The sequence below is a fragment of the Haliaeetus leucocephalus genome, unplaced genomic scaffold (genome assembly GCF_000737465.1).
Source record: "Haliaeetus leucocephalus isolate CR32 unplaced genomic scaffold, Haliaeetus_leucocephalus-4.0 Scaffold702, whole genome shotgun sequence".
Lineage (NCBI taxonomy): Eukaryota > Metazoa > Chordata > Aves > Accipitriformes > Accipitridae > Haliaeetus > Haliaeetus leucocephalus.
In genome coordinates, this window is record NW_010973138.1 from 922,904 (window position 1) to 985,719 (window position 62,816).

Genomic DNA, 62,816 nt, shown 5'->3' on the forward strand with positions numbered 1-62,816 from the left:
CTCAGACCGCTCAGACGACGAGCAATGCGATGGCTCCGTCTCTACGCCGGGACGGCAGCATTCAAACCTGCAAAGGAAGCAGCAAGAACAGCGTTTGTCACCCAACTCGCAGCTCTCCGGGCTGCCAGCTGGCTCAGGGAAAGACTTGACTGCCCTGGTGACCTCCTGTGCATGCACGAGATGCTCCTTTTTTCGGGAGACACTCCTTTTTTTGGGACACGTGAGAGCCCTGTGTCTCACATCAGGACCTGCTGGAGGCTCTGCTAGACTTTCCGAGGAGGTACTGCTCTTCCAAAGTCTCTCCTTACTTTGCACGTGCTCCAATTCTTCTTCTAAGCAAATTGCAAAGGAGGACAAGAAGAACATGAAAGGTGCTTGTGACAGGAGAGAGCCCCAGCTGGTGTGGTGCCCCGTCTTTGAGGACAACAGGGCTATGAAGAGGACAGCAACTTCAGTGCTTCCCCCTAAAACATTCAAATCACCTTTTCAGGCCTTTCTCCCGGTTCCCTGCCTCCACTCCCCAGAGCCAACAGCTGCCAGGGAAAATTGAGCCGTGCTCCCTTCCCCTCCGCACTCACTCCGTCAGCTGGAGAAGCCAGCCAGGCTGGCTCAACACGGATCTCTTCCAAAGGCTGCGATGACAGGCTGCTGCCGTAAATCAGGCACAGGCGGGAGCGTGGGCTGGTAGAGAAGGGCACCGTCACCGTGCTGCAGGGGCAGCACCCGCTTTGGAGATCGTTTCAGGAGGACCCTGGGATTAGGAAGGTTGAAATTCCCTGGCTGGGTTAGACTGATGATAGTATCCCCGACCAACACATAGAAAGTGACTTTCTAATAGGTATGTATGAGAAGTATGGGAAGTATGGGAAAGAAGTATGAGCAGTATGAGAAACAAACAGGATGAACTGGAAGCATTGGTCAGCTCCCAGAGCTACGGTATCATTGGTGTTAGTGAGACTTGCGGGAATGAGTCCCACGAGAGGAGCGCTGGGGGGGAGGGCTACGGGCTGCTCAGGGCAGGCGAGGTGGAGGAGTTGCACTATCCGTAACGAAGAAGTTTGACTGTACAGCCCTTACAGTTAGTGAAGATGAAGTCCAGAGCCTCTGGGTGAGGATTAGGGTGATGGAAAACAAAGGAGATGTTGTAGTGGGTGTCTACTACCGATCACCCAGTCAGGAGGTAAGCACTGATGAGTTATTCTATAGGCAATTAGGAGGAATTTCTGGATTGGTAGCCCTTGTCCTTATGGGAGATTTCAACTTCCCAGACTCAAGTAGGAATAGCATACTGGTGAGATGAGCAGGTCTTGGAAATTCTTGAAGTTTGTAGGAGATAACTTCTTGTCACAGGTATTCAGTGAGCCAACTAGGAAAGCTGCCCTCCTATGCTTGCTGTTTGTGGGTAGAGAAGAACTCGTGGGGGATGTGATGGTAGGTGGCTGTCTTGGCCACAGTGATCATGAAATGGTTGAGTTTAAAATTTTCAGTGTAATGAGAAAAAAAGACAACAGAGTTGCTACCCTGGACTTCAGGAGAGCAAACTTTAAGCTACTCGGAGCTATTTAGCAGAGTACCCTTGGAATCTGCTTTTGAGGGCTCAGGAGTCCGTGAGTGCTGGTCACTCTTTAAGCAGCACCTTTTAGAAGCACAGGAGCAGGCAATTCCACTGTGTTGTAAGTCAAGCAAGCGGGGCAGAAGACCAGCTTGGCTGAACAGGGAACTCCTCGTGGAGCTCAAGAGGAAAAAGAAATTCTAAGATCTTGGAAAGTGAGGTCAGGCTTCACAGGAAGATTATAGAGCCATGGTTTGTATATGCAGGCAGAAGACACAAAATGCCAAAGCTCAAGCAGAGTTGAAACCAGCCAGTGGTGCTTCAGATAACAAGAAGGGCATTTTAAAGCATGTTAATAGCAAGAGGAGGTCTCAAGAAAACATTGGACCAATACTTGTAGAAGATGGTCATCTGACTAATAGGGATGAAGAAAAAGCGGAGGCATTCAATGCATTTTTTTGCCTCAGTCTTTAATAATATTGATAGACCTAGGGCTGCCTGGTCCCTGAGTCAGAGGAACCCGAGTGTGGGTACAGTGACTTTCCATTTGTGGACACTGAAATTGTAAGGGACCAGCTGCATGTTCACAAGTCCATGGGGCCTGATGGGATTGATCCCAGAGTTCTGAAGGAGCCAGTGGATGTTACAGCAGGACCCCTCTCGATCATCTACGAAAGGTCTTGGGAGGTCCCTGCTGGCTGGAAGCTAGCCAGTGTTATTCCAACCTACAAAAAGGGCATGAGGGAAGACCCAAGGAAGTACAGACCTGTCAGTCTAACCTCAGTTCCTGGAAAAATTATGGAGAAGATTATACTGGGTATTATTGAAAGGCATTTAAAGAATAATGCCATCATCAGGCACTGTCAACATTGGGTTCACAAAAGGAAAGTCCTGTTTAACTAATTTGATATCCTTCTATGATAAGGTCACCTGCCTAGTCGATGAAGGGAAAGCAGTGGATGTAGTTTTTCCGGATTTTAGTAAGGCTTTTGATACTGTCCCTCACAGCATCCTTCTGGAAGTGTTGTCCAACTGTGGGATGAGCGGGTTCATGGTGCGCTGGGTGAAGAACTGGCTGAAGGGGAGGGCTCAAAGGGTCATAGTGAATGGGGCTGCATCTGGCTGGTGACCGGTCACCACCAGTTGCTCCTCGGGGTTCAATTCTAGGGCCGGTTCTGTTCAATGTATGTATCAATGATCTGGATGCAGGAGTTGAATGCACCATTAGCAAGTTTGCTGATACCAAACTGGGAGGTGCTGTTGACTCTCTTGAGGGACAAGAGGCCTTGCAGAGGGATTTAGACAGACTGGAGCATTGGGCAGTGATTAATGGGATGAAATATGACAAGTCCAAATGCCAGATCCTGCACCTAGGACAGAGTAATGCTGGGCACAAGTATAAATTGGGAGAGGAGTGGCTGGGGAGCAGCCCTGCAGAAAGGGAGCTGGGGGTGCTGGTCGACAGCAGGCTCAGTATGTCAGCAGTGTGTGCCCTGGCAGCCAAGGGGGCAACCCCCATCCTGGGGGGCATCCAACACAGGATAACCAGCCGGTCAGAAGAGGGGATTATCCCGCTGTATTCAGAGTTGGTGTGGCCTCACCTTGAGAACTGTGTGCAGTTCTGGCCCCCACAATTAAACAAGGTTGTGAAGGTCCTTGAATGCATCCAGAGGAGGGCAGCAAAGCTGGTGAAAGGGCTGGAAGGCAGGTCCTATGAGAAGCAGCTAAGGACTTTAAGCTTGTCTAATTTGGAGAAAAGGATGCTGAGGGGCAACCTCGCTGCTCTCTACAGCTTTCTGAGGAAGGGAAGTGGAGAGGGAGGTGCTGATCTCGTCTCACTGGGATCCAGTGATAGGATGTGTGGGAATGGTGCAAAGCTGTGCCAGGGGAGGTTTAGACTGGACATTAGGAAGCATTTCTTTACTGAGAGGGTTGTTGAACACTGGAACAGGCTTCCTAGAGAGGTGGTCAGTGCCCCAAGCCTGTCAGTGTTGGAGGCATTTGGACAATGCCCTTAATAACATGTTTTAACTTTTAGTCAGCCCTGAATTGGTCAGGCAGTTGGACTAGGTGATCGTTGTAGGTCCCTTCCAACTGAAGTAGTCTGTTCTATTCTACTTCTATTCTATTCTAATTATTTTTTTCTCTCCCATGATGATGGATGTAGTCAGATCATTAGCAGGGAGACACCTTGATCATTCAAGAGCGCACCTACACCTGGGATTAGCATTCACAAAGTGTCTGGATTAGCCATGTAAATAAAATTGAATAAACCAAGGCTCACAAGACAGGATCAGGAAGGTGTGTAGCTGTCGTCATACCTCTCCTCTTGGCCTGCCGTTCAAGGAGACCATTCAGGAGACCTAACGCAGCAGCAGCTGGCAGGCTAGTCTCCCTTCTGATGCTGGCCTGAGATTTACTGCCCATTCTTTCCACATAATTAACAACCAGTGAAACCTCAATAACTCCAAACAGAGGCTATTTAAATGCCTCAAATCCCCAGAGGAATCCAGTGTGTTTTACCTCACCTTACTCCTCACAGTGAGGTTTTGAAATGTCCTGGCACAAGCAGGATTAAAGACTTTCCTTCCGGGTTTCAGGCATTCTTCACAATAATTACTTGAAATTACCCAGAGCCGCAGGAACTGGGGGACAACTGGCAGTTAATAGCAAGGCACTGCGTCAGGCAGTGAGATTTCCTTGTGTGGGATTCCCGGGAGGAAAGCTCTGGCCAGCCGGCTGCCCCACGCTGCAGCTCCGGGCAAGCGGAGGAGAGGTAACACGCAGCAGGACGTGCACAAGGCTCACCGCCGGCTCACTCACAGGAGGCATTTGCGAGAGGAGGGCAAATGCCAGCACGTGAATCTCACAGTTACGATCTCCAGTAAAGCTGGGTACTCCCACTTAACTGGAGAAAGAGAAACATCACCAAGGAAGAAAAAAAAACAACCCCAAAAACATTTAGGAAAGGAGATGTATTTTATTGAAAAAAAAAAAATTACATTTCACTTATACACCATGAAAATACTGAGTTGTGTGTTATTTTCATAAGAAGAGGTTAAGACTTTCACAAGAAAATCACATTCTTTATTACAGCGTTACTCCACAAGATGAGGCTCTGGTGGCATCTGCACTGGCGTTTTCACTAAACAGTAGAGCAGGACTAAATGTGCTTTGGGCAAAAACCCTAAATATTGGCCTCTTCCAGATGCTACTCCCCGCTGAAGGCATGGCACACATTTGGTCAATATTGAATTATTTCTGAATTAGAGACAAATCTTAAATTTTCTCTACTCACTTAGATCTTAGGCAAATTCATGGCTATCCCTCCCCTCCATTTTTAACAATCTTGATTTGTATTTCCCATTCAGCCAGCTAAAAGCATGTTAAAATGGCATATAGGCTGTCACCCTCACATCTTCCAGAAAGAAAACAATACTGAAAGGGATACATTGCACTAACAATCACCAACAGCAAATGACATCATTGGATGGTGCTAAATTCTCCAGTGTTTCCTTCCACCATAGCATCTCCAGCAACAAGCCCTACAGTTTTCTTCCCTAGCAAGGCATGTATCCACATATAGCGCATATTAGGCGCATGAATACACGTGCCGTACTAAATGCAGGCCACAGGACGGGAGTACCTGTCCGCAGGTGGTATCCCAACGCCATTTGTCACAAGGCGTATCACAAGAAGCTTGCTGTGCTCCAAACCAGCTGTGACAGGCTGCACCACATCACTTGGCAAGGCATCTTCTGAAAATCCCTTATGAACTAGAGACCTTTGGTGTGGTAAGATTTAAAATCTGCAGGCAAAAATAAATACTAATGCCACTTAAATTCCCAGGTAACTTCCCCTACTTATTTACTTACTTATTTATGCAATTGTGTTTCGCCCAAGGCTGGGGGCAGGCGAAACAGTCACTTTGCCACCACCACGGGTATATTGCACCCACCGATTCCCGGGGGAGGAAAAGCCAGGCACAGCGAAACATGCAAAACATAGCTGTTCCCTTCCGTCGCCTCTCTCCTCAACAATGCATTATTAATCTCAGTGATATTTTTCTTGCTAACTCAGCAAAGCAGAAGGACTTCTCTTTTAACATATCCAGAACTCAGGAACTCTTGAGAAGAAAACTTCTGATAAATTCTCCTCTACTTTTTGCAGTAGTGATTTATTCAGAAGTGTGGTGAGGATGTTGCCATGTTTCTTAAAAGAGACATAATAAACGATGCTCAGTTTTTCCAGATCACCGACTGTTGCAGTAGGAGCACAACATTCAGCAGAGGGCCATACTCCGCCAACTCATTCATGTTGCAGACCCCTGCACTTTCTAGAGAGCCCCCAAATGACAACCCAAAAATAAATATATACATATATATATGGACGGCTGTGGTTTAGCCCTGGTCTCCCAGCCATAAGAAACAAAGACTCAAGTAAGTATAGCAAGATGAAAAAAATCACACTCCAATTTTCAAACATGCTAACAGCTTGCCTTTTGACTGAATGGGATTTTGTTGGTAACTCAGCTCTTCTGAAAGCTAATATATTTATGAATTTAAATTCAGATCACCCTACTAAAATTCTTCACATTATTACAATTGACAAACTCCAGGGAAAAAATCTTTACTTCCTCCCATTTAGCCTACTCATCTCTCTGTTGCACACATTGAGCACAAGCTATGAAGTTAGCTCAGCCACGTTCATAAAATGTTAAAAAATGTGAACGAGCTAGTTTTGTTCCAGTCTCTTGGCTTGTCCATTTATATGTTGCTATTAAGCACTTGTAAGATTCCCCCAGTCTTATTTAATTAAATAAACAAATCCCTCACCTGTTTTTAACCTGCCCTATATGTATTTGATACTTTATTCCAATGCAAAATCTAAATTTCAGGCTTATGCCACAACTTACCTGATTTTATAATGGATAAGGTAGCAATATTTAGGGTTTTCTTTTTAAACGATGGTATCTACCATCCTATTGCCTCTCTCTACAATCAAGCGTACAAGCCTTACTGCAGAAAGAATACAACTCATAACCGCCAACCAGAAAAATACACAAACACTAAAAAAGCCTACAGTTTCAGTAGAAATTAAATCATTTGCTACTACACAGAACTTCACTGGTTTTCTGACATAAAAGTCATTGAATTACTACATACACCTCAAGGACAATCATTAAGATGTGTAAACATATAACAGGTCCACCTAGTCAGTACAAAGCACCACACGAACTTTAAGTACATAGAAAGTTTGCTCATAAATATTTATTTGTTTAACAATTCAGCACTAAAAAAATATTACTTAAAAAGGCATCTTTTATTAAGTTATTCTGTTTGTCCAGGGCTGGTGGGGTTGTACTATCCCTACTATATTACAGCCACCTGACTGTCTTTCCAAACCATTTTACTTTTCTGGAAGAAAAGGCTATGTGTGGCTGGGACCCAAAGCTTCAGCACAATCTATAAAAATATAATTCTTTAAGACCTTCTGCTCACATCCTGAAGGCCTACACAGCCAGCCCCCAAATTCTGTTTCCCACCCCACCACATTGCAAATAAAGCTTCAACACACACACACACACACAGAGTACATATATTACACTCTTCTACGCACAGATTTTCTAAATAGCAATGCAACCACAAGGGCAATAGGTAAGGAGTACATATGATTTCAGCGGTAACATATGGCACAGCCTTCTCATATTGCTGGTTTTCTCTATCTGAATAATGTGCTGCCTTATTCACTTCTTTGCAAATTGTGGATTTATTACTGTTATTTGCACTGTGGAGGCACTAAGTCAGGAACGCATGCTTATTTAGGAGCATACTTGGGAACATCCCATTTGCCTTGAGGTCCATTGCTGCTGGTGCAGTAAAAGCACCAAACTGGTGGCTGGTGGCGCTGGGGCTGTAACCTGGCACCGAGTTTCCTGGTGAAGCAGACAGGATCTTCCTAGGCTGTTGAAAACCAAACCACATTCTTCCCTTCTGGAAAATGTGAGAACTAGCTTGGGCTCTCCTGAAAAATCGTGCTGACAATAGCAGCTCCCTTGCATGCTGCATTCAACACCCTTGGCCAGGTGCTTAGGGCACACTCCTCCAGCTTCTGACTGAACCTCGTGGATTTACCTTAAATCTGCTCCTGCATGCATGTATAAACTCGCTGTTTTCCTCATTTATTTAAAAGAGGAGAGCTATTTTCAGGGTTGTGACTGAACATCTCAAAGCTTAGTTTCCATGGCTGATATGCATCTTGAATGGATATGTTTTAGAAAGCTACAAAACTGTTCAGCAGTAGGCTCTCACTTACCAGAAGCAAATGTCTTCCATGAAGAACAGCTCTCTGAATAATCTTATCCTGTGATTCTAACACGAGTTGAATGACTAGTCAATGAGCCAATAAGGCTGCAATGGGATGTAGAAGAAGGGGTTGTGCTTCCATTTATGAAGAAATATTTTGGTTTCAGAGTGACCAAAATTTATAACACTTATATCAGCTTCTAAAAGTACTCTTTAAATGGGCAAGGACCTTTACTCAGGAGAGGTGGTTTTGTTTAGTATAAACATAAGCCAAACTTCTCCAGTGGGCATCAGCATAATGACATAGCACCTTCTCCAATAACCAGTGCTCTCATTAAACTGGATACCTGCTCTCTTCCTCGTGCAAAATACTCCCATAGCAGAGACGCTGTAGAGTGCTGACAGAAGCACTTGTTCGTACACGCAGGAACAATTGCTTCCTTCTATATAGTCTTGTATGCTCTAACCTACGCAGTAAGATAAAAATTCTGTGAAGGGGAGTGCAGCTAAATGCTGCGCAAGAAACAGACCTTCAAAATGAGCTGTGGTTCTTATTCCAAGCCCCTCTTCTCACCTTGTATGCAGGAACAAAGAGCACAACACAGAGAGGTCCTACACATGCAAGTAAGATGCATACAAGAGCAGTGGTGCAGAATGCCAAGTTGTCTTCCCATGAAACTTCTTTAAAGAAAAAAAAAAATATTAAGACAACAAGGATGTTACTCACTTCCATATACTTATCTTACAATGAGATGATTACAGTGCACAAATGTGCACTCTTTCTTTTAACTACCCTTTCTCTATACTAGGATATAACTAAGGAAACCTTTAATTACATCCACTTTATTCAGCAAGACTATCAAACTGTTCTTGTTCTGTTTAATTCTGAAATGATTAACATATTCAAAAATAGGATCTAATAATTTGTGTGTGCATGGTATATTAAATGTAGATGCTTTTATTACAATCTTCCTTGCCACATATTTTAAAATGAATCAATACAATCACTGTAACAGTCTCAGACAACAAATTAACACCAATCAAGACACAGTTAAGATACTCAAAAAGGTAGTACGAGTAGCTAGAAACCTTGGTCCTCCGATTCTTTTGTATAACACATTGATTATAGATTTCTCCTGCTTATGATAAAAATCAGCAAACAAACATTAATGTTAAGAATTCATACTGCAGATTTCTTAAATGTTTATATAGAGTATGAATAGCATTGATTTTAGCACGTCTTTATGCATGTCTCCCAAAGAGGTACATGTCAATTTTAAGCATTTAGAGACTAATCCGGGCCCAGAATAGAGTAGATAATTTCTAAAAAACTTTTGGTCTCTCCTGCACCACAGGTCCACAAATGAGTGCACTTGCAGTAATCAAAATGGCTGACCACATACACTGGAAAGTTCATTCCAGAAAAAAGGGATCCAGCAGAAATTACTTCCAGTAAGCGAAAAGAACGAACAGTGCAGAAGTCGACTGGACACAAACACAAAGGATTCACCGTTCCCATGTGTATGTACACTTCACCATTAGAAGCGTCCTTTGCTGCTAACTTCACACATACACATGGGCATACGTGTGGCAAAGAAGTCAGCAGTCCCTAACTGGTGAATGCTGGACTGGTGGGTTACAGACACCTTGCATGCTGTTAGGACGGTCATGGAAGATTATCCATTAGTTATTGACTCCACTCTCTGGGCTAAAGTGCTTGTTCTTCTGTAATCAATTGGGACCTAAACTAGTTTAGACTAACCATTTTTCTTTACCTAAGGATCTGCAAATGGATCACACAACCCTGATAAGTCTCCTCCAAGCCCTTAAATAAGTAGTGGGCAGCTGTCTAATACAGAGACACTTTCCAGCTGCACCAGAAAGACAGTAGGAACTCAGAAACAGATACAGATTATTATATGCAGGAGGAAAGGAGGGAATAAAAGATTGGACAGAATTGTGCTGAGTCTTTGAATTTTGTTCTGCAAACATGAAAAAGTGCTGTGTAACTGAACAAATAAAAAAGCATCCAAGTATTAAGTGTGTATACCTTGACATTTAAAAATACCTGTTAGCCTGTTGTGACTACAAAACATTAGCTACAGAATATATTTACAGATAATTTCTGATGTTTGTTCCTGGCAAGAGATGTTAAGCCCAATTCTTCACTGAAGACATAAACCTGACCCAATTTAGATCAGGTCAGTAGGAGTTTAAAACAGGTATCACATGAGCAACTCCCTGGGGACTTAAGCAGAAGCAGCTAGCAGCCCATTGCTACAGAATCTAGCTACTGCAAAATATGAACTTTTGCAAATTGAGCACATTAGTATCATCATGCCTTTTTTTTTTTTTTTTAACATGGGTATGTCACAGATTCTAAGGAAGCTGTGAATTACTGAACTGATCCATTCTTTGAAGCAGTGGGAAAAGATCACACCTGAAAGGTATAAGCTGCTCCAACAAATATATAGCTTTCTTTTTTATGGTAAGATCATGGTTCATTATGGTTTACAGATAAAACCTTGTTTGCAAGATAGCTTTAAGTTTCCTAAATTCCAAGCTGCTTTATTTCAGAAAGACCAGCCCTTGCCTTTCTCTCAATTCCCTTGTGAAAGCAAAAAAAAAAATTGTGCTGTCTAACACTTACTAAAAGGACTTTTCTGTAGTACATGCTTACAACAGGTAGGGTTTCTTTGACAGCAAATTTTGACTGCTATTGCTGCTTAAAAAAGTTTTAAAAGGTCAATTTTGAGCTTCTCTCTCCTGTTGATCCTCTGATGTGAAGAATTGAAGACTCTCAATTTTGCACTGCACTAGTGCAGTGATGGCCACCATATGGCTCTCAATTTGGCCCCAGGCAGCTCCCAAGCCAGGCCATGTTATGTGACTGGCAATGAAGCTAAGGCTTGTGCAGGGGGTGCTGGGCAATCCACAGCCCTGGCTATAGGAGACAGTGTACCAGAAGCCAGTTCCAGACCCAGCTAAGATCTGTGCTGGAGCCATGGGACCGTAGAAATCAAACGTCATTTACTGCATGTGAACTGCTCCTGGGATTCATCTAGTTCTTGGCAATCCGAGGGAACCAGTAGAGGTCTCAAAGCTCGGCCACCTGAAGATTTTTGTATGTGACCCATAGCAGCTCATAGAATCACACTTCTGTTTGGAATATAGCATGCAACGCTTCTTTAATCAATGCCAGAAACAGTTAAAATACTTTTGTGTTCAACTGTTGAAATGCATCACCAGCTACAGTATTTAAGTATTTTTGCTGAAAGCAACTATCTCAAAAAAGGCAACTGTATTTCTGGCACAACTGCCCAAGCAAAAAGCAGCTTACCTAAAAGAGGGGCAAATTATTAATACTGAGCTATTTCCTAGCCTGTCTGGAAGTCTGTGTCTCAGGAAGAAAAAAATATTTGCATCAATTTAAAAATACAGCACTGCCAAGAAAGGCAATTCATTGTATTTCACAGAATCACAGAATGGTTGAGGTTGGAAGGGACCTCTGGAGATCGTCTAGTCCAACCCCACTGCACAAGCAGGGTCAAATACAGCAGGTTGCTCAGGGCCATGTTCAGTCAGGTTTTGAGTATCTCCAAGGATGGAGACTCCACAACCTCTCTAAGCAATCTGTGCCAGTGTTTGATCACCCTCACAGTGAATTAAGGTTTTTTAATGTTTAAATGGAATTTCCTGTATTTCAATTTGTGCCCATTGCTTGTTATCCTTTCGTTGGGCACCACTGAGAAGAGTCTGGCTCCTTCTTCACTGCTTCCCATCAGGTATTTACACACACTGTTAAGATAGTTCTTGTCTTTTTACATGTTGGATATCAGCCACGAGCTCATCTCTGTTACTGACTGCTAATTTTAGCAACTCTTCACATCACCAAAATTATTATTGCTAGAAAGTTATTTCATGGCAGTGGTTACTAAAAACTGTGGCAGTAGAGTCACATTTTGTAGGTCATTTCTGTTTTGTTTTTGTTTTTTTCCCCCCTTGACATTCTCAAGTCATGTGATTTTTTTTTCCATTTTTAATGCCAAATGCATGAGAGGAAATAAAATTATTATTAGTTGTTGAGAGTGAGAGCCTGAGGTTTGCTTGTTACATTTACTGCAAAATGTGTTCATCTCTTAAATTTCATTTGCTTCAGAGATACTGAAAATGAGGGATTTCAGAAACGTATTAATTATGAAATCTTATTCTATGAAAAAAATCTATTCAGCTAAAAATTCACTTCAAGGATAAATTACTCTTCTATTAGGTGAACTCAATTAACTTTTACAATGGCAGAAAATCCACAAAAATGGTGGGATAAGTGAAGACTTCAGTGGCCAAAGCAATCTCCAAACCAGCTCTCCTCAGGACTCCCAAGCTATGCAAGTGACACTATCAGTTAGGCAGGTGTGATGAGGAAGATGCAGGAAAGGTATCTGGGAGATACCCATGACTGAGTTTCCTGAGCATACTCAGGTAATCAAGAAAAACTCAGCCCTCTCCTCTAATGCAAATTTGCTTCATGTCACTGCAAGTAGAAATGCAATTTTAATCTCCCTATGCCGTCTGACACAAATAAAGCTCATCAACTTAATTTGGATTTAACAACAGACTAGACCTCACCTTAGGAGAAGCAAGAACCTCAGTACCATACAGAAATCACATGGAAGTACGAGTGGTCAGTACCTGTCAGTGTATCTGCCCTACTGGTATAATATGTAGCTGTGATGTATAGAATGCTGAAATTATTAAGAATCCCATTTTGAAGCCTTATGAAGCAGAATTCTGAAATAAAGATGCATTAATAAGAATGCATTTCTGTCATCTCTAATCAGCATAGGTTGCAGAGACTTACATTATGAACAAATTAATTTTGTATATTTCACTGCGTTTAGCAAACATATGTAACTTACTAAACCTTACTAAACTACAAAAATTACTTCTGCCACATTGCTTCATTGGTAAGGCTGCCAATAGTGCTCACTATTGTTAAGTGGAAGTGCCCTACATAGTTTGTAAATACATCCATCCATGAAGAACAAACTAGGGTAGCCAGCTTTCAGGGTAAGAGCTGCTTTCTCCTTTGTACTTACAGGATGTTTGTCCTTAGTTAAAAACTAAACAAAGAATCAGCCTGGCCTCGGAGGTAGAACTACAAATTTCTAATAAGTGCTACTGAATAAAGATATTATGTTATTAATGAAGATGTTTCTGGAGCAGCTTTTGGAAGAAAATCATGGGGGCACCTACAGACGTTAGAAATAAGCAGCCAGTACCTGCAAAAAATGAAGCTGTGCAGCTGTTCATAGAAAAGAAACAAGAGCAGTTATCAGTAACATGAATGACACCTCAAGGTCACTTCAGAGAATTTATATGCCAAACATCTTCAAAGTACTCCCACACACAACCAGAACTTTGTGTGTAGTTTTAACCCTGCTTAGTTTCATAGCAGCTGAGATACTGAATACCAGAGTAGGTAACCAGATATCTCCAGGAAAAGGGAGCATGGAGCCAGCTCCATTGGCACTAGATGCCATCTTGAAATATATTTTCCAGTCAGTCAAGCATTCCCTTAGCAAATTCACATCTAAAGTCTTTGGCAAGGCAGGAACATTGTACTCTCTTGCCCTGGGTAATTACACAGACTAACTGAATTGGACAGCCATTTTGATACCTGGTAATATGCTTCAATACACACTAACTGTTTTGTTTTTAAAACTGAGCAAGGCCAGCACATATGTTTGAGAGTGGGTATCTGCCTATGCTGGGCACTATTTCATGAAAGTCAGGTTTCTGTCACAGATCTAAGGCAAATATTACAATTTACAGGAAAGAAATGAGGACATCAATACATTGTGCGTTACTGGAGACATACAGCCTTTATAACACGGTGGCTTTCACTATGATCTCTGGGTTTTCTATGTCCTTTTTGCTTTGGACCATTCTCAGTTCCAGCTGGGCTGAGTTTGGTTTGTTTCCTTCTCCAGCTTGTGCTAAAAAGATGACATCAGAATGTCATTAAAAACAGCAGTATAAAAAGAAACATGTTACATTGTTCTGTTACCCCACTATTTTTTTCTATGCTCCTCCCCTCCCCTATCTCCCTTACTAACCCCCCTTACTACCCTGATAAAAGCTTCCAAAGTGGAAGATCCAGGTCAGCACTGTGATTTCTTACCACCCCTTTCCACACCTCTCTCCAGGAAAGAAACACAGCTCTGCTGTTATTAGAAAGTGACACAGAAATGCTCTGAGAACCCACAGATCCCATCTGGATCTCCTTAGGAACTGAAATACATGGGAACTCCAAGGGGACAGAAGCTGAAACAAAAATTGCTCCTCACATGCCCAACACAGCAAACAGACAGTTTATTATTAGTTGATAAACCCCTCTCAATACTAAACACATGCACTCAAAGGGAAAGTGATGGAGCTACACTTAAAACAGAAGGTCTCTTGCACATCAAACTCGGCAGTTCCTCAATTTCTTCCACCCCTCTTTTGCAAAGCAGTCAAGCACAGTCAGCATGACTGTAGTGCCACTACAAGCTGAACAGTGACATCTTCAGTCGGATGTTGTCAAAAATAGGCTTGGAGGACACAGTAAGGAACATGCACTGACAAGACTACCAAGCTCTCATTCTGTAAATTCTCTGGCTGCTTCTGCACAGAGCTCCCTTCAGTCAGGAAACCAGAAAGCTCTTTGAATGTTTCTTCTGATGCAAATCCAGACAGAACAAGGGAAAAAGGTTTGAACGAATTACCTTTTGCACTCTTAATGGTCCTTTGCAGAACATGTTGCATGGCTGACACAGTCTTTTCACATGCCACCTGCATTAACATCATATATTCAGGTTTTAGTAAAATTTCAGCTGCCTAGTTTAATATTATTTCAAAAACGCTGCTATTAATAGGCAAACATGACTGAGACACAAACAGGATGACAACTATGTAATATAGAGTTTGGGAAAAAAAACACTTTAGACTCTCTTAATTCTCCCAAAACACATATTAGAAACCATACACCCATATCAATGACTCTATGTGCTTAAGGGAAAGAAATAGAAAAATAGATCTGATAAATGATTTTCAGTGCTTATTATGAAGTGAGGGTAAAAAATATAATTACAAACATGCATGCAGTCTCTCTCTCTAGAGAGAACATCTTATTTGGCAAAATTACAAAAACCATGTAACTGAAATGTGACCGCCCAAAATTGTACAAACTAAAATGTTTTGGCAAAAAGGAAATTCTGCTTTTTATCCTCTGAGGAGAAGAAAAAAAGCCAAACCAGATGAGAGTCTTTAAATAATGTCATAGATTAAAAGTAATAAAAAAAAAAGAAACATAGCCTAAACTTGCAGAGAGACACGTAACTTCTCCCACACCTTCAAATTGTTTGGATGCTTATGTGTCCATGCCAAAAGCATAGCAGCAAACAAGTCTCCTGTTCCAACAAAGACAGCATCCACCTTAGGAGACTCCATTCGAATTCTTTGTGTCATCTTGGTACCATCTGCTTTAGCTACAATACAGACAGACAGTTAAGTAACAGACCCAGCAATTAATACAGTAGCATTTACTATAATTTAAAGGTGATCACCAGATTTGAATTTCTTTGTTGTTTGGAACGTAAAGATGCTAAGGAACATTGTAAACTTTGTACCAGCTCTTTTAAAAGGTGCAACCTTTCAAAACTTTGCCAAGTTGGGATAGCATTTACAACTTATATACTGTACATACTTCACTTAAGAGGGAGCAGGTAGCTAGCACCTTCATTTTCATAAGGATTGAGAGCGACCTATTTTCATTTAGACAGCAGCAGCAGCAGCTTGCTCAGGAAACCACATATTTATGGAGACTGCTGAATCCTAGATGGGGCATCCCAAACCATAATTTAGAGTATCTCTGGGTTGTATGAAGGCACAAGAGCAGCTGTAGACAACAGCAGAGAATATCTGATCCATGTGCCATATTGTAATCACCATTGGAATGACCAGACATTCCAGACACAGCATGTAGCAAGTGCTAAGACCCACTGACTGATTCTTAGTGGAATCTGTTTTGAATATCAAGACTTTTTCAGTCTCTCAGCAGTCCAGAATGTGATGCCCACGTTTAGATCCCTTAGATGAACAAGAAAAAGAGATCATATACCATGCCACATAACTATGCTCTTCTCAGGTAAAAACATCCTACAACAGTCCAAACACACAGTGAATCTTGGTGACGGTATAGAAGGGGATATAAAGAAGCAGCAGAACCTATCAGGGAGGAACAATGTGCTAACAGGACAGTGTAACTTTTCATAAAAGCATTCAAAACATTCAAAGTTCCTGTTTTATACCGCTACTACTTGTCAGGGCCACTACTACGGGCTTTAACAGCCCTGATCAACCTCACCTAGGACATCCTCCACCCATGCACCCTCTGCCCACTCGCCCAGGACCTGCACGGAAGCTCAGGCCTGGGTGCAAGCATCCTTGCCTGAGCTATGTTTTAGGTGTACTTGTGTACAGCCCTGCTGTCCTGACTTACTGATCAGATTTTCCAGATTAATCTCAGACCTGGCTTGTCTCTCCTTTCTCTGATGATCACTGGACTGCCAATGGGACCTGTCCACCATCACCACCCGTTCTGCTCACCTTATTCAGATACTGTGGGCCTGTGCCCTGTTGGTGAGGGCAGTGCTCTGCCTGTGTTATGATCATGCTCAGCTCCCAGCTTGTCCTCCCTTATGGAGCAGCCCCATTCTTACTGCTCTCTGATATTACTGTAAGAGAAGTTCACTTAAGGATCTAAGCTCCTTCCATGCACTACAGATGCGTCTGATGAACCTACTTATTAAAAAAGTAACTGAAAGCACAGAACAGGTTAAAGCACAGTTTAATGACAGAGTTCATGACTTACTTTTTCTGTGGCTTCCCAGAGCAATTAGGTAGTCGTTTCCTAGAGGCGCCTGTAGATCTGAGCTTGTGATCACCACAGTTTCTGGCCCCATGGCATGGAGCATATCCATTACCTTTCCATGTGCAAAAAGGCAGGAATCAGTGACTGCAATGTGTGTTGATTAAACTTTGCATCATTCATAGTACTGAGGATTTTTGACAAGCACCTTGTTTTGGCATCTTTTGTAAAGAGAAAAAACAGTTTCTACTCAAAGAGTTCACTTGAATTAGGGGAATTAATTTGAAATAGGGGAATCAAAACATCCATATTTAAATGTACACAGCTGTTAAAATATATAAGCATCTCTGTATTATCTTTGGATGCTCCTCTGAAAATAACACTCTGTATCAGCTGTGATCAGAATTTTTGTCTGCATCATGTTTTCAGAACATACTATCAAAAGAATAAGAGAACAAATGTACAGACACATGCACCTGAGCTGGCATCTTGAAACACTTGCTAGAAAGCAAATAACTTCAGGTCATGAAGTCTTGTTTAGCTACTACTTTAAGAGTTAGCAAAAATTAAGAGTTAAAGAGCTAAATGAGATGTACAAGTGTGTCTGTCTCAATCTTCTTTTCTCATTCTGTTTCAAACCCCAAATTATACCTGTAAATTATGCACCTTTGCAGGTGTATTTCCACTGTGTGTTCCTCACTTAAACTCATTCATACTCTACTTCTGACATCACAATTGGTTGCTACAGAAGTGATTTTGATTTCACAGAAGAAAGAATGACTTCAATAATGAGTTTAGCATAAAACACAGATAAAATATTAATTCCCCCAGAAGAGTTTAACTAAAAATCCTCTCAGGCTAGCTATGACTCATGAGCCGCTGAATGATAAGGATTTATTTCTGCTATTTTTTAACTCTCTATTGCTTTTCTTTCTTGTCTAAGCTTCCAAGTTTCTTCAACTGTCAGACCTCTTTGCACAGACATTGGTTTGGTTTTAAAGAAGCTGTAAATCCACCGCCATACGCTGACATAATCAACCTGTGAAGTAACATTAAACTCATTTTCACTTCTTAGTCACAATTCACCAAGAACCTAATCACCAGTATTTCTAGTTGTAGGACTTAGTCCCTTCTCCATTAATATTACATCATATTTAATTTTATGTTAAAAGTCTATACTGTCATCACTAGTCTTGCTAAAGAAATGAATGAAAGCATGTCACCATGGAAATCGATGCCAGAATTCCTATGACCTCCAAAGGGGACAAATTCCAGCATGGATTATTACTCAGAAGGATAGACCTATATATGACATGCAGCTGGGGAGACAGATTAAAATATAATATCCTGCAAGAAACTATTTTAAAAGTGTTTCCATTCCTAAGTATAATTCTGGCTCTTTAGAAGAGATTTTTTAAAACCCATCACATGAATGAGACAGTCAGAAAACTAACTTCTAAAATTGTTTACCACATGCAATTCGTGTATACAGCTGAAATATGCAAACCTAAAACTAATGGCTGCTCAGCTAATAGTGTTGTTCTCCGGGCTGTGGTTCCACTGGTGACGATGAGAACAGAAGAACTGTAGCAGCTAGTGGCATGAAGCACAGTTCATTACCCTCACCCAGCACAGTGGGGTAATGTAAAACTGGGGTGGGGGCGGAAATGAAAAGAACTGAGATCTTTGGAGCTGCTTCCTGCCATGAAGAGATGGTAATCAGCCCATGCTGCATGACGTTGCTGGAGTAAAAAGAACAACAAACATTTGGGATGACAGACCCCAGCTACTCTCCAGGGTGCCACTGCAGCTGCTGTTTGTTTAAAAGATTTTGTGTTCCTTTGAAGTTCAAAACCAAACTGGAAGAAGTAACATCAGCCCATTATGAAAGCACTTGACTAGTCAACAAAACAAAGACACCAATAAAACCATATTCCTATTTTGTCCTTCATCGCTAAGACCTGTAGGTTTTTGTTTTCTTCAGTTTGTGTAAAAGGATAAATCCTTACACCTCAATGCAGTGTATTCGTGGACCACCCATCATCTCTGTATGGCGATGACAGCAGCTATCAATGCTGTGGGTTTGTCTGTCTTTCACCAGGCGTACCTGAAAGCCATCACTCCCAGTCTGGTTTCTCATCTACACAATCTACCCTTTTGCAACCCAGGTCTCATCCCCTTTGAGTCAATTTAAGGAAGAGAAACAGAGCACCAGCAAACACTGTCAGGAAGAGAGTCAGAGTGTATTCAGTCAATCCTCGTAAGAGTTTGCTAGTAGCTCTCTTCCTTGCAAACAGTCTGTATGGAGGAACGTGTTCTAACACTCAGCATTGCTGTTGCACGACTCGTATGTGGACAGCAGAGGGAGCGACTCATAAAGGTTTCTAATGCCCAGGGTCACCCGGGGTTTTCACCCCAACCAGTGCATTTCCACAGCGCTGACAGCGTGTGGTTACTTGCCACATGTGCTGCTGCTACCCTTCTTACACTGCAGGAAAACGAGCTCACACTCACTACCACTGTAATGCCTTCATCTGTAGCTCTTTCGGGAAGTTTCTTCAGAAGTCTGACACTAGAACAGAAATGTTTTGCGCCTGGAGTGCACAAGCTTTTATGATAAACAAAGAGAAAGGACAGAGGCCAAAGTGATGTCAAAGTTTAAGACAAATGGCAAACTTCAGCACTGCAGGCAGGAATTCAGAAAGAGATCTTACACATCCTACTCCTTGCCTACTTACCTCTAAAGCGTCTTTTTCTGTGTGAATCTTCCTGCCCGTGAGTAACCTGAGAATGAAAAAGAAATCTTAAAAGAGCACAAGTTCTCCAGGCAATGACTGCTTTGTTTACTCTTTGAAAGGAAGAAAGCTTGGACTGCACCATACAGGCCTAAATGGTTTGTTGCTACGTCATCTGCTGTACCAGACCACTGTGTTTAGAAGTTAAGTGCACAGATACACAGTGCTGCTGAAGCGGACTCACACCAGTCCTAACCTGCCTCCTGTAGAGATCCCTGTATCATAAAATTCCCTCAGAACTGTCTTCTCGCCACCTTCCATGTAGGTGCTCCCTCCCCTTAGGGAGACAGCCTGTGGTGTATCACAACAGATTACCTCCTGACCAAAGAGTCACAGCTATGTAGATAGGACGGGCAGGAGACATTTAAATTCTTAACTCCTATGAGATGTTGCCATGGTGCTATTTCTGAATCTAATTTTGGGGGTTTGATTCAAACTATTTCAGTTTTGATATTCTGACATATAATAAAAATTTTCCTAGGAATGGGTAAGGACGGGGAAGGAAAGAAATGTATTTTTTTAACCTGCCCTAGATACAGGTCTCTGGAGGTAACAAAAAGTAATCGTGAAAATGAAAGACCGGAGAAAAGAAGAGAAATCTTTTTCCTCATGTAACTCCCAGATTTTTTTATTGGTTTCAATATGGAACAGTTGGAGATTTGCTGGAAAGCACCACTTGAAAGTAACAGCTAAAAAACAAAACCCAACACATACATACCTATGGCACTGTACTGAGACAAATAAAACAATGGGTATCAGCCTTCCCTGATTTTATCCCCAAGTTTATTTGGCTATAAAAGGAGTACTTACTCAGCTTCAAACTGGTTAGGAGTAATTATATCAGCAACAGGTACGACTTTGTCCCTGTAGACTGGGAGGAGATCCTTGGGCACATACTAGGGGAGAAGAAACAGTATCAAATGTTGTCAGCAGCATCTGAGATGTGGGACTGCAACTCTCCTTCCCTCAACTACCACTCATGCTGTCACTGAGTAACCTGACAGCTCCCAGTGCACTGCTATGCAGCAGTAGCTAAAGTGGCAGTGCATCCTCCAGCTGGTGACAGTACAACCAACAGCCCTTCTTTCACTGGAGGTGATAGGAAGCACCACTAAGCAGACACGCCTAAACTGGCAGCATTAAAAGGAAATGGTGCCTGGAGAAAGAACTTTCGGGTTCCCTCTCACCAAGGTGACACAGCAGCATGAGGAAATACAGTGTCCCAATATGGGGAACCCTTTCTCATGTCCCTACCTCCAAAAGAAACTACTTTGTTGTTGTACCGACAGTACAGAGGCCCTTTGCCGCGGCAGCATGTGCCCACATTGATTGTGTTGCATTGTGGGATTTAGGAACAAGTAACATCCATGCTATGTGTTATTTTGCCTCCTTCTTTCAGTGCCGTATTTCAAGGGTGTGCTGTACATCAGTATGTGTGAATGGGAATCAGATTTGTAATTTGTTCAGTACAACTTAATCTATAAAGCAGTTCCGATAAGGACATCAAAAATACTTCGCTCGCATTGTGCACCAAAGTCTAACAAAACACTAGCATATTTCACGGCCTGCAGAATGAGCTCTTCCAGTAATGAGGGCCAATGCTCCCCTTTCTGCCTGTCTTTTCCATCTCTACCCCATCTTCATTAGCTAAATGCAGCCCATCAGCAAAGGGATATTGGTTGTCTAAGCAGGTGACATACACTGAGATGTAACAGGAGCCCACCAACCTGCATGCTCTTCAGGCTCAAAGCTGAAAAGCATCAGCTGTTTTGGCATACACTGGAGCTCAGCTAGGAGTTCGGGTTAGATGGGTACAGGGGTCACCTCACCTTCCCGACTCCTGCTGTAACTCAATTTAACAAAACCTTTATTAAAAGTTCATTGTTTACTAGTAGCTGATACTCTTTGGCAGAACCCCATTTGCTAAATCAGGACTAATATTCCCTTTTGTCCATGTTTTATTTTCTCTGTTAGTCTCAGAAGCTACTCAGGGCAGGGTACTGAGCTCACTCATGCAGCCATGGTGAAGCAATGGTGTCACAGGGACTCTGCCTTTAGACAGAAATACAAGACTAGGTCACGTCTAAACCAAGGCATTTTAAATAATGATTTTATTACTTGTCTTGGCAGGAATGAGTTCGTGGTTTGCATGTTAAATATTCTCCTCTTCTTCCATCTACCTTATCTTCCACCCAAAAGTCACAGGTAGGCCCATGGTTTTGACTTCTCCCAAGAGCTAATGCTTTGCAAGGTGACTCTACAGCTGCTAGATCTCTGCCTTGTTAGAAAAAGCCAGGGACAATAAATATTGCAATAGACGTAAAATGGAAGAATAGAACACAAAAGCAATGGCAAATTTATTACTAAGTGTTACTTCATGTGATGTTTTATGAGCAGGTAAACTGTAAAATGGTACAAGGACAAAGAGGAATTCATAGTGCATGACTAGCTAAGGCAGAAGAAAACATAAAATATCGTTATTGCTGATGTCTTCCCACATTGCATTTTTACTGAAATTATTTGCTAGTTTTGATCAAAAAGGAATGTTTGTCAGTATGCAGTCTGGTATTGGCACACAGAACCTTTCTGTCACTGATCACAGCCCAATGCCTAACAGCTGTTGGATCTCACACAAAATAAGTCATCTTCATTTAGGTTCAAGTGGTATGTCAATTCACATGATCACTGACAACGCCAGCCAGGCTACCAGCCAAAATAGAGCTCTTGAAAGAAGATGAGGGAACTCCAGTGAGACAAGGAGGGGGAGCAGGGGGATATCTTCCTGTGGACGGGGTCTGTATTCTACCTGTTGTCTCAGCAGAGAGTTAGAAATAATCCCAGGGCTATGCAGCCACCATTCTTCCCAGATACTAAACTCATTCAAATACAGGAAATTAAAGTACAAACTTACTTGATGCTGGGATCCAAAGCCACGCTTAGGTAAAGTAGCTTAGTTTTGGTGTTTAAAAATTAATAAATCTTTAGACATCCTTATATAGCAAATATTCACTCTACAGAGAATCCAAACAGATAAGCACTAACCATGGAGCCTTCTCCATTCCATTTGTCACCCATCACTGGATCGCATACTGGAATAGAATAAATCTAGCTTTAGAAATGGGGTATGGTTATAGAGACCCTGGTGGGAGGGAAAAGTTTTAGATAACAGTAGTGGCTATGTAACAGCACTGAGCACCTGATAGCTTGTATACTCTCACAGCTCTTGCAGCACATTCAACCTGAAATTTATAACTGGTAGCTGCCAATTCTGAAAGAGTAGGCCATGTGTCTTAAACAATTGTCAGAGGGTTGTAGTCACCCTCTCCTACCTGCCTCCATGTTGTTATGTCTGAAGGTGATGAGGATCAGAGGGTCTGACCACTGGGAATAAAGGGGCTTTTGTTATGGAAAACGCAGAGAACCCTTCCCTTCACTCCCCAACCCAAAACTCTGAAATAGTAGTATGGTGGGGAAGAAACACGGGAGAAGCTAATAGCTGTGAAGAGTCCTATTTTTACTGTAATGTAAAAAGATACATGCCAAACGTACACTCTAAAATGCTGTGTGTACACATAAAAAGAATTGTGTGTATTAAAATGAAACAAGAAGAAAATCCATACCAAAGTACATAAACTCATACTTGGTGTAATAATATTAACACACATTTTGCACAGGTTCTGAATCATCAGCATTATTAACAACATATTCCAAGCACCTTCAGTTTCAAAGTGAGGATGTAAACAGCCTAGCCTTGTACTTTAAAAAGGAACACTTTTCATTGTATTAAAAGAGCTTTTAGCAGATAAAAAAGAAATACAAACCCAAAGGTATCAAATCAGTGTCCAATCAGTATTTAAGGAGGTTTCTATGAGTAAAAAAGAGGGTAATTTGTTTTACATTTTAAAGTATTTTCCTTACATTATAATCTATTTATTAAATATAACAGATCTTAGAAACTTAGCTGTGTTCTCACCATCTGACCACTTCCTTCCTGTTCTACACAGCGAGATGTTTCTTCCGGCTCATACTCCAACAGAGTTTTTAGCTTTCACTTACTAGTATAAGGCTCTGGAGAGCCAGAAATGCAACACTGTAAAGGCTAAAAAGCAACAAAACCTAAGCTCATGAAATTATCTGTGCTACATTTTCCTAAATGAGAACTGTGCTTTGAAAATTTTAAGTCAGGTATCACACTCCACAGTATTACAACTTGCAAATCCTGCGAACCATTCTAGGTGTTTCCTGACCACACAGTTTACTGAACCTGAAGATGACAGGCTCAAACTGTTATTCACAGCTTTTTATCCCACCGAATCCCCGATGACTTTGCCCTGCCACTCTAAACGTTTAGCCTGTACTGGTTATATTCAGAAGTCCTGAAACAGAGTCAGGAAGGAGCGAGGAGAATCTTTTCTCATAGGTTTCAGCCTGATGTGACACGTTGATGACAGCAGCTGCTAGAGGCTGTACCTCTTTTGAGTGCTTCTAGGTAATCTTAGCAGAGGGCACCAGAGCTAAAAAAGCCTTGGAGTTTTAAGCTAAATTACGAAGCTCATAAGGCACAGTTAGACACTTCTTCTGCCATGTAACATGAAACCATGGCAGGGCAACACGGGAGAGTCTATCCTGCTTTTGACTGACTTGGACATCAAGGAGAGGCTTCAGCTATCAGCACTTATAGCCTATGCCTCTGAACTACGAACAGCTGCAGTCGGCTAGGATTTTACAAGCCTTTCTTTGATACAGACAATCAGTCCTCAAGGCACATTCTCATTTGGATGGCATAATGCAAGAAACATACTGAAAGGCATAAAATCAGAAAGATAAAAAACCAACTCCCTCAACACTTAAGCAATGCTGAAACGAAACTTCACTGGAGCCTCAGCTGGTCCCAGACAGATCAAAGCACAAGATGGCTGTGAAATGCTGGGTAACATCAGAACAGCATTTTCATCCTAAAACATGAAAATGATGGGTATATACAATGATGAAGCAGAAAGGATTATAATACACATCCTTACCATACACTAGATTAGAATTCTGTTGCTTCAACTCCTGGACAATATCCACCACCATTGCAAGAAATGACGTGTCTCTTGTATATCCTTTGGGAAAAACAAAGACACTTTTGAAGTCTGTTTTCATGAACGCTTTTTTTTTTTTTAAATTTTGGATAGGATTGCTGCATACTTCTCATTCTTTGGAACAATGCATTTTTAGAACAAAGTTGTCTTAGTATTTCATTCAGGAATAATAAATGGAAGACAAATTCAGACAGTGCTTGCATGACTACAAATATAACCTTAAAAATCCATTTACTAATGGATACTATATATAAAGGGCTCACACAGCTTCAAAATGCTTGAACATATATACAAAAAAGTCAGGCTGAAAGGAAAAAACACTCCTTTTCTTCAAAACAGCAGTCTGAATCAGTACTATTCATCATGTAGTAAATAAGAAATATTTTAAATTCCACATACTTTTCTCATACTCTTGGTTTGAAGCAGGTTTTTTATTATTATTAATGTTGGTGCTGATACACTCCAATACATTAATGCAATGGAGAATTAATCTTGAGTATTTTAGAGCAACGGCCAATATACCAATAAAATTCTATTTTTAGGCTTAGCAGTGAAATAAGCTGGAAATAAGTTTTATTATATCTCAAGGCCCTGATCACAATGCTAGCACCACAATATTCTTATTTAATCATTTATTATTTTATGGATGTTTCTTTATATATTTATTTTATGTATTAACTTTATTTACAACATTTATTAATTAATAATTTGATTTTAATTTATTTTAGTTCATTTAATAGTATTATTTTTAGCAAGGTGGCTTCTTCAAACCTTCAGCTTGGAAATATCCACTCTACTAAAATACTTAAAAATAAATTTTGGAGATTTTTTTTTTTTACTTGCAAAATCGATCAATTCTGAGATGTTGCAGAGAAACGGAAAAAAGCTTCCAAGATTTTTGGCCAAAATGCTTTGTCTTACGACTATGAAATGCTGATAATCAGTCAAAAAAGCCAAGTAAAGATTTTTGTTTAAAATGACCTGTGATGGCAGACTGGCTGAAAAAAAAAAACAGAGTAAGATTAACATTATTGACAGAGGCGTTTCAAAAAATTTAACACTAAATTGGAGTTTCTCTCTTACCTTGAGTCTTTCACTGTAAATGAAACAAATATATGAAGATCTACAAGTAACTAACAGTCACAAAAGTTAACAAAGTGTTATTTTGTAAAATCAGCCTAAAGATAAAAATTATTATCTCAGCCAAGATATCTACAGTCATCAGACATAAAACTACAGTCAAATCCCATCTGCTGACTGATTTGTTTTCAGTGTTTGAATAATCATATCCAGGTTGTTGGAGGCATAAAGTACAGTTGTGCACTATAGTGAATGGCTGTTCCTGTTTGAAGAGAAAAATCTGTCTTTTGGCCCTGAATGAAAAAAACCTGAATCTTAAGTTCAGCCACAGCCCAGCTGAATACTAAAACACTGAGAGTGTTATCAGATCTTAAGAAATTAGTGCCATTTCTACCCATGCCTTCTTTTTGTCCATACTGAAAAAAATGGCTACTCCAAACAATATTTTTAAACATGAACACCACACTGACCCATCTACCCACAAATCCTATTTTAAAAGGCATATTAATAAATATTCCTTTTTTTCTCCAAAAATTTCTTTCTGCTGAAGATTTCTGGTTTTCCTTCTACCATTTTTAATTTCTTACATCTGTTTTGCCAGTACAAGACAATGATAAGAAAGGAGTTGGGGTCTCTTCCAAGAGTTGCAAGTAAAATAAAAAAGGAACATTTCAGCTAAAAGAATACTCAAACATTACTTAATAATTTTGCATACTAACATCTCCTGAAAACTGCCACAGTACAGTGTGCTTTTCCTGGAAATGTCCTCTGTGCGAGTTCTTTCAAGGAAAGAAAGGGCGTTTGTCTATTTCTCAATCACAAAGAACCCATTTATGCCGAAATTAATTTCTTAACCTTAGTTCAGTCTATATTCTATTCAGCCTCCTTTACTTTGGAGATATTCCCTGAAAAAGAACTGACCATAACTCTTCAGACATGCCATACCCTTCAAGCCAGAATGACTGCTTTGGGGTTATAATCCATACACTTAATGTCTTCAGTTTTCCCTGTGTATAAAGCACCTTCCTTCATGTGGAAGGCATGAAGTCAATCAAATCTGGCAATATATTTCTGTTTACCTTTAAAAAGTGACTGTTCACTGCTATAAAAAATGTATACTGTAATCTAAACCAGATGCATAGCTCTTACTGAGGTGAAACCTGATCAGTAACTTACATTTGAGAAAGAGGAATTGGATGAGGAGCAGTTTTTAATAAAAACAGCACAGAAAATCTCTGCTTTCTATAAAGCATGCTACAAGAAGTTCTTTGCCTGTATTTATAAATGCTTTGCACCTAGTGGCAAGCAAAGGAAAACACTGCACTGTCATTATGTCCTGCAGAACTGTACCTACTCAGAGGACCTACATAGGAACAAGAGGAAAAAATCAAGAGATATGACAAAGACAAAACCAAAATCCAACCCTGCTTATACTTTGCTCTGTATCCAAAGCACTACCCCTTAAAGATCAAGTAGAAAAAACAAGGACAGACAACTGTGTATAAAATCATGCTATAGTACTGCAGAGTGCCAGTACTGCTAATTTAGGAGAAAGGGTTAAACTCATGTCTTCATAATAAATTTAAAAACAATACTCTGACATTCCTCATCCTTTTTTTAGTAGAGGCACTCCCAAAACATTAATTAAGCCTGTACAAGTCTGTAAACTATACAAGGGGATCAATTTACCCACCCAATTACAACCTTCAGGCTGGAACACTGGCTGTTTCAAACTAAACAGCATGAGCAGTTGAAACTATAATATACAGATGAAATTGCATGAGGAATCAAAGGAGGGAAAATGTAATTGCTTGGTTTGGAATAAGGAGCGATATGGTTTATATTTATGTACTTTTGTTTACATCTCATGGGAACTCCAAGGAACAAGCTCTTCTTACCTGTGAGTACATAATCATACCGGTTGACCTCATTCAGCTTAAGTCCATCGTACAGTTCATGAAGCTCATCTGAATTTAACACCTGACCCTTCCAGTGGGCATAACCTGCAAAATAAATGCCAGATAATTTTTTAAGAGCTACATTTTCTATTTAGGATCACACAGATTATATACTTGGAAGGACTGTATCAGATATTAGCACCAGAAAGCATTTCTACCTCCTCTTCTGTAAAATGCTGTTGCTGAATGAAAGCTGCTGTCAGCGGAACAGTTAACACGCTCAACTTCTTCTTAGCACCTCTATTTCCCACAGGAACTAGAGTGACTACACTGGAGTTTGAGACTGTCCATTTATCAGCAAATTAAGCAGACACACACACGCTCCTGCAGGTTTTCCCATGGAGCCTATACAACTATCCCTGCCCTGTGTGGAGGGGGACAAATGTATGTTCCAGACTTCACTGGAGGAGGGTGTCAGTATAATCTATTTTTGTTATTTAATACTATAAAAAAAAGAAAAAGATTGAGAGCTAGATGACACTCTTAAACAGGCTTGTGGATCTGTCTGGACACAGGCATGCAGCACTGCTGCACCCATCAGATACAGCATTCACTGGGACCTGCATATAAGGAATAGACTGACCACAGCAGAACATTGTCATGGATGCTCTTTAAACATACAATGTCATCTGGCAGATTTCTTCCACAAATAGCACAGTTTTAATGCTGAGGACCCTGGAAAAGCCAAATGAGTATCAGAAAGACACTATAAACAGACGAATAACAGCCATACACTCTTATCCTTGAATGATCTCCAAGAATTACAAGCCAATATTCTTGGCTGAGAAGTGGATGGAAGGTGAAGTTACTTGGGAGAAGCTGACCTGATTTCAGCAAACAATGGACCAAGCTTCATGGCAGCCAATTTCAAGGTAAAAAAAATAAGCTAAACTTCCTTGACAGACTCTAAACATTTGTTGAAAAACATAAAAGCACCTTGCACCTTGTCATCAAAATCTGCCCATCTAGATGGCAGCCATCACTGCCTGGTGTATAAGAATGGGGCTTCCTCCAGGATATTGGATGAAGCACCCACAATTTAACTCTTCCAACCTCCATAAATTAACAGTTTGTTAAAAAGCTTATCCTTTTATTAACTGGAATTAGGAAAAGTGAAATGTTAAATGAGGTATCTTCTTCCACACCACCTCTGTGTGAAGACAGTGGTATTTTGTTTGTTTTAACTTCTGCTCTCTGAGTTAGAAAATTCTGCTATAAAAACTGTTGGCTTTGATTATCACTCTAAACTGTGTTATTAGAGTAACTGCCAAAAGGTGCCTAGAGCCTAGGATAAGCACATTTTTCAGTTTTCCTTCTTATGAATGCAAATACACCCACAGTAGGGTGAGCAGATGGATCATTTTGTTCTCCTCAGCTCACAAAGGCCTAGCCTCTAAAACACGACTTGCTGCCAGCTGGCTGGGGGATTGACTCACATCAGCCACTACATTTCTCTCCCTAGCAAATGCTTTTCAAAAAGTCTCTGTGAAGAAAGGGACAAAGTGAGGGATTCCCATTTGTTAGGGCTGTAGTTCCATTGCAGAACATAGTGATATTCAAAACGGCAACACCTAACATATAGGCAAACATCTAGCCCCAAGTATATGAGGAACCCTTGGCTACAACTAACTCAAGTATTTGGCTTATTTAACACATATGCAGATGTTTGTTCTGTCACATCTGCAGCTTCAGAGAGAAATAATCTGCCTTCTCCTCTTCCCCGAATCTCTACTTCTATTAGCACTGCAAAGCCAGTCCATATAGAGACACAACAAGAGTCCTTTTTATTCCATTGTGCCCATCAATGAAACTGAATGCAGTTTTCACCCAGACTCAAGGTCAGCTGGCAAAAGAGCAGTCATTCATCTTACACATGGCCATAAAAATAACTACAATAGATTGTCCAGACAATCTAGATACTCTCGGGAGCCATTCCTACAGAGGGACGCTGCACATTCACTATTTAACTAAAAGTTCACCTTCCTATGTCAAACTGTCTTAAACTGTTAATGCACAGGGTTCATGTCACACTGATCCTCCACTGACGGAGGGAAATAATGTTAGAAGCAGCCCAGCCTTAGCTCAGGAATTGTAAGTTACCCACATGGGACAGGGACATTGAACTCTGTAGCAATGACTTCCAAGGGCATCTAGAGGATCCTTTTTAGCACCTGATAAGACATGTAATACAACCTAAAGTCTAATCACACAATAACTGGAGGAAAAAAGGCCCTAGGGAAGCCCCAGCTATTCAGAGAGAAGAAAAAGGGCAATGCCTTCACTGGATCTGCAGAGAACTGTGATTTCACTAGGAGCTGAATTATGTTCGAGTAAGAAACAAACAAAATCAAAACTGGCAGCAAGATGGAAACCATCCTAAGCCCTCTCCCCAGGGTAACTTCATGTAACATGATGAGCAGGGGCAAATCCCACGACCCTGAATTTATCCTACTCTCCTGGTGGAATATACAACCAAAAAGCATCTTCTGTAGAGGGACAGAAGAAAAAGCCAGTTACTCATGTTCAAAAATGGTTTTACTAACTGAAGGATTTATACCTTGGGGTCCCAGGAAGAGGGAGAGGGACTAACTTGAAAGGGAAAAGGCAAAAAATCCAGATAGATACTGTGTGGTCAAAAAACCACTGCATAGCTCTGAACCCAAAGCTAGTTAGCAGGGAATGCCAACAGCAAGCTTAAACATTTGAGGTCCAATTGGCTTTAGGGAAAAGCATGAGTGGTTGGACTTAAGGATGATAATGAGGAATCACTGTCTTCCTGGCTAGACATAAGAACTTGGCTGGCAATGAGTACATTTGAAGGCCCAGAGCTGCCTTGCAAGACCTAAAAGAAAGTCAGCTTCCTAGAAATGTTATCCCTATGCCTACACCACTAAGTGTGGGTATCTGAAAAACAGCAAGAGAAAACTTAAAATCTTCTGTTTAACTGTCCACTTACTATAACTCCTGCTCTGCAGTAATATTTCCACTGAGGCTCTCCACAATACAGAAGTTCAAAGTCTCACAGTACCTGGCTGCTTGCACACATTATACAAGAACCACAGCCAAGAAAACTAAAGAATGAGTTTCAAGTTTGTACCTGGCAGAACAACAGCATCCCATTTGGAGACTACAGAGCTGGTTAGGCATGGCAGCTGGATCAAATTATTACTCTTTTATCTTGGATATTAAGGTGAGATCTTGGCTTGTATCTTCCACAGAGGAAGAAAGCTGAGTCTTCCTTGTTTTGGTTACAAAACCACCAAGAAATTCCCCTCAGTGCTGGACTGAGAGAACAGAGAGAACACTGCAAATCATGATACAGCACTCCAAAACTGCACTTGGCTCAGACTGACTTCATTAGTCTCCCAGATTAGTAATAAATTTAAACACATAGATGAACATAAACATTTAAACATCTTTATACCCCTTCTGCTGATCTGTGTTACAGCCTTTTATTGCAATTAAATGTTATGTATTTGCTTTTAGCAGATAAGGGAATAAAAAACAGGCAGGATACAATGCCACTTGTCACTTATCCCTCTAAAATGATAAACGTATTCATTAGTCTCCAAGGAAATGCCTTGGTTCATCTGTATGAAAAAGGAAAAAAAACCAAAACCACAACCAAGAGAAGCAGCTAATACTGCACCCAAGATGAATTTACATACTTTTCTTTCTTGCCTTTCTCCACTGGTATATTTTTTGCTCTTTTGGAATGTATTTATAAGCCTCTTAATTACTTTCAAACACAAAGAAAAAAGAAAAGAATAAAAATCCTAGGCATACGAGAAGAAAAAAAAAAAACAAACAAAAACCCCGAACCAAACAAAAGTAAAAAACAAGCTACCATTTAAGTATAGCAAGGCACGTAAGATTTTGTTTTCTAACCCAGAACATTCTGTTCTGAGGTGTGAGCTCCTCCTGTGGTGCTCCTTGCAAAACTATTCCAAGTGGCTTCGGTAACCAAGTACTTTACATGGGAAAAAGGAAGAAAGATCTAGTGTTTAAGGCACATGATGGGCAGGCAATCTGGTCCCAGCTGTGTCACAAAATTCCAACACAAACTCTGGCAGACAACCTGTTCTAAACACATGACGTAATTTTCAGCTACCAGGAGGCCTTCAACAAAACCAGAAACACAGTACCAAACTATCCACTGGATTTTTTACAGCTCATCACTGTGGGAGTAAAATGCTACCAGTGTTAGGCATGATTGGAGATCTTTTCTTTCTGTCCCACACTGCACAGGTGTGAATGACTGCATATGGGTGGTAGACTGTGAAGAATCACATCAACAAGACATAATTATAATTTCTTATGTATTAGACCTACCAGCCAACCCAACCACCCACTACACACCCACTAAGTGGAAGTCAAAAGTGCTTTGCTTAAAAATAAAAAGGAACAGAAAAAAACCCAGGCTATTTGTTCTGGAGCAGTTTCAAAGGTGGGATTCGGATGGAAAAGTAAGCACGTTATATGCTTACCATTAACCTATCAATTAAAAACAAAAATGCAAATCACTGAAGAATTAAAAATGCACCCCCAAAAATCAATGATACAATAAAAAAATCTAGATTTTTATTTTTGCACATCAGACAATGAGATGCTTCTGCAAACAATACAGTAAAATAGAATAAAAAGCACAGAATCTTTGTAGGTTGCATGACAGCTTCTTTTATTTGTACATGAAGCATGATGCCATTCAAGGGTGAGTCACTCTAATCATAAAAGTTCCTCACCAAGCAACATGACAAACTGCTCTCCCAAGGGGACTGATTTAAAGCACATTTTCCGAATTTCAGGATTATCAGAGACTAAAGAAAGCTGAATTTTCTGAGCGGGAGTCAGCAGAAATAGGCCTGTTGTATCTCACTAATTTAAAGACAGGGCAAAAAAAAGCAATAATGATTCACCCAAGAAAGCCTGTTAGTCATAAATTCTCTCTGCTTTTATCTTTTGCTAACAAGACCAGGTTTAAAGATGGGGATGGGGAAAGAAAGAACACCATGTCCAAAATCTCACACACTTTGCTACCCGTGCCCCTCTGGTATGTGGCATTCTTTTAAAAACTAAAGTTCACAGCTAGATTTTGAAGGAGAAATTTGCCCTTCAGCTTTAATGATGACGACAGAAAGGGTTCTCATACAATCTTGTTCTTGTAGGAAAATCAAGTTATCTTCACCCATTCATCCAACACACGATTCCTATGTATTGTGGCACTGCTCCAGACACAAGCCACAGCCCAGCATGGCAGTTTCTGTTCATTAATCCCTACAGTGATACATTGATTTCCAGGTACTAGTGCAAGTTGGTGTGCAGGCACAGGTAAATGTTCAAGCTTGGAAAAGTCTTCGTGTGAGGACACCACATGTTCCTACATGCCTCTCTCAAAGGGGAGGTGCAAAGCCACTGGGCTTAGAATCTATCCTTCAGTTTAAGAAAGGGTAGAAAGGGTTTCATGAAAAAACTGCAGTGTTAGAAAACTAGACCTGCCATAAAAGGAGTATGTCGCCAACCTTCCTTTTCCATTCCTTCCTCTTTCAGCCAAATGACCAGTACTTCTAAATATAATCTCATTTACTCACACTTGGCAAGTGCCAAACACTTACCTAACTGTGATTTTCTTCTGAAAGCTCTGCTTCCCAAAGTCATGAAGTTGCGTGCAGCAATCTTTGGGATTTTTAACACATTTACTAAGATAATCAAGATTACAGAAAAAAAATTAACGTGACTTCTAAACACCAGGAGATAAAATAAAAATTCCAAACATTTTAAAGAGTTGTGATCTTTGAGACATTTTTGGTATTGGGATGTTCATTTAGGCCTTCTTATGGCGGGGGGAAAATCACTAATTTGTTGTTGCTTCTACCATCTTTGTCGTCTGCCAAACCTTGAATGAAGCACTGGTAACCGTTCTTCAGCTGTGATACTGTATGGGGTTTTCGTGGCAAGGTTTTGGTAGCTGGGGTGCTACAGGGGTGGCTTCTGTGAGAAGCTGCCAGAAGCTTCTCCCGTGTCTGACAGAGCCAATGCCAGCTGGCTCTAAGACGGACCCACCGTTGGCCAAGGTCGAGCCCATCAGCAACGGTGGTAGCACCTCTGGGATAACACATTTAAGAAGGGCAAAAAAACCTGTGCAACTGCAATTGCAGCCAGGAGACAGGAGTGAGAATATGTGGGAGAAACAGCCCTGCAGACCCCCAGGTCAGTGAAGAAGAAGGGGGAGGAGGTGCTCCAGGCGCCGGAGCAGAGATTCCCCTGCAGCCCGTGGGGATGACCATGGTGAGGCAGGCTGTCCCCCTGCAGCCCAGGGAGGTCCACGGGGGAGCAGATCTCCACCTGCAGCCTGGGGAGTACCCCACGCCAGAGCAGGTGGATGCCCCTGAAGATGGTTCTGACCCTGTGGGAAGCCCGTGCTGGAGCAGGCCCCTGGCAGGACCTGTGGCCCCGTGGAGAGAGGAGCCCATGCTGGAGCAGGTTTTCTGGCAGGACTTGTGACCCCGTGGGGGACCCACGCTGGAGCAGTCTGTGCCTGAAGGACTGCAGCCCGTGGGAAGGAACCCACGCTGGAGAAGTTCATGAAGGACTGTCTCCCATGGAAGGGACCCCACGCTGGAGCAGGGGAAGAGTGTGAGGAGTCCTGCCCCTGAGGAGGAAGGAGCGGCAGAGACAACGTGTGATGAACTGACCGCAACCCCCATTCCCCATCCCCCTGCACTGCTGGGGGGGAGGAGGTAGAGAATTCAGGAATAAAGTTAAGCTTGGGAAGAAGGGAGGGGTGGTTTTATTTCTCATTACACTACTCTGGTTTGATTGGTAATAAATTAAGCTATTTTCCCCAAGTTGAGTGTTTTGCCCGTGATGGTAATTGGGGAGTGATCTCTCCTGTCCTTATCTTGACCCACGAGCCTTTTGTTATATTTTCTCTCCCCTGTCCAGTTGAGGAGGGGGAGTGATAGAGCGGCTTTGGTGGGCACCTGGCATCCAGCCAGGGTCAACCCACCACAGATACTATTAAAAAAATAAAAATCTTCCTCCTTTTCTGTTTTAAGAACCTGGTCATCCTATTGGTAATGTAATTTTCCTACCTTCAGACACATTCAGTTTATGGTCCAATAAAATCTCTATTAAGCTCTTTTAACGCCCTATAAAGCTGATTTAATCTTGAAACTGAAAGCCAATAAATGACAGGTACTCATCCATTTTGAGTGCCGAGTTATTTCACATGCAAAAATTGCTTCGTTTCTGGAAGATTACAACAGTTTTACCCAGCTATCAAAAACTAAACAACAAAAAATCCCAAACTTCAAAACTAAATACTTTAAAAAAGACATAAGTCACATCTAAGTATCTCTTAAAAACATGAGAGAACCTTTGTACTGTGCCAAAGTGTTCAAACAAAATAAGCAATTTTTTGCCTGAGCCAGGAAAGACCACACACCTTGTTTAATTATTACCTCTTCCGTGCCTCTCCTCAACAAGCAGAGATGGCTTTCTAGCTACCTTTGAAACATTCATTTCTTCTTCCCAGGGTGACACTGAATTCCTTCCATGATAGAAACATCTTATAACCTTCTGAAAGCTGCATGGAGGTCAACATAGTAAGAGAAGACAGAGGCTTCCTTGTCTGCTCTCTGTTCCAAAAATTAGCAGTTTATTAATAACACTGTACCTGTGAGATACTAGGAAACTCTCAACTTTTGTCTTTTCTTTTTTTCTTTGTCAGAAACAATTTTTGCTCTTTTCCAAGATGTTAAAGTAAGAATCTGTTCCCGGATTTTTTTTTTAAGACACCCTTAGAATTTCTTTATCCAGAGTAGATCTCCCCTCAAACAACCTGCCACCACCATGACAGTAGATGTGTCTCTACTAATCCAAAAATAGCAAGTCACTTGGACCTCCTGTATGGGTGAAAGATATTGCTAAAATAAACATAAATTTCAGCTTTCTTTTGAAAAATAAAAGTCCTCTAGCACTGTGAGTGTTAGGAAGTCTGAAAGTATAATGTGAGTGCATTGTGTTCAGGTTTAGAACCCAAGTAAAAATACACCCAAATGTATTAACAACCCACCCCCTTCCTCCCTCCAGAATGTAATTTTAGGATACTTGCTAGCTATCTGGGTGGGCACATAAAGAGAGGAAACATTGCATTTCAATACAAGCTCAGTATTCTTCTGTTTGGGTTGGTAATATGAGTGTCATAGGGCCATAATGCACAGAAAACAGTACTGAAGACTCCCCCGTTCACAGGCCTGCCTGTGTAGATGGCCGTATTTGTGTTACTTCACTGAGTTAATTAGATTACTGCCTAAAAAAGAAACTCACACCCTGAAGTAGCAGAACAGGATGTTACCACATCGTATCATGCCCTAATCCCAAATGCAGACTTTTGTGAGATTTGAATCAAAACATGAATATTACATTTCTGTCCTGTATCGTGAAAATGTGAATGAAAACATAAGACCAATCTCCTTTCCACTGTCATGTGATGAGGTGAGCCACATGTTGAGTAGAGCTGAGTGACTGGAGTGGTATCTGGAGACATACGTAAAATTTTACCTGTGTGGTTTGAAAACTGGACAGAGTTCACCGTATCAACTTCAAATCCCAAAACCTGTAACAGAACACAGGATTATTTCTTTTACTAACACAGCTTTGTTAATATGTTATCAATATCACAAAACACAAGAAAGGATTCTTATTTCCTAGTGCATATGTAAAAATCTTGAGTGCTGTTTCAAAGTGAAAGCTGAGTCAACATACATGCAACATAAACAAACAACGCAGTACTTTACTACAGCAGCGGACATGGAACAAAAGTGACACTGGCAACAGCACCAGAAAAACAGAGCTCTGGATCCTCAGGCTAGAGTTCATCTAGGGATAAGGACGGAGAGGCTGGTCCAGTAGCAATCACTGCCTTGGCTAGTCTTTCTTGTCAAGAAAAGCAGTCTAAATTTCAAGGTACTAAATTAATGCAAAATACGGTGGGAGGATGCTGTTAGTATTCCAGAAAACCAATCTTTCCAAAAGGAGGACAGAAGAATCTTAAAAGGGATCAATGTTATGAGCCATACTTGGATGTCACAGGCAGTTTCTTTATAACTAAAAGAGAATAGAAAGAAATCACAGAGAATTAATTTGAGGCATGATTAGGCAATCAAAAGGACAGTGCTTTTAAAAACCCAAAGTAAAAAAAGCCTAAAGCATGCTCCAAAAGCCACCTGCTACCTAACATTACCAGCAAACCAAACACTGAAATATCAATGAATTTGCTAGTGCAATCAACAAACACATTCTTGTTGCCCAAAAAGAGATAAATATAATGAAAACAAGAGCATTGAATCAGGAGAAAACTAATGCATTGCTGTTCAAGCCATTTTTAGACATTTCTATCTGGCATGAAAGAAATTCTAATGCAACAGTGACATAACAGTCTAACATTTAATATTTATTTCCACATTCTACTTGCTCTGAGTAAGAATTCTCCCCAAAAGATGAGCCACTAAATATGGCTCAGTGAGTCACACCAGGAGATAATAGTAATGATGCATCGCTGTTTATGATCCACTTTCAGGCAATTTGCTGGGGAGGGGGGAGTGAACAAGCGAAGCTTTTGCCAGTCACGTTTTTCACTGAGACGCACGCCTCTCCCTTTTTATCACAAAGGCAACCCCTTCACATATATTAAAAATCTCTGGGTGTATTGTGCCAGACATTAGGTTTTCCCTGTGTATGTACTTTCTCTCACACATGAAAGATGTTAAGTGGTAAGCCCCTTATTTCAAACCCTGGGCCGTTACAAGATGGAGTTACGTGCTGCAATACGTAGTTCCTTCTGTCTGCAGGTACTGCATTTCTGTCATTTTACAGCTCAGAGTCAACACAGGTCTTCACAGAATAAATCTCTTCTTTCAATATATAACAAAGGTTCCTGTTCATCCCTAACCAGAAAGCAAAGTAATCTTACATTTATGATAAGACAGAATGGTGGGTTGTCTCAGCCTGATCAAATTAAAATTACCCTAAGCTTCTACTCTCACTCCGGTTTCTTGTTTCTCCTTGGTGGATTGGATTTTATTTTAAAGACCCAGGAATTAAAGGGGTGAGAACATGGCAAGACTGTTATGACCTTAACCCTGATGTTTGCACATGCTCTTCAAAGAAATAAATGAGAATACTGCCTCTAACCAGACTGTCATCCCATGTTCAATTCCCCCCCGTGCAATAAACAAACCTAAGAATTTCTTATTTCCTTCAAACATCTTGGGAACAACTGTGAATTAATCCATTTCTGTGCAATATTTACATCACATCTCTCCAACTATTTAACACCTGACACTACAGAACACACTTTCTATGATTTACTAGCTAATCAGATTTACACTTAGTGCTTTAGGGAAGAAGAGCACGCACAACTGCTTGTAGGGAGGGCTGTTCTATAACATGGATAAGCACTGTACCAGCTGATGGCCACCAGAAAGAGCAATCCTTCTTTACTGTCTCCACCAGTACTCGCTGTCATTTGATTTCTCAACAAGCTTTTCTGTAGGATTAGGGATTTTTGGTTTGTTTTGGCCAGTTAATCTGCTTCAACCAACAGAAGGGAAAATACAAGGGAGGGCACATCTCTTGGAGACAGCTACGTGTCAGGTTAGCTTGGCTGGGCACTTGGTAAAAGAGAGTTTAAAGTGCTTTTGAATAGTTGAGGAAAAGTCACAGACAGCTCAAATTCAGCAAGGGACCTTGATATTCTCACTTTTTTCATCAGTGCAAAACAGGCTAAAAAGCCTTTAAAAGTCTCCATAACAATCACTTACTGGTGTTAGTCTACTCTATCACAGTTACTAATTTGCCCTAAAGTGTTGTTTTGAATAAACATACATGACTGTAATCTAACACACCTAATTATGCAATTCTCTAGTTCAGATTGAACCCTCAAAATAAGCCATGGTTACTCTACTTCAAGGAATTTTCCTTCTATAAAGATTCTTATCAAAACAGAGAGTAATTAAAGGACATAAAATGTCATTTAAAAACAAAGTATAATTAGAAAACATAATTAGTACTACCTTTGAAATAAGAGCCACAGATGTTGAGGTCTAGGCTTACTATAAAGTATTAAAATAAAAAGAATTATGAAGTCAAGTTCAGCCAGTACGTGTTTGCTACCAAGGCAAACTGATTGAAAAGTCTCATGGAATTTAGTCATCAGAAGATGACCTGAAAACAGTGTATATTGAAGTGCTAAAAGCAGCTTTTGACAGCAATCATCCCTTCTAGCGCTAGAGAGAAAACTGTGTCTTAAAATGAACTACACAAACCAAAATTAACAACTTGATCATTTAAAGTGGATAAGGAAATGCTATCTTCCTCCTTCAACCAATGATTAAAGAACAGTATCAGTTAACTATCATCCCTGCATATCTAAAGGACCATACATATCAGAAACAGTTTCTGGTTCACTGAATGATTAATACTTTCCCTGCTTACAAAGGAAGCTGTATTCAAAAGATGTCTTGTTAAATCTTTTTAATATATACCCATATTTTTAATTTCTTGCGCAGAGCTAACTAAAAGCACTGATTATGATTTTTTTTAATTTAATTAAGAAGTTCTATCCAAACCAGAGGTTAAATATATCTTAAGTGAAAGTTAACTACCTAATTAGAAATACACGATTTCTGCATGTACAGATCTAGAAAACTGACATCAGAGCAAAATTTACTGAATCAGGCAAATCACACAAAATCAATAAATTCTGTCTCTCATATTTGTACAAAAAAGTACCAAGTATCACCTGAAATTATGCATTTAGCTGAGCATCAACCATTTTTTCAATGTTATAAACCAGTAAGAATCAACCTTTCCTTTGGAAAATGACTAGAAAGTACAAATTCAACACAGGACTAAACTCAATTATTTATATCAAGTTTCTTCCTTGCTAATATGAAACACACTTATATTACTTATTTTAATTCATGGATTTAAAATCAATCCACTCCAGTTACTGATGTTTTTTCTACATACAGAAACAAACCTTTTCATGTTTCTGAAGTGTGTATATATATATATATATGCGCGCCACTTCAGTTGTCACCTCAACACCTCTCCTTATTTCATGAGCAATCAAAATGCTGTAATTCAGCAAAGAGTGCACGTGAAATGGTATATAAATATAAAGTGAGATCTATACAGTGGTTTTATGGCATTCAGTCAACAGAGAACAAATTCAGGCTGGTAATGGTTTATCATAGTTCACTGAAGTACGCAGTTGTCTCTATGCTTTGCTCAAAGCATACGGCAGAAGCCACAAGTAGCACTTTGCCAGGTCCACCTGTGTGACAAATGCCTTTACTGAGATACTGACAGTTTCACCTTATACTCCCTGATGTACCACTTTCCCTTTGCTTCCTGAATTTCTCTGCGTATCTGTCTGCTACTTTGCAAAATGACCCAACTTTGGGTGTTAAAACTGTCATTTTTCTGTGCATGTATGCACGAACATGTTCCTTGCACCTGTGTAAATAAACTGAAGGAACTCACTCCACTGGGATTTTGCCTATGCCAGAACTGACGCCTTCAGATCGTATCTGATTAGTATGAGGACCGAGCTGACTAAAATGCACAATAGTGCTTAATTTACTGCTTCTTTATACCAGCTTGTAAACAGTCTATACCTGCGTTACTTCCCTTGCTCCCTACAGAAAGAGTCCTGTGGTGATACTCCTCCCTCTGGTTTTGGAAATGTAGGTTACAGCAGATACTCTGCAAGCGTGCAGGGCTCCAGCTGCCAGGGACACACATCATCTATGTCACCATTATCCCCTGTTTTGGATGATCTGGTCTCTTACAGGCTCTCCAGCAGAGGACAATTCCTGGTTTCCATGCTGTCCCTCTGCTGTCATTCTGTGTAAGTATCATTTGCCCACAGAACTGCAAATCCTGGGCAAATCTAAACCCATAGCCACTTTGGGTAAGGTTGATAAGCGCTCTTCAAAGGAAAGATAATTGAGTTCACCCTAAATCTCTCAGCCTCCAGTCTAAGCACATGTCAATGTTCTTCTTAAGACCCAAACTAAGGTTGCCTATATCACATCATGTAGCGACATTTACTGCAATTGAAGTCTCAGAAGAAAACGGGCAATTCCAACATATTTTTTAAGTATCTTCAGGAAAAGGAGGCAGAACTGTTACATTTCTAAAAATAAATCACAAAACATCAAAACTGGAGGAGTTTTGTATTTGAAAGGCACGGCTGGCAGATCTGAATGACACATTTCAGAAAAATATTTGGGAGATTAAATCAAAATACACACACTGAAGCAGAATACATTTGAAGAAACACATACTTCAACATTGTGCATGAGATCAAATTGGGCTTAGTTCTTCCTCACAAGTACCTGAAGGGACAACTATCATCCAGTTCTCACAGCACAGAAAGCACTATCCCGGCCTTGCAAAGAGAAGATGCATCACCCATGCAGGCTCCTAGTCTACAGAACTATCAGAATGCACATCTTCAAACTAGCAAGTGCTCAAGGGAAAAATCAACACACAAGAAACGAAGGGACTTCAAAATACATGGACAACCTCTAAAGGTGTTGGCTTTTTTGGGGAAACTGGACCAACAGTCTAGTTCTCCTACAAGCACAGAAGTAATTTAAACTTATATCCAGCCACCAAGCCACAAATAAAAAGCAAAAAAATGGATGTCCTTCAGGATTCAAATTTTAGAAGTGATACCAATTGTTTTACTAGTAGAACAACCTAAAGACCTGAACAGACAGAAAATGTCCTGAGTTACATACATTATATATATAGCTAGATCTCGGTTCTGGTTCACCTCTGAAAATGCAACCTTTTGGACCTTGCCACTATGTTAACACATGAATTAGAGCTTTGTTTAAAATTTACAGTCCCTCTTCCCCTCCCTTCCAGAAAACATTTCAATCGTACATACACTGAAACATGCTATTTCTTCACCGCAAAGAACTAGTACCTAAGATTGTTAGAAATGAAAGATTACAAACATACATTTCCTTCAAGAGCACAGCCTAAGCTGTGCCTGTTATGTAAAGGGGGGGAGGGGACTGTAAAACAACAAGAGAAAAACTATTCCACATTACGGAAAATTGTGAGTGTAGCAACAGAGAAACTAACAGGAAGATTCTGAAGCAAATGCAACATCTCAAATGCAGTTTTAATGATTGCTAAACTTTATGTTTATATTTGTGTAATCTACATTATGTACCAATGGTCTGGAGACAAATAAAAGTACACATTTTTACCTCCTAATCCTATTTGGTAATTCATTGTTAACACCACTTGAAATGGAAAGCTGTTAACTTCAAAGATTAGCTCTGCCTCAGAGTAAATATTAATATAAATTCTCATTTAATAATTTTATTTACTCTGAGAAATGCTTAGAGCCATGTGAAAAGCTGTTACTGAACTGTTTCTGTTTAAAATTTGTATTGCAGCTTTACTATGCTTCTGCAGGGAAAAAAGTAAATTTTCAGAAGTATCACACACTTTACAGTACTCAAGAAGTTCTCCTTTTTCCTTGCTTGTATTCAGTTGGGGGCAGGAGGAAAGTTGGGTTTTTTTGGTTGTTGTTTTGTTTTTTTTAAAGGGGGGGATAAATATCTTAAATTTCCTAAGTGTGCAAGAAAAACTGTCATTTAAATTACTTGAACTTCTGAACTGAACTACATTTTATTGCTTTCCTAGGTACTAAACATTAAAACAAAACAAAAAACCAATTTCCAATGCATTGCATTATATGTACATATTCAGAGAAAGAGAGGTTTAGAGGGGGCTGAGAGAGATGCTGTGGAATCACTGTCCTTGGAGGTTTTCAAGACCCAAGAGGAAAAAGCCCTGAGCAACCTGGTCTGAACCTAGTGCTGACCCAGCTTTGAGCAGGAGGCTGGACTGGGGACCCCCCGACATCCCTTCCAGCCTGGGTCACTCCATCATTCAATGACACCGCTACATACAAAAAGCTCAGCTTTATTTGTTGTAGAACTCCATGTGTAAAAATACACAAAATATCATCACCTGCTACCCATCCTAAAGTTCTGGTTATAAGGATACAAACCTGTGGTATGATATGTTTACACTATTAACTATGCCAGCTTTGTCAGTAAAGATAATATGTCCTTTGCTGTAAAACGATCAGTGGACCATTTAACTAGAATGTTTGAGTTTGTACTTAATTTAGACAACCTTAGAGAACAATGACCTAGTTCTGCAAGAATGAAATTCAATTAAAATTACCTCTCTATTCTGCAACATGGTCGGTACATATTTCCCTCTTTGGGTACTGGGTTTATGGCTGCAGTGGCATTTCATTTTAAGGTTTGAAACTAAAACCACAATGCAATACTGCAGCTCAAGTTGAGAGGGAAAATCTGGAACAATGAGTGAAAGGCAGAGTAGGGAAAAAAAAAAAAGTAGTGTGAGGAAGAAAAAAAAAAAAGATTGATAAAAACAGACTTTGTAAACTGCATACATGTTTCTCCCATAGTATTTATGTCCCCTGATACATGTCCACAGGTTGCTATCTAAATTTCATGAAACAAAGCTGACATCTCCATCCAAACTCTCCAGTTCCTTCAAAGTTCTTAATTTTGGAAAATGCTAGCTTTACTGTAACAGAACACACCAAAACCAATTTCCTCAAGGGAGCCCACAAACCAAACAGTTTGTAAACCACAAATCCAAGGAAAATATCAGAGGTTGAGGTTGCAAATCAAGCTCAGCCCATCAGATCTGAGCTACAAATGTGCCACGTGAAAATCTCACTCTATCATTTGTTCACATCTCTAAAAGGTGATTTTATCTCCAAGGGAAATGCAGTTTGTCAAGAAAAGGGCACTGGCTAAGAAGAAAGAAGGAACAAGATTCTGCTAATCAGAAGAGAACCTTTCAGACTCCTCTTTTGAAAGGAGGATTTGACTTTCATGCAGCTAGTTCTCCCCAAAATACACGCAGCACTGTATTACAAGACTTAACTTCCTTGCACTTCAACTCTTCTGCTTTGTAGCAAGATACTTGCATTATAAGTAAAGTTTATGGAAAAAGGATGACTCTGTTTCAATTAATATTCAAATGATGAACCATCCAAGCTAGATGTGTCCTGTCCTTTGTGCCAATGGATTGTAACAGACTGATGAGTTAGAGCACAGTAGCAGTAATTAATAAGAACAGTGATAAGAAGGTTAACACAGACTAGACAAGTGAATCAAAACCATCCAGGTAGAGCCTGAAAAAGCAGCACAGAGAATAATGCGCAGAATTCCAAATCAAGGATTCAGATATGTAACTCAACTGTGCTACTAATTCGTTTTCCTTTACTGGGCAAGATCAACACACAGGTATGTTTTCAGAACCAACCACTAATTTCAGCTACTTTCCTACTTTATGACTAAATTACGATGCCTAGGAATGATTCACAAAGTCATAAAACCCAGGCAGATCTTACTGCTTTCACTTAGAAGTGATGGTCAGGCTTGTCTTTATTGCAAGCTGGCTCAGACTCTGACCTACACTCCACTAAAATCTCTTGCCTGAGTTTGGAGTGATTGTCTCTGCAGAGAAAACGTCCTTGCAGAGCGCCTGAGAAGCAAGGAACTATGACAGATGTTAGGATGTTGTTTTAAACCACTTCTAAAAGAGTGTATTACCCTCAAACCTCTTAGTGTATGCACTCATCCTCCCGGTCAAAACAAGCAGTTACTGCTACTGAAGGATTTCTCAGCTAGTTGGACCTTGATCAAGATACGTAAGTTGTAAGGCACAAGCAGATCATCACACTCTGACCTCCAAATCATTTTGTATTTCCAAACCCTTTCTAAACATTGTGCTGTTGTACTTAAAGAAGTACAAGGCAGGCATCTGGAGAACATGATCTATCATCTGCTATCTTAAACAGAGCACTACTACAGATTTCAATGACAGAAGTTGTAAAAAAAAAAAAAAAATGCTGTTTCGAACACTGCACATTTGCCTCCTTAAAGCATTAAAAATATAAGTCTTCATAAAGCCCTGTGAAGTAGGTGTTATGCTCATGTGAAACCATATTATCAGTAAACGGTGACAAAGAAAGGACACCATAACTCTGCAAAGCATTGTTCCTAAAGTAGTATCACTTGAACTCAGATGTAAAAGCCAATGTCCTGTTCCTCACACACACAGTAAGAATACAGCTAGGAACAAGACACTGGTCCTTCCCCAGGTGCCAAAGAACAGCTTAGGGAATTTATGCTGTGCAGAATCAATTATACTGCATTATATGTGCTCTATCTGTGTGCTGCCATGATCTGTACAGTACTGTGTAATACGTGTGGTCTTGTACTCTGTTTTTCAGAACACGGACCGTGCCACTGCAACAACTACAACAGACTCAAAAAACTCTATTTTTCTCCACAAATTAATGGCTTTTTATGGAAGCCTTCCAATATACTCAAAATGTAGTGTTACATTTTCAAAAGTTAATGGAAGCACATGCCAAGCCCAGGGGCTCCACAGAAAGAAAAAAAAAAAAAGTCCTCAGTTTCAAGAGCCAGCCAAGATTTCCAAGTAATGGGAAAGTGCTTTGATTTGTATCATTTAAAGCACACAGTAGCATTTTAAAAAACATAAACGTATATTTAAGGGCAAATTCTACATCTCTAATATATACACACAAAATACAAATAAACACACAATTTTTTATTAAGCTTAAGAACATGTGAAGTTTATCACAACACAAACATCTTAACTGTGACTATGAATTTTAATTAACATACTTAACAACTGCCTAATTACAGTCTCTACCTCTGCCTCCACAAACACTGTTAACATAAGGAAATTCAACAACAAGGTGAGTTGGCATAAGGCACTTGAATAAATGGATCTGGGCCAAAAAAAGAAGATAAAAGGAGACAGGTATACTAACAGAGTGTATCTGGTGCCCCATGCAAGGGGAAACCACCTTAAAAGTACTAACCAGTAGCCTGCCAGAACCAAGATGTTTGTACTAAAAGCAAAACAGTTGCCCTGATGAGGACTGCACAAGGCACAGTGATTAACTTCAGAGGACCTTTATCTGAGAGTATGTGACAGCAACACGAAACCAATCAAAGGCTTGAAGGGCCTCACTACATGATTGTATTTTCTTCCAGAGGACCTCCCTCCTCATCCACATTGCAATCACAGTTGGCTCTACTGCTGTTAGCAGGACACACATATGGTAGATCCTACATCAACAGAAAATTGCTCTTGTAGCAATGTAACACTGACAGATGCATCAGTCACAGGACAAGTTTTATAGCATAAAGACATACATAAACAAAGAGGGCTACAGAGACTTAAACACACACTACTTATAAAGAATTTTCAAGAAATCTTGTGGTAAGTCCCCGAACTGCAGACTTTTAGCAGACCATGTATATAATCCACAAACTGAATTAGCCAGCAATACCTGTATTTGTTTCCAAAATTACCACATCACATAAACCAAAACCATTCTATCCCTTCCAGTTTTTTTAGATATATTAAAAATTAGCTTAACTGAAAGTCATTAGCGGAATTAAATTAACTTTAATGCCACAGTTAAAATTACCCTGTCAAACAAGGTAATTGGGGTTTTGGGGGGGGGTTTGCTAAGCGATGGCAGCAATACTTTCCAGTAATAAAGTCTGTGTATCAGGCCATGAAACACTCTATGTATCCATTGTATTACATGTGGTTTGCATGTATGTGCTGATGTTTATGTACTACAGTTTGGAAGTTTACCTTACCCAGCCACCACTGCAGTTCCAGTGAACATCATTGCTCCATTATCTTCCTTTGGACATGGAACAGAAATGTATTTTAAAAGGCTGATTTTCTGTAATCAGATTAATTTGGAGGGAGCGAAAGAGAAGGGATTTCCCAGCTGCACCTTGCACCTCTCACTGTGTGCTAGCTCTTTTACTTAATTCCATGTCCTTCCATTTGATACCGAATCAAAAAACATACATTGTACTGGGTGTAGAAAATTAGAACACGAATTCAGTTTGAGAAAAGGAACTTGGGAAAAAGAAAAGGCATGTCCTGGCAATTAGTGAAGCAGGCATAATTGCTGGCGTGGGTTGATAAACTGAACTGAAACTGCTGTTGACTAACCCAATCTCTTTTTTTGCTTTCTGAGCTTTTAAAAAACTGTACCAAGCATATAATGAGAACTCTGTATGTATAATATAGCTGTATTTTAGTGCAGCGTTTGACAAAGCACTGCAAAGAAAAATCATTAAGATATAGGAGATACTGTGCCAGGATAAAAATACAAGAACAAATAAACTAGCTTCAGAACAGGGATGCTAGAGATATCTGTTGGTGATTCATTAATCCGGAGTCAGGTACCAAATAGGCCACTTCAAATTCTGGGGTTAGAAATAGACAATTAAAAACCAGACAATTAAAAAAATACAGCAGATAATCTTGAGGGAAAAAAAAAGTTATTTCACCAGTGACAAAGGCAGACACAGGAAACATAGAAAAGGCTATAAGAGATATAAAAGAATAGTATTTGGATAGTATCTGATACTTGTTAAAAACAAGAGAACTTTATACTCTTTAAAAAACCTACAAAATACAGTATAAGAAGACTATACAAACAACGCGAACACACACACACATACACAAAATCATGAATATATAAACTTCCTGGTTAAAACTGCTCACCCTCACATTAAAAAAAAATTTTAAAAATCCCTGAAAAACCACAAATCACCATGACCTTCCCTACCTCAACCTACCTTTCACCTCAACTTCTGGTACTTTCAAGTCAAACTCCACGCATATCTTAAACTGTCTTCCTTCCTTCCCAAATTAGCTTTCCAGTTACCAAAGAACATACATGAGAGGAAGCTAGGTGTGGAGGAGTCTGCGATATTTTATATACACTGCAGCCACATTTATTTGATGCTTCATTGTTGCTCTAAGGCCACAAGTTCTCAGGCCCAACAACAACTAGCCCCACATCAGCAAAAAGAAGACAAAATTATCACCTCAGGTAGCCTAATGCCTGTTCCTTGAGTGACACTCCATTTTCACCTCTAGTCAACTGCATACCAATTTTCAGATTTACAAGCTGACTTCAGCAGTGGATACCACAAAGGACATACTAAAGACTGGAGCAGAAAACAAACGTCTCTCTCTTCTGCCAGAGCAGTCTGCAATTTTTGTCAAAGTGCTCTGGCAAAATTGGTACTTATTGAAAATTTGCAGATGGGCTGATCTAGCTGTAACATCATGACCATCTGAACAGAAAAGACTAGAAAAGCCTGGGACTGCAGTGAATTTGTTCTCAAATGGTTTATTTCTTGATTTTTCTGAAAAGGCTCGCAATATAAGTACATATCTGAAACATAATCAGGCCAAATTCAAATAGTGCCTTAAAGATGCTCCTCCAAATAAGCCTTGGAGACACAGGAATGCTTCAGAGCTAATAACACCAGTAAAACACGCAGTTTTACTTTCAACGCTGACAGACTGATCGGTATGCATTGCCAACTATTCAATGCAAGATACTAAGACATAAAATACATTCTTTTATCAAAATTCCCTCTAAGCTCTTTTGTTCAGCACTAAGAAATTCCTTGTTCTATATCAGCAGCATTTTTTCATAGGCTACTCAAACAAACAGCATCTGTGCCTGCAAGATGCACATGCTTATCACCATTACTCCATGCATTACACCAGCTCAGTTCAGGATCGGCTCGACTGCAGTGGCAAAAGATTTGTAGTATAGCTGCTCTATTAACCTTCCCATGGGCAGGATGTCATTCCTTCTATCTGGGGTGGGATCAAGTGATGGATCTGCAAGATGCTGATTTAGAAGGGCTAAGGTAATGAAAGACAAGGAAATAACAGCTTCTGCTTCCACCCTTCATTCTTTCCACTGAAGGACAAACATAAAAAAGGAGAATGAGGTGGTGCTGTGGGTGTCTGACTGCCTTCCACCCAAGAAATACATTTTCCTCCCCATCCTGAGATTCTGTTTACTGCTAGGTAACAATGACTTTAGATACTGATTGCAGCTCACATATTCTTTTGAAAAGTTATAAAATCTGTAGATTCAGTGCAAATTTCAGATTCATCATCTTCATGCTGCTCCCTTCTACACTTGGATGTAATTTGACAAAAACACCATACTTGTCACTGCAAACTCCTGCCAACTGGAATCATGCGCAGTGCTACACTAGGAAGTTTACAAACACTGATTAGGAGAGGCAGACATACACAGCAGCAATAGGTCTAATCCAATAGGCATGGACTTAATCTCTTTCTTATTTTAGTGAATGAAACAGGGGGGACCCCACAACACATTCTTTTCCTCTGGTTTTGTTTTATTTTTAGTCCTGCTGTTCATATTTTGGATAGCTCGCTCTCTAACCACCAGTCCATTAGCAAGGCATGGCAAGCACATTATGTACATCTAAGGTGGAGTTATCCTACAAGAAAGAGATTTGTTTTATCCAGCACATATGCTTTATTTGGCCTTCTTAGGTAGACTATGAATGGATCCCACTCTCCTACCAAAGCTTTAGATGTTAAACCACAAGATAACAGATGCTTGTAAAAACAAACAGGAAAAAACTCCCTGAAAGAGGTGCCACATTATGTAAAGATCACACCAGGGCCACCACAGGGAAAGAATGAAGCTTCTCAAGAACAGCTAGAAGTCTCACCGATTCCTTCAAGAGCAAGCAGATGTCTTAGATAAGAACGTAGTTTGAGGAATGCTTCCTTCAGCAGATGCCAGGTGCAGGAGCCTTGGGCTTGCTCCTGCTTTGGCACCCCAGTTATGCCAAAAGAGCTGTCTGTGGGCCTGTGTTAGGGAACTGGATCAGGAAATTGACTCACAAGATAAACAAACATTTTCTTCTTTTCCCTCTTTGTCAAGTTAGTTATAACCTGGATGGCTTCTGAGAGCAGTTTACCACATGGCCTCACAAAATTACTTTACTTGAAGAGTTGAAGTGGAGAGCAAAATAGTGCAGGTGGAAGAACCAGCTGGTGTTGGTAAGGAAAGAGCAAGAGTTTCTCAAGCTGGCTTTGCTACTGCCACTCATTTGCCATGTATTTGTTTGGTTGTTGTATGAATGAGCAGAGGCACAATGTTACTTCCACTAACTACAGTGAGAACAGAAACAACCATCACCAATATAAAACTACCAAAGGACTACAAAAGAAATAAGCTGTGACACAGGTTGTAGCTTGTGCTGGTCCAAACCCAGCAACACCGAATAATTAATGTGCTGCAGGAAATACTATCCCTGCTGGCCACAGTTTTAACCATTTTATAAGCATTTTTTTCCATTTCTGTTAGCTGCTCAGAGTGTCTGATGGCTTCCACAGGTAACATGGTGCCCACCCCTACGAGACAGGGGCTGTATTCTGCCAGAAAAGCAAGAGTAACCACAGTGAAGAGCTGGATGGATGGAAAAAGAGTTTTCCTTCAGACTAAACTTGTTCAGTAGTACTCATCACCCAAAACAAATGCTATAAAATACATGAAGATACACAGATTTATGAAAAATACCTATATACTTTAATTGATTAGATTTAGGCCAAACTTTACAAAATACTTCACCATAAACTGCAGCATATAATTCTGCAAAAACAGTATCAAATTTTGAGAATTTAGCCAACATTTTTTTCTGTTATAACTTATTTTCTTTTTCTTTCCTCTTCCAGAAGATGGGGACAGAATTACTGTGTACAGAATCGATGCCCAAACACAGTAAAATTCAGGAAGAAAACAAGTAATTTAGTGTTAACAATGAATAAAGTAAAGAACTATTAAGGGGAGTATGAAAGAAAAGAGACTTCGCTTTATTGGCTAGCAATCTGCCAAGTGAACCAAGAGAAAAAAATGTTGCCTTATTCTGATATTGTGGGACAGACCAGCACTTCACTTCTTTGACAGTTTCAGGTATGATGACCTAACGAATGCTATTATTGAAGATTGCCATGGATTACTCCCTTCAACTTACTGATGTCCTGGACAGCTGTGTCATCCTTGCTTGAGATTTCCACAAGATCCTCTTCTGAGAGGTAAAACATGACTGGACCCCGCAGTAAGAAGAAGGGGAACTGCCTGTGATCAGACTCTCCATCTACAGATCAGAAAGTGGCTCTCCAGCTTTTGGTTTGCCACAGAGGAGACTCTTACCATTTTTCAGTATGTGCTCTAGCACCTCCTCAATCCCACACATCCCTCTGGCAAGAGGTGCTTTGCAATCCCAACAGAGCGAAGTTAAAACACCATGGAAAGATTTCTACTCAGCCCAAACTAGTCCATATGCTTAAAATTTACATAGGATGACAGAAGGTAAAGTGAGCTGGGTTTTTTTGTTTGGGGTTTTGTTTTTTTTTTTGGGGGGGGGGGGTGGTTTTGGGGTATTTTTGTTGTTTTTTTTTTTTTAAATGAACCACATAAAAGGTTTTGGTATCACAGTTCTCTCTCCTGCTCTACGGATAATTGTTCCAGATGTTAAGGAACTGGAGCTCAGAGGTGTCACAAATGAATAAGCATCAACAAATAAGAGTCCTGAAAAAAGGCTTGAAAAAATTCAGGTAGTTCAGCATAGCCAAATTTCACTTCAGTAATAATTTTTTGCAATGACAAGTTACCCCACTGCTGCCAAGCCACAAGATGATGAACTAGTCTGGCTTCTGTTGGGCATGTATTATCTATGAACATGGATCTGCTTGGCATGTTTCAAACTTCATGCTCATCAATTTTTTTCTTCCTCTGTAGATTACTATACAGCTGCATACTCCACCACCCATAGTAATTTCCAAAGAACGGACATTTTCTGTACCAGGAATAACGTCCGACTCCTCACATTAACCTTGCTTCACCAACTCAAGCCTGCTTTCCACACAACACAAGCAACTGAAGCAGAACTTCCACTTGCATCTTTCCAGCCTAAATAGGCTAAAAATACCTACCTGGCACATGTTCAGTCAGTCATGGATAATGCTGTATCCCTTATCTAAAATGACCAAATAAGTTCCTCAAAGAAAGGTGACCGCCATTGTGGATATAAACAGAAAAAATAAAAAGTAAGAGACAACACATCACTAAAAGGGAGATTTTAGAGAAGTATCAGTAGCTTTGTATGTCACCTACTTTTCTCAGGTGTATCTTTGTACTATCCTCATACATACAATTAAAAGACTCATTATTTCAAATGATACTTGTATTTTTTAATTTATTTCAGTACATTTTAATATATAAATTAACTTCAACTTAAAGCTCACTTTCTTCAGAAATCTGATCAATATTGACTCTGTTGTCTGTTTATACAGGGAAAAAATATTCTCTGTTTCATTTGGAGCAGAAATAAGACATAACCACAAGAATCCAAACAATCAAAAAAATCTAAGGCTTAAAGGTAGAACATAAGGCCATTTCCTAATTTAAAAAATGCCTTAAGCAAGTAAACACTTGCTACTGAGTCTCTGAGTACATTATATTCTCCATACAAACAGTGCAAATCTACCTTTAGGCAAGGCTTTCCAGCCTTCTAATAAGATCTGCAATTTCTTGACAACTCGATTTTTTTTTCCAAAAAAAGCGGGTGAATCAGGGTAAGGCAGTTTTGCTTTCTGTGAAGTCAAACATTTGCATGTACTTGTAGACACCAAATGGGATCCTCCTTAATCTTTCTACTTTGCTGTGTTTTGTTAGATCAAAAGACTACATTTATGTCTGAAAAAAGCTACTATTTCTTCACTACAGCACACACTGCAGTGTAAATATTATGTCAAATATCAGCCTATGCATCTGCATAGTTCCAATTTTCACAATGTGCCATGAAAAAGTTAGCGAATTACAATACTAATCAATCACTGTAAATATTTATCATGTCCTTTTTAAAAAGTTTAAAATGGCAACTGGTCAACTGGCCCCCATGCAAAAATAAATTTTAATGCCTCTTAAAATGCCTTTTTCAGCTTTTCAACTGTAATATACAACCAAGCTCGGGGAACATCCCTCAGTGCTTCTGTATTTTCATGACTGTATTTTCATGACAAAAGCTTATTTAACAAGTTGCCACAATTAAGTGATTTGTAGGAACAGTTATGGATACTACTGTCACACACTTAGACTTGACCTCAGATAATGACCATTCAGTCAGCCTCGCTCTCTGTTTATTAGAGACTCTATTCAATCCTGTCATTTAGAGTCCATAGCACATCAGCAGTCCCAGCTGCACTTCTTTTAGGCAGGCTGAAATTACTCTAACTTTTCAAATTGATTATTTTGCATTAGTAGTTAAAAAGGTTTCTGTAAAAAGTTTGTAAAGAAATTTGGGATCTCTTAGTTAACAGTGTTACACAAACGTAAACTACTACTGTTAAGTGAGATCCCACTATTTTTCCCAGTTCTTTGCCTTAGTTTAGTCTGTCTTCAAGCAATGTTAAGAGCTGAAAGAGTGATCACCACCACCCCTATTTTATTTTCTTTTTTTTTTTAGTTTCAAGGATTTTTCCACTTTCTTGTCCTCTCTCAGATCTGTCCTACTCACTCCCCTTCCAGCTTACCGTACAGGTCAAAAGTCCATCTCTTACAATCTCCTCAGAAGTTTAAAGTTCTCACAGTGCATCAGAGCTCCTAGAGGGCCAGAGCCATCCTTTCTTCATAAGTGGGTTAATCTAGACAAGCACTTCTAGAAAGTTCTGGTAAAGCCTTTTCCTAGACATCCAGACTGCTAAGAACCACCTTGTTAGGACCTTTTGGATTACAAGTTGTTTTCAGGGCCTCACCTTGCACATGGTATTCACCAGACTTCTGCAACTACATATACTGGCATCCTCATAACCAGAAAATGCTGTTTACATAGCTATGAATAAGCCTTCCCAGAGGGGTTGCAGGTTTTTTGTTTGTTTTGGGGTTGGGGTTTTTTGGTTTTGTTTTTTTTTTACTCATGTGTCCCTTGTTTACCTTGCTTAAAAGAATAAAAACAGAGGCAGGGAAGAAAACCACACTTCTGCAAGCTTCATTTTAAGTATGAATCTACAGCCACAATTCTTGTTTCAGATATATAATTTAGGACAACCTTTGAATATTACAAAGAGAAAATACATTCTTTTATCTTCTTTTTTTTTTTTAAGGGTTAGGCTTTTTTCAGCCTTTGATCTATAACAAAAAATAAAGCTAGCCAGCAGCAACATCTCTTACTGTTATTCTGTAAAGACTTTTGATTGATTCATCCTTCTTCTGACTCATAAATAACACAAAAGAAGTAGTTTTTGAAAAACAGAACCGTCAATCACCTTAAAAAAAGAGATGCTCTTTATCTACCTCTTACTGTACAACACTTACTCCGTTTGACTACATTGTTCAACAAAAGAAAGAAAAACAGCCTTAAATTGTTTGTTAGGTCAGCAGATAATCATTAAAGATAGGTTGATAATGGTTTTGGTCTCAGCATATGAAAGCAAATTATACCCTTGGCCGAACAACGCAGTTCAAGACTATCCTTAAATATTACAGAAATTACCATCTGTGCTGGCCAAAGTTGTTTTCCCCATCTTTTATACAATTAAAAAGAAGTTAAAAATGTAGCCTTACTGGTTTTTTTGCAGAAGAGAATCACTGAGGACTAGTCTAAGAATGAGACTCACCTACCCTTATTAATACCTGATTAGACAACTATTTCCATTCATGAAGGGGGAAAAAAGAAAAAAAGAAAAAAAAAAGAAAATCATTGAACCAATTTCAAAACACCATCTTAGCCAGCATTGTAGAAGCTGTTATGGTGGTGTCCTACAATTCAGAGCGGATAATTTCATTCTCCAGACCCAAATGATTAATGGTATTTGTTCATGCTTTTAGGTCCATCTTCAAGGTAAGCAGATATAAAAGGAAATCAAGAATTAAATACTCAAAACAGAGACAAGGTTTTCTCCAATTCTGTGTTAAAGGCAGACAAAAAAACCAATAACCATGTTCCATTAGCATTATCAAACAAAGGTAAGAACAGAAAGTACAAAACTCTCTGGATCTCATTCTTACCTATACACAAGCAAAGATCAACAGTCTCTGGCTTGCAGACAGGAGTATAACCTAGTCCAGTGGCAACCAAATGCTAATGTCCGGTGCCCAGGTGAAATAGGCTGGGAGCTTCTCCTGCCCCTTCTTGCACTTTCAAACCTCTTTCTTGGAAACTCAGAGACCCAAAGGACTGAACATACAGACTGAAATACTCATTCGCAAGAGCTGATGTTATGATGGGTGTAGTATATGAATCTTAAATTAATCTGCCTACCAAAATTTTCCTGATGGTCAGAATTAAGTACTTCTACAGAACAGAAATGAGCTTGCCCTTGTGTATGCACTCTGTGGTTTGAGGAGGACTGCAGCTCTCTGCTTGCCAGTACTGCACCCTTCACTTACTGCCACATTCTACCCACATTCCTACCTACCTAGAAGGTCAGGTAGGAGAGGTAAGTTAAAATTATATTTAAAATTAACAAATAAGAGATTCCTCTAAGGAAGAAAACACATATGATAAAAGTAATGTTGAATGGCATGTTGAAAACATACATTTCTATTTTATAACATAAAAACTATGACAACTCTTACGCCAGTAGGAGAAGCATTCTTTGGCATTTTAAAATAATTTATCTGACTGACAGCAGCAACTCCCTAAATTAACGTACACCCTATCACCCTTCCTCTCTTAAACGCTGGGCAATCCTAAACCATTTCCTGATACCAAAAGCTGCTCAGGTTACACGATTGTGTAATAACTTACAACTACTTTAAAAATAATTCAGAACAACCTTCAGAACTTTTAAAGAGATAGTAAAACCATGCAAGTAAAAACTATTTAAACTCTTGACAAGGCAGAATTCAAAGCACAGCTGAGGACAGTTCACTTCCTGGCATTTTACTACCTGGAAAATCCAGGTGCACATTTCCACTAAGACCTATTAGTTAAACTAGACTCTCAAACTAATTAAACAAATGTATTTTAACCTGAAATGGTGTTAAGGGTTCTAACACTTCTCACTCAGCTATATTACTTCCGTTACAATAACTGCTCTAATATATGGTCTAACTCTCTTTTGCTGTGTTTGCTATACAGAAAGCATTTACCACATACTTCACAGGGAAAGTCTTTCCACACACCTACTTTTTAAATACTCTAGCTTTTAGTGTAATGGAAGCCTGAGAAAGCAAAACCGACTGATTAAAAAAAGACATTAAAGAGTTCTTTGCTGTGCACATTGCTACACTGGCTATTTCTAAACATAATAATGTCATAGACTTCCACCAAAGATCAAGTCATTCAAACATGACTGATGTTTTTGCAGAAGTCTGCACACAGCAGGTGAAACCAACTCAGGTTTTCCATTTGGATGCTGCTGTCCAAATGCAGATTCCTGAACTGTTCTATCAGGATTTCAGCCCATCAGACCTCACATGCACACACATGTACACATATCTATATACATCTTGCTTTGTGCAAGATGCACTGATGTGCTCAGAAGGAAGCCTCATTTAACCATTATTGGTTCAGAAGACCAAAGTAAAAAAGAGAATTGGAAATAATGTAAGCATGCCAGATTTGCACCCATCCTCAAGACTAGCATCAGGTTTCATTTTTTTTAATATATATATAAAAAGGTAAATACTTGGGTTTGTAATTCCTTTCCTTGTTTCAAGAAAACATAAAAAAGGAAAAGTTTCACTTGGTGGCAATTTGCTACATCTGATGTTCTAGCAAAACCAGGGTTTAAAAAACTTTCTAGCAAGCACAGCTTCATTAAGGGTTGCCTACATAGGATTTTCAAGTGCAGTCTATAGTGATAGGAGTTCAGTGGTTGCCCAACTATCTTTTTTCCTCCCACCTCAGCAACTTCTTGTTACGCTATACACTGAGGAACATTACACAGTTCGAGCGTGATAGCCTCCTAAACAGAACCCAGCTACGACATCAATAGGACTTTTTAACTACAGTAGTATTTTATAGTGTCATAGTCAAGGAACTAAAGACACTTTTCCAGGAACCAATTTGCCAAGTCATACAAGACACCCATAGAGAGGCTCATATCCCACAGAAAGGTTGAGTTACAGAAGAGTAAAGGGAACCTTTGGCACAGAATTAAAACGAAGAAAACAGTTTAAGAGACTGGAGATTTCTGGAGTAAGTACTACTTTGTGGTAGCAGAAGGGGGCACACAAATAGCTGGGGAAGGTGAGGCAGGGGGGGCACAATTTAGAAATCATTCCGTTAGGAAAGGAGGGACAGTCGGCCTACAGATCATGACAGCCTTTCAGGCATGGGTCTGCACATGCACAGATTTTTCCACAATACATGGATTTCATAAGTACGTAGCCCTTCACCACGTACTAATTTTCAAGAGACTTGATTACATAATTGGATGGTGATAAGGGTGTGTGATGTTGGCCCGTTGCAGGGCTGGTCTCAAGCGCATGATTTATCAGAGTACACCATCTCTCACGTCAAGTGAGATTACACCATCGTTTGTTAAGCATGTACCAAGATAACCAATGTCACAACTGTGACACTGTGTTCTGGCAGTGAGATTCTTAGACAGCAAGCTTCATACAGCCACACGCGTGTCGAGGAACAAAGACTTCTTGACGGTAAGGCCCCAAATTAGCCCCTTACGGTACAGACACTTCACAAGAGAGAACAGCGAGACACACAAAGGCTCGCCCCAAAGCACACCGATGTTTTCCCACCGTCAGCTAGACCTCAGCAAGCAACTCTGGGGTCAGCACATGACAGCCATAAAGGCAAGATCCAATTATACCCTCAAGCCCCGGGGCCATGTAAGCTAGTTTCTCTGGCACGGCCTTCTACACCCATTAAGTGATCCTTATCCTCTACTACGGCTTCCCTCGATCCTCAGACACCCGAGGGGTGTGGGTTTACCCAGCTCCAGCGCCCACGAGGACCAGAGGGGCTTCGCTTTGCAGGGGCACAGGGCCACCCGTCCACCAAGCCCAGCTCCCCGTCCCCACCGCGGGACACCCAAACCCCCGCCGCCTACCCCTCTGACCAGCAGCGCCGGCACCCGCTCCCCTCAAGCAGGAGCGCCCTGCCGATACCGGAGCACACGCCTCGGCCGCAGGTAGAGCCGCCGGCGGTACGGAGCCGAGTAAACCCACCAGAAGCGCTCCCCTCCCCCCCCCCACCCACCCTTTTAAGCCCGCTCGCCGTTCCACAGCTCCAAGCCAGCAGCGAGAAGAAATTACGTTAGCGGGAACCGCCAGCCGTGCGGCGCGGAGCCGGAGGAAGGCGCAGCCGCACCGGCCCCGGCTCGCCGGGGTGCGCGGAGACCCGGGACGGTCGTGACCGCCGCCGAGCTCCCCCCCCGCCCCAGCCCCAGCCCCGCGCTCTGACACTCGAGAGGGCGGAGAGGGGGCCCGGGCGGGCTGCTGCCGGCCGTCCCCTGACCTTACCCCCCGCTCGGCAGGAGGCCCCCCCCCGGGACCCCGCCGTCCCACCACCTGCCCAGCTCCCCCTCACCGCCCACGCAGAAGGGAAGCGGCGGGGGCGGACGGCGGCGGAGGTCCCGTCCCCGCCCCGCTCACCTGCAAGGGGAAGGTGGCCGCCTTGTTACCCACGTAGCCGCGGACGACGTGGCTCTGGATGGAGAGCACCCGGCACTCGCGCTCCTGCTCCATGGCTGCGCTTGCACCGCCCGCCCGCGCCGGGCCGAGGTGGCGGCGCCGGCAGCCGGGAGCGAGGGGGGCGGAGCGCGGAGGGCGTCACGCGCTCGCCCTCTCCTCCTGTCACACACGGACACACACACACACACACAGGCAGGCAGGCAGAGCGCGCGGGAGGCGGGGAGCGCGCGGGCCCGTCAGGCGATCGGCGCGGACACCTAATGGCCGCCTCCGCCCTCACTGCCCCCGAGGAGGGAGGGGGGAAGGCAACCGCCGCGGCGGGGCGGGGGGGGGCGGGCCCCCCCGGCGGCACCCGAGGGTCCCCCCCGCGCTCCCCTCTCCTCTTCCTCCTCCTCTTTCTCCTCCTCCTCCTCCCTCCGCGCCCTCACTGCAGGTCTCGTCGCGGCTTCCGTCACGCGCCTCAACGGCCGCCCAGCGGCGGGCGCCGTTGCTGTCACCGGGCGTCATCCCGCAGGGAGAGCGGCCCCGGCGCTCCGCGCCTGCATGGCTACCCCCTGCCGCCGCCGGGCTCGCCTCAGCCCTCTGGCGGGGAGGGTGCCGTCTCCCCTCGCCCACCCTTCGCAGCGGGAAGGCTGTGCCCCTCACGCCGGGACTGGCGCGCCCCGCGCTGAGGCGCTCGCTGACACCTACAGAGGTGCTGCCCCAGGGTCGCTCGCCCCTCGCCGGCACAGGGCCGCCGCCGGTACCACAGCCACCTCGTACGTGCTGGTCGCTCCCAGGCGGCGGGCCCCGAGACCCTTCCCAAACACTGCATGGGGTACACGCAGCCCACACACGTGGACCCCCCTTCCCCCAGTCCTGCACCTCACACCGGCCGCCGTGGTCGCCTCACACCGGCCGCCGTGGTCGCCTCTCTCCTTGCCCTTGCCCGCACAACACGACGGCGCTTGATGCCTCACGGGTGCTGCCAGTGCCCGTAGGTATTATGCCCAAACGTTGGCCAGCACACACAGCCTCGGCCACCCAACCCTCCCGCGTCGCCCATCCTGTGCACTAACCGCCATTTGCCGTCCGTGTGCTTGCCGCACCTGCCCCTCCCTGTACTGGAAAGCCAAGAGCAGCGCACACATCCCGACAGTGCTACAGCTTGCCTTCCTCGAGCGTCCAGAAAGGCCTGTGGAGCCACAGTTAGCCCCCACGCAATGCCCTGCGGTGGCACACCGGCCCGAGCTGCGGGCGCCCTGACAGAGCACCGCCCTCGCAGTCAGGTTTTGAAGTGAGCGCAATTGTATGTTATTGACACGCACACAAAAATACCCTTTGGAGGGCTGCCAAAGAGTAAAAGAAGATGCGTTGGCTGGCAAGTGCTACAATACATCAAGACTCTGCTGAGATAGGACTTCATAACGTGTTTGGGAATTTCGTCTTCCTCTGGCCATTTGTCATTATTGACCGTCAGGTTCAGCCAAAGATCCCTTCACAATAAGAAATCACGCCTGATGCCTCTTGTTCTTCTTACTGGATAGCTTTAAATTGACTCTTGAAATAGTGTGATTATTTCTCAGCAACATGAAAGCATATTTTCCTCATCATAAGTAATGTGCTAGAAAATGAGGGAACATACTGTTCTCTTTTCTGTTGTCACTCCCGTCACAAAACTTAGGGCTTTTTCTAGGCTGGCCTTACTACTAACAGTTTCTCCATCACCTAGAAATGTAGGTATTTTCTTGAATTGTGGAAATTGGTGCATCTCCTTGGAGCATAGATAGGGTCAGAACAAGGGATGATCTGCACCATGTATGCTCCAGATCCAGCAGTCTGGGAAAACATTACAAAACAGCATTTCACGTGAGGCGGTTACCTCGAGGGGACACAGGTCTGGATGGTAGGGTAAGCCAGAAGAATTAGAGCAGAGGCGTATATTTGGGATGTGATCTTCTTCAGTTTCTGGTCACCCATCTCCATTCTCCACCTCCAGGCTCCTTGCCTGCTTTCCTCCATTGAGTCACTCATCACATATATCAACCTGCAGGGTCCCAAGTCCTAATTTTCCACCTCTCACCATTTTAGTATTTTTAGAGCCAAAGCTGCTTGCCACGTCTGTTACCTCTTTCATATTCTTTGCATCTCTCACTTTCTGTGCCAGCCTTCCCTCTTATTTTTCCTCTGACTTGAGCTATTTTGTTTCCCTCCCCAGTAACTCCACCATCTATCCCCAGCAACTCCACCATCTTTTTCTATTTCTTCTTCTTCTTTTCTTTTTTCTTTTTCTTTTTCTTTTTTCTTTTTTCTTTTTTCTTTTTTCTTTCTTTCCTTTTCTTTTTTCTTTCTTTCTTTTCCTTTCTCTTTTCTTTTCCTCTTTTCTTTTCTCCCTTTCCTTTCCTTTCCTTTCCTTTCCTTTCCTTTCCTTTCCTTTCCTTTCCTTTCCTTTCCTTTCCTTTCCTTTCCTTTCCTTTCCTCTTTTTATTTTTTCTTTTTCTTTTTTCTTTTTCTTTTATTTCTTTCTTTCCATATTTCTCAAGTCCTTGTCCTTGACTATCTAGTCTCAGTTTCTAGTGATCACTCTTAACCTAGTGTCATTTTGTGCCACCTTCCTCTCCTGCTTCAAACTCCTTGACCCATTCCCACTTGCACTCTCCCCACCAACACATCTTGCTCTGGTCCAAATCAGGCAACCTGATTGAGGTCGACGTTTTCTGAGCTCACAAGGGAGGAAGAGGCAAGGCTCCCTGCTTCCATTTGCAGTGCTGAGACCAGATAGGATACAGTCCAGACTGGCGGCTGCAGGTCAAATCCACTTTAAAGAAGACAAAACTTTGAAGAATTTAAAGCACTAGCAAATCTTAACAAGGCATAGACAGTGACTTTTTTTTTTCCCCTCACAAAGGCTAACAGAACCAGGTTACATTTGGGGCTGCTTTTTGTAAGTTGAGCAAAATGCACATTCTTGACATGAAAGCATCGTCTTCCCCCAAATAAGAAATCCAGGGTTCCAAAGCATAAGATGTCATCATCATTAAAAGAAAGGTTGCCAAAAATACAGGGAAGCATATTCTGCATCTTCTGCAAGGCTGATTTCCAGACATGACTCAATTGTTCTAGCTAATATTCTTTCCCTCTGTCCTCTCTCCTTCTCTTACCCTAAAATGAACTTCAGACAGAAAATTTCTCTGAAAATACTCAAGCATTAGCAAATTTATGAACAACTAAAAATAAGGTCTCACATGGAAAAGGCTAGGCAACCATAGAGAAGTTTCCAGCCCTGTTTGTTTGACATGCGTCATAATAAATGAGTGCAGAATGCACATGCTGTAACCATATATATGCAGTAAGCCGTATGCTACATACATGTACTTCTCTCATGATGCACATGTTACCATAAAAAGCTGGTTGAAGAAACTCTCTAAGACTCAATTTTGGAGTTTTAGAAAGCAGGCATTCTTTATTGCAGTGCTGGATGCATGGGGGATAGTTCCTTCTAGCGTGCATACCACTACCTACAGCAAGCAAAGCTTATATTGTTCTAATATATACATATTCATTACATTTCCCAGAATTGTTGTACATATTCATGTTATTTCCCAGAAAATATTTAAATTGTGTCTGCCCTTTTGGGCATGCACTATTAAATGGGTCGGTGGTCTTTTGGGGTCTTTGAAACCCTCTGGTGGTCATCTTCTTGGTATCCGCTAATTGAACTTTCCCTTAAGGCATGTGCAGTGTGGGTCATCCCAGGTGGTTCATCTCTTCTTCCCAATTTGCTGGTCCTGGCAGGTTTTAATCACAAAGCTCAGCAGAACTTAAGGCTTCTTATCTATTTGTGCATACTGTTAATAAAGCTCAAGGTTTTCTTACATACCAAAAGTGTCAAAGTCACTCAAGCAAGCATAAATTAAGCGCTACAAAAATACAGTGGAGTCTTTCAACACCAGCCTTTATTCAAGGCATCACACATCCAAAGGCCACAGCCTGTTCTGTAATAGGTACCTGTACAAGATACACGCTGCAAGCAGTTAACATGAAACCTACTTACAACTTATTCATTCAGCCTGAAGTCCGACCACTGTTTTTCATTTAATAGCAATTGCTGCCTGTGTCCTGTGCTTTTCAAGGGAGCAGCTACTGCATATTATTTGGAACAGAAGGCATCTGTGCCCCCATTTTGCTGCTCTTAAAGCCTCCACAAACACGATGCAACAAATTCTGAAGTGCTATTATCCTGTGTTTTTCCATATCTCTTGATACACTGAAGACTAAAGTTTCTTTGGTCTCCCTCCAGCTTGGAGGGCAATTGTTGGAATACAGATGTCCTTTTTCCTCCCTTCCCCAGCAATAGGGCTTAATGCTCCACTTCAACCTTGTAAGCATACGATACATGCATACTGGCATATGTTTCTTTTGGGAATGACTCAGGAAGATTTATCTTGTGGGTTCCACACCGCTGTCAGGTGAGACTGGGCCTCTTATATG

At 41.2% G+C, this 62,816-nt stretch overlaps 1 protein-coding gene across 1 annotated transcript; it reads right to left on the minus strand.

The window, feature by feature from the left end:
* Positions 1–13,724: 13,724 nt before the first annotated feature.
* On the minus strand, positions 13,725–58,416 carry PDXK (pyridoxal (pyridoxine, vitamin B6) kinase). The gene is made up of 11 exons (XM_010580244.1): positions 58,308–58,416; positions 36,248–36,302; positions 27,626–27,730; positions 24,585–24,668; positions 22,606–22,652; positions 20,374–20,459; positions 19,507–19,552; positions 16,772–16,883; positions 15,250–15,386; positions 14,625–14,691; positions 13,725–13,853 (listed from the first exon to the last, which is right to left on the minus strand). The coding sequence occupies exons 1-11, from the start codon at positions 58,398–58,400 to the stop codon at positions 13,741–13,743; spliced, it is 945 nt and encodes a 314-aa protein (XP_010578546.1). The 5' UTR covers positions 58,401–58,416; the 3' UTR covers positions 13,725–13,740.
* Positions 58,417–62,816: the final 4,400 nt, after the last annotated feature.

What these genes read in the sequence shown, in the direction of transcription:
- PDXK (XM_010580244.1), bottom strand. Translation starts at nt 58,400, where the DNA reads ATGGAGCAGGAGCGCGAGTGCCGGGTGCTCTCCATCCAGAGCCACGTC. An exon ending in CAGAAAAAGACGCTTTAGAG is followed by an intron (nt 16,884 to 19,506) that starts GTAAGTAGGCAA and finishes GCACATGGAAAG; the next exon opens with GTAATGGATATGCTCCATGC. An exon ending in AGCATCCAAACAATTTGAAG is followed by an intron (nt 14,692 to 15,249) that starts GTGTGGGAGAAG and finishes ATGTTAATGCAG; the next exon opens with GTGGCATGTGAAAAGACTGT.